The sequence below is a fragment of the Miniopterus schreibersii genome, assembly GCF_964146895.1.
Source record: "Miniopterus schreibersii genome assembly, chromosome: 12".
In the NCBI taxonomy this organism is placed as follows: domain Eukaryota; kingdom Metazoa; phylum Chordata; class Mammalia; order Chiroptera; family Miniopteridae; genus Miniopterus; species Miniopterus schreibersii.
This window is the reverse complement of record NC_138112.1, coordinates 63,168,359-63,229,306: the sequence shown is the minus strand read 5'-3', so window position 1 is coordinate 63,229,306 and position 60,948 is coordinate 63,168,359. Positions and strand designations below refer to the sequence as shown.

At 51.7% G+C, this 60,948-nt stretch overlaps 1 protein-coding gene across 1 annotated transcript; it reads right to left on the bottom strand.

The window, feature by feature from the left end:
* Positions 1–2,521: 2,521 nt before the first annotated feature.
* Positions 2,522–37,320, bottom strand: CREB3L1 (cAMP responsive element binding protein 3 like 1). Its single transcript, XM_081152591.1, has 12 exons — positions 36,784–37,320; positions 17,092–17,320; positions 13,820–14,004; positions 11,310–11,388; positions 10,091–10,248; positions 9,241–9,390; positions 9,041–9,099; positions 8,814–8,882; positions 6,693–6,792; positions 5,697–5,823; positions 3,406–3,673; positions 2,522–3,225 (listed from the first exon to the last, which is right to left on the bottom strand). Exons 1-12 carry the CDS (start codon positions 36,883–36,885, stop codon positions 3,189–3,191), a joined length of 1,563 nt encoding a protein of 520 aa, XP_081008717.1. The 5' UTR covers positions 36,886–37,320; the 3' UTR covers positions 2,522–3,188.
* Positions 37,321–60,948: the final 23,628 nt, after the last annotated feature.

Here is a 60,948-nt window from a genome sequence, read left to right as displayed (position 1 = left end):
GGGCTCAAAAATATTCAGTGGTTCCCCATCACCTTCGGGATAAAGTGTCCTTTCTTTTTTGCATCAGGGCCAGGACTAGGGTGAAGCCAACTGGGAGTGAAGGGTGCAAACCTTAAGGAGGTACTCATTCTCAGGGTTGTACAAGAGCTTCCTTAAACTTCCTTAAACAGTCTCAGGGCCCCCTTGCCTCACCTGAGTCCTGGCCCTGCTTCTCATGGCTCTATACCTTTTCACTTGACACCCCCTCCACCCCAAGCACTCTGATCTTTTTTCTCCCTTACCAGCTCCTACCCATCCCTTAAGACTTAGTTCAAGGGACATCTCCACCAAGTTGCCTTCTCTGACCTACCAAATGACATTCTTCTGTGTCCCTATCACACGAGCCCTGATGGTTGGTTTACCTCCCAGCCTCTACCACCAGCCCGGGGCCTTTCAGGGCAGTTTGTTGAATGACTAATGGGATGGATGAGTCAATCTAAAAGGGTGTGTGCTAAAAGTTATTGTTAATAATAATAACAGCTTGGGCCCAGAGCCCAGCCTTTACTGGCCTTGCTGTAAAGGCCTGCATGCTCTAACAGTTAAAACTGACGTCCAGCTGCAGGCAAGGAGGTCCCCAGCAAGTGGTCAAGATGAGGCTGTGGGAAGAAGGTGATAGAAGATGAGGTCTGTTGGCCAAATCTGAGGTTCCATAATTCTGTCTGGTTTTGTCCAGCTTTTCCTGATGGGCAGCTGGTGTGGGCACCATGCCACCTCCATGGCCCTGCTTCTGAGTATGGAAGTATCATGCTTGTATTTTAAATGTCTTAGCAAGGCATTTGAGGCCCCACACTGGCTGGGCTCTTGTTTTCGTGCTTTCTCCCACCATGGAGGCCTTGGCCCAGGCTGTTCTTTCCTTTGGGAATGCCCCTTTCCTCTCTCCTGTCTACTTCCAACAGTCCTTCATGTTACCTCCTCCAGGAAGCCCCTCCTGCTCAAATCTGGGTGAGGCACCCTCCTCTGTGCTATGATGGCACCCTTGCCTGGCCCTTAACACACTATTGATATTGCCTCTAAATGCACAGCTAATATTTCTCAGAGCCACTAAGTGCTGGGCCCTGGTCTAAGCACCTTGTGTAATTTACCTCACTGAAGCCCCACAACAGCCTCAGGTGTTGGGTGTTAATTATATCCTCATTTTACAAATGGAGAAATGGAGGCTCAGAGAGTTTCAGGTCCACAGTATATTAGTTTCCTATGCGGCATAACCAATGACCACAGACATGACAGCTAAAAACAATTTCAGTTTCTGTGGCTCAGAGTCTGGGTCCGGCTTAGCTGGGTGCTGGGCTCAGGCTCTCACCAGGCTGCAGTCCAGCTGTTGTCTGGGCTGGGGTCTCATCTGGATCTGGGGTCCTCTTCCAAGCTTGTTCAGGTGTTGGCACAATTCAGTGCCTCCTCACAGTAGCTCTGAGGACCGCAGCTCCTGGAGGTGGCCCATTTCCATGTAGTTCACAGCATGGCTGTTTGCTTCTTCAAGGTCAGCAGGAGACTTTTTCTTCAGGAAGAGCCCAGTCCCTCTTTTAATGGCCTTCACCTGATTAAGCCAGGCCCACCCAGAATGATCTCCCTTTTAACTTAAAATCAGCTGATTTGGGCTTTTTTTTTTTTTTTTTTAAATGTATCTTTATTGATCTGAGAGAGAGGAAAGGAGAGGGAGAGAGAGAGAGAAAAAAAAATCAGTGATGAGAGAGTCATTGATTGGCTGCCTCCTGCAGGTCCCCGACTGGGGATTGAGCCCGCAACCCAGGCATGTGCCCTGACCGGGAATCGAACCCTGATCGCCTGGATCCTAGGTTGATGCTCAACTGCTGAGCCACGCCTGGCCGGGCTGATTTGGGCTCTTAATCTGCAAAATCTCTTTACTTTTGCCACCACAGAAGGCCATCTAATTATGGGCATGACATTCCCTCACAGTCACAGGACCCTCTATCTCTAGGGGAGGGGATTAAACGGGGTATGTAAGCCGGAGGCAGAAACCTTGGAGGCCATATTAGAATTGTGCCCAACATGCCCCGTGAGCAGGTGGCAGCTCTACTGGATAATCACAGCTCTTCTTGCTTGGAGGTCTGAGCCTTTAATCCAGCTGAGGCAAAGGATACAAAGAGCCTGGCAGGTCTTAGGATCACCCTCCTGGCGTGCCTAGCACAGTGCCCGGCCCACAGTAGGCACCCAATGCTTGCAGTTCCCATCCCTAAAGGCTAACTGGCCTCTCTGCTTCCAGACTCAGCAGCCAGGAGGTAGCTGGTGCCTGGGGGTCGGGCAATTGCAACAGTAATCTCTGACTTTCCAGTTTGAATTCTGCGTCTGGCTGGAAGAAGGAACCCAATAGAAATGCCTTCCCGACACCCCACACCCCAGTCACCCCTGACAGAATATAAAATAAATTTACCTTCTCGCCCCCCTCAGTCCTCCCTCCCCCTCTCCCCCATGAAAGACACAGAGTCAGGAATTGATGCTGCATCTTTTTTTTTTTTTTAATTTTGCTTTCTTAAAGCATATGCTGAGCGGATGGATGAAGCAATCTGGCAATTAAAAAGGCCCAGCGGCTTGGGCAGCGGCAGGGGGAGGCCAAGGAGGGGGGGAAACCCTCTTTCCCTGGCCAGGGAACAGCAAAGCCCGCACTAATTTCATAAAATATAAAACAAGGGAGGGGTGAAAGTAGGAGGGAGATTTGTAAAATACAATATCTTAGGGGACTGGCAATAATAAAAAATAAGGTTCATTATTTACAAACAATTTCTGTTCTTGGTCTCTGTACAGTGGGGGGTGAAGGGTGTGTATGTGTGTATGGGCATGTTGACGTGTGTGTTTGTGTGGGGGGGGGCAGGGGGCAGGGAGGGCAGTGGTCCTGTTGGTCAATATGAGAAAGGAGGGGGTAGCCCAGTGAGTGGTTTATCTGAGAAGGACCGAAGGTTGTGGAGGGAGGGTGAGAGCGGAGTGGTTGGCCCAAGGGAACAGTCCAAATGTGGGGGGAGAGGAGAGGCCCCAGTCAAGATCTGGGGCAGAAAAGGGCTGGGGAAAAATGGAACCCTTTCTCCTGGGATAGTACCCCAGGGGGCAGGGGTACAAGCCGGATCCGGGTCAGTGAGCAAGACAACCTCTTCAGGGGTGCCAGGGGGTACATCCTGTGTCCTGGGTCTTGGCATGGCCTAGGAGAGCTTGATGGTGGTGTTTGGGCCCAGATCCCTGGAGAGAGAAGGAAAATCAGAGACTTTGTCCAATGAGGACTTTCTCACCACTCTGCAAACTGGATCTGAATATGGGAGGGGTGGGGCATTGGGAAGGTGTGGCTGACATGGGGACAGGGGTTGGGCAGAGGGCAGGCAGAGCCTGGGATCCTAGGAAGGGAAGGAGCCACCCACCCACCTCTCATGGAACCACTCCTTGGGGTGGGAGAAGTCGGGGCTGGTGCCGTTTCCACTGATGTCTTTGGGCCAGGCTTCGCTCAGGTACTTTGTGGTCTCGTGGGTGCTGTCCAGGTGGTCGTGCTGTAGGTGGTCCTGGGGTCGCTGCTCTGCTGGCCCCCCGGGCTTGATTTCCCAGCCATCCGGGGGCTCCACAGGCAGCAGGGCGCTGCGGCCATCCTCCCAAGAGCCTGCCCCCTCATCGTAGAACAGGAGGCTTCGGGAGGGCACTAGAGAGGAAGCTCAGGGTAAGCCCGGGTGCCAGGAGGCTCCCTCCCTGTCCCAGGCACATTCATGGCTTAGTAGTTACAGACATGGGTCCTGGAGTCTTAAAGGCCTGGATCTGAATTCCAGCTCTAGCAATGCTGAGCTGGGTGACCTCAGGCAAGTCATGCCCTTGCTTTAACCTTTCTGAGCCTCAGTTTGTTCATCTGTAAAATAGGGATACTAGGCCCAACTTCATGTAGATGTGAGGTTTAAATGAGATAATATAGGAGAAGTGATTGAAACTGTTTAGTAAGCACCCAGAGAAAGTAGCTCTTTCTAAGCAGGGCATCTGAGAGCTGGGTTCAAGTCCTACTCCTAACAATTTCCATAAGATCTTGAATAAATCTCTTCCCCATTCTAGGCCCCAGAGTGCCCTTCAGGGAACTGAAGGGAAAGAAAATCCATTTGTTGGGGATCTACTATGTGCCAGGCATTGTGCAAAGTCCTCTGGCCTACATCGAAATTGACATCTCACAGAATCTCAGGAACCAGATATTTTTAGCCGTTTCACAGAACAAGTAGTTGAGGTTCCAGGTAATCAGGTGTGCTGTCCCATGCTAGTTCCATCCACCACCACCCTCTGGCTCTCACGGTCCTGACCTATGTGAGAGGACCAAGCTATGCGGAAGGTGCCCCTGGCATGATGCCACTCCCGGCTCTGCACGCCAGCCTGCCCCCAGGCACTTCCCATCCCAGGTGTCCAGATGCGGGGCCTGTAGCTACTGCATTCACTCGAGGGGGGCTCGTTCCTTCTCTGGCCTCCTCTGACTCTGGCTTCCTTTATCATCACTGACACCCCTGCCCCCCACTTCCATTCCTTCCTGCGCTCCGGCTTCCTCTACCACCACCAGTACACAAGGGCCCCTGTGGCCTTGGAAAAACGAGTGGCTCCCCAGACCTTCCATCCCCTTAGTAACTGTCCTGTTCTCTTCTTCTCAGGCCCAGCCCCACCTGTCCAGGGAGTGGTTCTCAGTCGCCGCCCCCACTTCCTCTTCCCCTACCGCTCCCCTGCCGCCGGCCAGCCGCTTCCTCCCCTCAAGGCCCTGCGGGCCTAGCGCACCCTCCCTGCAGCATCCGTCCTTCTGGAAACTCGCTCTCCCCACCTCCTAGCTCTCCGACTGCCCATCTGGTTCCTCCTCCTTCCCTGCAGATGGCTGGCTCCTGGTAAATGAGGAGGCGTGGCTGGGACGGTCCTCTCTATGTCTACCTGCAGTATCTTCTGCCTCTGGAAATCCACACTATTCTTGCTGCGCCCTACACTAGTTCTCCCCTTGCCACCCACGTGTTGTATCTGTGTTGAGAGTGTTTGTAGACCTCGTCATCTAATCTTCACATCAACCATGCTCAGCAAGTGCAGGACTGTAGCTCCTATTTCCGGATGAAGAAATGAAAGCTTGGAGAGCTTAAGGCACAAGCCCAAGGTCACGCAGTTAGCAAGTGGCAGAGGCAGCCATGACGGACTCAGAAGCTCCATGCTCTTAACCACTGTATTTCACGATCCCCCGTGGGATGGTAAATATCTGAGCCCCTCTGCTGCCCATGGCAGACATCACCAGTGGGCCCAGGTGCCCCTTCCTGCTGATCCCGAGTGGTGCCTCAGAGTCCTTAACGCAGTGCTTCAGGCAGCCACCCCATCTTATTGGAAATGACCTTTGAGCTGAAACTCATTCGCTATCCCAGTCGTGAAATTCAGACGGTGCTTAGCAGAGGCCCCATAGCCACTGGCACCATAATACATGGGGCTAAACCGAGCCCCTGGCCACTTCTCGGGGGGGGGGGGCTGGGAATCAGGGGGTCTGCATTGTAGTCCCAATTCCACAACCAACATTGAACAAATCATAGACCCTTTTCGAGCCTCAGTTTCCCCATCTGCAAAATGAGCAGGTAGGATGAGATGATGCCAATCCCAAACTTGGCTCCTCCCAGCATCTGGCTTCTGCCCGGAAGTTGGGGCTGGGGGAGGGCAGCCTGGCCCAGGACACTCACTCTGACTGGCTGTGTAGCCGCTGTCAGTGGCCATGGGGTCTTCCTTCACAGTCTGGGAGCCGGAGGAGAACTCAGGGAGGCAGGGCATGAGGGAGCCCAGCACCAGAACAAAGCACAAGGCTGCCACCTGGTAGTGGAGAGAGTGGTGGTCAGATTGGGGTAGGGAGGGGCTGCAACCCTGGCCTCCCCCCAACCTCCCCCCAAAACCAATGGGTGAAAAAGGCTCAGTATTTTTATAAGAAAGCAAATTCCAGAGCCAACCACCCATTAGATGTGGGGTACCCCACCCTCTCTGGAGAAGGTAGAGGCTGCTCAGGCCACCTCAGCCCCTTGTAGGGGGGCCACCACAGGCAGTGCTGGGAAAAAGAGGGAGGTGGCCAATGGGGTTACCACCTCCAGGGTGGAGGAATCGGGTAAGGAAGAAAGGGGGAGGGGGAGGTAAGGGGGAGCTGGGATAAGGGAGGGGGCACAGTATCACACCAGATTCTCAGCAGGAGCTAAGAGTCACAAAGCCCACACTCAGCCCTGCCACCGGGAAGCATGGATCTCAGAGGAGAGTGTACTGGGGAGTGAACAGGCTGGACATGTCCAGGAGGAGATGGGAGAGGGACTAGCAGAGGCCTGAGCCACACCCTGGGCACTCTTTTGGGTTTTTGGATATTTGCTTGGCTTTCTCTCCAGCACTCATTCCAGAAAGAACCAGGGTGTGGAGGCTGCCTTCTCAAGGGCCTTCCCTGCCATCCCCCAGCCGGGTTCGCGTGTCACCACATAGCCACAAAACGTTAGCACCGGCCCAGGAAGGCCATGTTCTAGAAGGTTCCGTGGGCTTGGTGAAAGAGGCTAGGGTCTGCTGGAACCAGGCCGCGAGGCACTAGGGTGGTGTGCCCTGGTGATGTTGCCCATAACAGTGCCAGTCCTTCCAAGGTCCGCCCACCCCCCTGGAAAGCCGGGCGGGGAAGGCGTGCTCCTGCGGCCCTGTGTGGGAGCGGCACCCACCATCAGGCAGGTCCCGGTCTGGGTGGCAGCCATCTTGTACGGTCTGGAGATCTTGTTGGTGACCAGAGTCTGGAGTTTCTGCAGCTGCTGAAGCAGGGTCCTGAGGAGGGGACAGCGGTCAGCTGGGGGCTCTGACCCAGCGGGCACCTCTGCCTCCTGGAGCTCTCCGGGGCAGCCCCTGGGCTGGCTCCACGCTTGGCTTCCACACCAGGTGCCCATTTCAGTCAAGACAGAAAAGGTCACCTCCTGCCTGGCCCCTCTGTGTACAGCTCAGGAACCTGGGGCCTGCCTCGTGGGGACAGCTTGTCCCCAGGGGAGCTCAGGGGCGCCCAGTGATGCTCCTGGCCAAAGTGGGGGTTGGAGGAAGGCCTGCCCCACTTGGGCTGCGGTCACCTTTTCTTACCCCACATCAGCCACAGCTACACTGACTCCCTCCTTTGCCCCCACAACACTCTGAGCTGAGCAGAAGGACCTGTCTGGCAGCTGTCTGGTACATAGCGAGTGCCTAGAAAATGGTAGCTACCATTTTTGTTAATTTTATCGCTGTTTTTACATTTATCACAGCACCTGCAACACTTCGTTTATTTATGGATTTCCATGTCAGTCTCCTCAGCTAACGGCGGGCTCTCTGAGGGTAAGGACTGGGCCCCAGTGGGACCCTCTGGGTACACACGGGAGGTGATCAGCTCATGTTTGGTGAGCAAACGTTTCATCAGCTCTTTCCTGCACCCAGCCCGGCAGAGGGAGTTGCAGTTCCCATAATGTACAGCAGGTGGCGAAATAGCTCCAAGGGCCAGGCCCCATTTGGGGCCCAGAGGGGAATCTGGGCGAAAGGCAGACGGGTCAGGGGTGGGGTGAGGGGTGAGAGTTCCCTGCTCCCCTTCCCTGAGTGGGGGGCATACCCCAGGTAAGTCAGGGCAATAGCTGGATCCCGCTGGAGGAGCGGAGGGAGAAGGAAGCAAAAAAGGGGAAAGCCTGTTGAGCACCTGCTGCACACCAGCTGCTGTCTATTTTAATCAATCCCAGGAAATATTCATGAAAGATCTACTGTGTGCTCACGGCTGGGCACTATCAAGAATTCAGAATAATAACAATAAAAAAGGAAAAAAAGCCCGGCCGGCCGTCGCTCAGCGGTTGAGCGTCAACCTAGGATCCAGGAGATCGGGGTTTGATTCCCAGTCAGGGCACATGCCCGGGTTGCGGGCTTGATCAATGACTCTCTCATCATTGATGTTTCTATCTCTCTCTCTCCCTCTCCTTTCCTCTCTCTGAAATCAATAAAGATATATTTAGAGAGAGAGAGAAAAAAAGAAAAACTAACAAGAATTGAGCATTCTTAAATGCCAAGCACAGGGCTGGGACCTTCAGTTGCACCATCTCATCAAGTCTTCACACGAATCCTGTGAGTTGGTGCTCCTGTCGGCTCCATTTAGACAAAGAAGCTGGGCCCACTCGCTAAAATGGCAAAGTGTGCTACGAACACAGAGCTGTGACTTTCTGTAAATACCTCAGGCCAGGAGCGGCACCTACACTAACATTTCTCAAACTTAATTGTGCACGTGAATCAGCCAAGGAGCTTGCTGCAATGCAGATTCTGCTTCAGCGAGTCTGGGAGAGCCCTGAGATTCTGCCTTTTTACAAGCTCCCAGGCGGTGCTGATAGTGTTTGCCCTGGCAGCTCGCTTTGAGTGGAAGCATCTACACCGGTGGTTCTAGCTCTAGGGTGCATCCGAATCACCTGGAGCGCTAATTACAACACAGATTGCTGAGGCCTCTCCCTGGAGTTCCGCTTCAGCAGCCCTGGCGTGAGGCCTGAAAATAAGCATTTCTAACATGCTCACAGGGAGGCTGCTGCTGGTGGGCTGAGGCCCATGCTTTGAAGACCACTGCTCTGTACCATCTCATTGAAAGCTTCTCACCAGCCCTGTGAGGTACGTAGAGCTATGTGAGAATTAAGAAGGAGGGGAAGCTGGAGTCCAGGCTGCAGGGTTCCTGTTTCTGGGGTTCATCCTGAACTCAGTCACCTCTCCTCTCTCCTGCCTCTCAGAGCCATGCCAGAGCCAGGCAAGGCGCTGGCTGCAGAAGGCAGGGGGCAGTGCCGGATATAGGGGGCAGCACCCACCTGTTGGCATTCTCCAGGGTCTCCACCTTTTTCCAGAGTTCGTTGTTTTCTGATGTAAATGTCTCCACCCTGCGGGGGCCAAGCAGGCACAGGCTCAGAGCCAGCCCCCAGATTTGCTGCTGGCCCCTCAGTGCTGCCCACCAGCATCTCAGCCCCTGTGCCTCCTGCCCAGGGAGTCCTGTGAACCCAGGCCCCCCACCCCACCGCACCCCACCCAGGACTCTCACTTCTTTTCTAGACACTCCACGTATTCCTTCTTCTTCCGGCGGCTCTCCTGGGCCGAGATCTAGAGGGGGAAGCCCCCAAAACGGGTTACCATCCACTTCCTGGGCCCCCCAATTTCAGGGCTGGCATTGCCAAGGGATCAGAGGCCCCCCTCCCCATCTCGGAGCCCCAGGGCAGGGCCGGCAGCCAGCTCTTGCTTTACCTTGTTCTTGATTTTCCTACGGACCCTCTTCAAGGCCTTCTCCTCAGCTTTGGTGAGGGGCAGTTTCGTGGGGATGGGGTAGCCCTCAGCAATCAGGGTGCGCTTCTCCTCCTCCGTCAGCAGCAGTGGCCCCGAAGTCCCCTGTAATTTCTGTGGGAAACAGGATATGATGGTGAGGAACCTATAGCCCTGGGTTCCAATTCGAGCTCTGCTATTTATTCTGTGGGTGACCTGGGCAAAGCACTCAACTTTCTGATCCTCAGTTTCCTCATCTGAAAAAGGGGTAGACCTGAATGAAATCCAATAACATGTACCAAGTGCTTAGAGTGGTGCTGGGAGCCCAGCATATTAGGTACTCAGTACATTGCTGGGGTGGGGGGCTCCCTAGATCCCATCCTGAAATTCATAACCTCAAAGCCCACTTGTCCAGGGCCCCCTAAATGGTACCCCCCTCATATGCCTACAGTCTTGACTTGGAAGGCTCCACACCCATCCCAGGGCTCAGGGCCTAGCTCCAGTTTCCTGGGGACTCTGGCCCTCCTGAGCATTGTTCCCCAAACAGTGCTCCTTGGAGGCAGCTGGGGCCACCCCCTGGCTGTCAGGAATGTCAAGTTCTAGTCCTGGCTCTAAAATAGTGTGAATTCTGCGGTCCTCTTGGATTTCCCTACCTATTTCCTATCTACCATGAGGCAGGATTAAAAGATTCTCACTCCCATCTGCCAGGCAGGCACCTCTCTGAATTCTGATGGGTTGGGGATCAGACTTGGGGCTCCCCAGACCCTTCCCCACTGGCTGAGTATCAGAGTGGATTTACTCAGTTATTTGCCCCAGACCGTCCCCAGCTGCTTACATGTGGGGCTGTGAGGAGGGGAGAGGTGGAGATGGCAGTGGAGGAGCGGGCCATGGGCCGGACAGGGCTGGAAGGGGGCAGAGAGCGGGGACTCTGAGAGCCGTCACTGTCACTTCCATGGCTGCTGGGGGGCGTCGGAGGCATCTGCACCAGGTCGTCTGAGGAGAGGAGGGGAAGCCAGGTTAGCAGGGTTGCACTCCAGCTCCAGTCCACTGGGACCTCAGAGTTCAGCAGAGCATGGGCCTAAGCGAGCCCTGATGTTGTGGTCAAGACTGCTGGGCCTTGACCAGCTGTACCAAGTCCCTCAGTGATGTCAGAAAGATGGGAGCTAGCATCCCAGAAGCTGATTCCTGGGCACCGCCTCATCTCTGACACCAGATGCCTAGCTCCTTTAAGCCTGATTCTTGGTGCAGGTGGATATCACAGAGGATGGATTCTTGGAGGCCCACCGCCATCCCTGACTCCACAGGGTCCAGGGTCTGAGTCCCCAGCTCAGCAACCCCAGGAGATGACTGGATCCCTGGGGATCAGGCTGGGCAAGCAGCAGCCACCCTCCCTCCCTCCCTCCCTTCCTTCCTTCCTTCCTTCCTTCCTTCCTTCCTTCCTTCCTTCCTTCCTTCCTTCCCTCCTTCCCTCCCTCCCTCCCTCCCTCCCTTCCTTCCTTCCTTCCTTCCCCAAATAGTTAGCCATAACTACCACAGGGTTTCCATTTCCGACTTCAGGGTAACAAGACAGCAGGTACTGGGCTTTCAGCAGACTAGCCAGGGGCACTGCTCTTCCCAGCTTCCCTCTCCATGCTGCCCCTCTGTGGCCAGGGCATCGGGAAGATTAACACTCTGCAGGTGGTCAGGAGGAAGCCTGGGCAGAAAGAGCCCCAGGGCAGCAGAGAATGCCCAGATTGATGGATTGATGGATGGAATGGTCAGATGAATGGACAGATGGACAGGTGGACAGATGAGCGAATGGCAATAGAGTGAGCTTCAGTTAGTGAATGGTAGGAGATTAGCAAAGACGGTGTGAGGGTGTTGATAGTAGTGATGACAGTCAGAGGTTGGGTAAGAAGGGGACTGGAGGGACAAAGAGTGGGCAAGGCAGGGAGGAGAGAATATCCTGGGGAGATGTGGGGTTGTCAAGGGAGGTGGGTCACTGGACCAAGGTAGTAGGGATGCTGTCTGCCCAAGACTGGAGAGGAAGGGAGTCCCTCCCTGGACACACTTACCTGGTGTCACTTTGAGGAACTGGTTCATCTCCTGGGGCTCTGCTTTGATCATGGGCAGCTGAGTCATCTCTCCTGGGGCCTGAGGAAGAGAGAATCCAGCTCCATCAGCTGCGCCTGGGGCTGTCTCAACCATGCCACCCACCCCATCTCCCTCCCTGAGGCTGGTGGCCTGTCCTGCACAACTGGGGAGGTGGCTAGGCTTAGAGTTCTGGGCACAGCCCAGAGGGAGCAGAGGCAAGAGAAGAGAATGGTGGCTGAGTAGTTCAGGCCTTAAGCTCAGAGAAGGAGGGCTTCTTGGGACCTCCCAGGCCAGTGCCATCATTATTATTATTATCTATTATTATTATTTTTAATCCTCACCTGAGGATATGTTTAGAGAGAAGAAGGGGGGAGACACGCACACACACATCAAAGTGGGAGAGAAACATCGATGGGTTGCCTCCTGTATGGGCCTTGACTGGGGATCAAACCCACAACCTAGGTATGTGCCTTGGACTGGGGATCAAACCTGCAACCTTTCGGTGTATGGACATTGCTTCAACCAACTGAGCCACTCGGCCAGGGCAAGTGCCATCTTCTTGGTAGAGACTGACCCTGTGAAGGCCACATAGGCCTTGGTATGTGGGTTGCCATGAGAACCAGAGGGAATGTCTGGCAAATTGTAGCTGTTCAATGAATGGCAACAATAGCACAGATGCAAGAGGTGTTAACTGGCTGGGGCTGAGAAAGCTCCCTGAGCAGTTGAAGTTTGAAGTGAGTCCTGAGGGATATGTGGGAGTATTGCAGATAAAGGACAGGGCAGGCAGTGGGTGAAAAGAAAGGCATTCCAAGCAGAGGGACAGGCATCTGCAAAGGCACAGAGGCCAGACAGCAGGTATATGTTGGGGTAGAGGGGTAGGAAACAAGACCAGAAGATTGGGGTGGGGCTGGGAGTGGAATCCAGTCACAGAAGGTTGAAGCAGTGAAGAGCCCCTACTGGGTTTAAAGCAAGGGACTGACAGAATTTGATTTACACTTTAAACAAACATGCATTCCTATTTCTTTATACTCCAGCTTGCTGTCCCAGAAAGGATTGCAGGGACAGGGGGGCTTCCTACACATAGCTGCCAACAAGCATGTGAGTGGTGATCTCTTTGTGGAAGGTGCTGTGTCAGGTGCTGGATTTCAGGACCATGTCTTTCCTCAGGGTCTGCAGCCAGCAGAGAGAGGGCTTGATATTGTGGGTGGGACACAGAATCTCAAATTTAGGCAGATGAGTAAGAATCACAGAAGGTTCAAGTTGGCAGGGACCTGGGAGGCTCCCTGGTCTATGTCCCAGCTCAGCCCTCAAGTGACAGATGAGGGGACTGTGATGTAGAAGTATGATGGCACTTATGTGGGTCACACAGCTCATGACTGACCAACCACACCAACTCCTGGTTCCTGGGCTTCCGCTAGGGTGTCATAACCTCACTGGGGTGAAGGTGTGGGCTTTGGGGTTCGGTGGCTCCACTGTTCCTGACTGTGTGATTTGGGGCAAGTTGCTTAACTCCTTGAACATCAGTTTCCTTCTCTGAGGCATGTGCCCCACCTCCAAGACCCTGGCTGCTGCTGCGGCCTTACTTTCCCTTCCTGCTTGGGTAAGGCCCGAGGCATCAGGGCACCGCCGAGCCAGTCTTGGATCTGGTCACAAGAGATCCTCCACATTTGCAGCCAACCCTTGATCCTTGGGTACTGTGGTGGGGTAGGGAGGTTTGGGAGGGGCTGATGGGTCTGCCTGTGGCCACACTCTGATCCAGAGAGCTGTGTGGCCAGCAGGGGGCAGGGCCTACCCAATCCAGACTAGGGATTTAAGATGACCCTGGTGTCATAGACTCAAGGACAGAAACTCCTTAGAGGCAGCTGATGCTCCCATTTTATAGGGAAGGAAGCTGAAGAAGAGGGAATGCCATGTGCCCAGAGTACAAGTGAGAGCCAAGCTGGGCCCAGGCAGGGCCTCTCCCAGGGGCCTGGGCTCTGGGCCTCACATTCTCAGAAAGGTCTTCAGACATCCCCTTGGATCTATAGCTGAATGCGGTTATATCTACACATTCATGGGGGACGGAGGGGCATGAAAGTCTTAATTTCATGAATGTAAACAACTGAAAGATAGCACACATTTTATATTTCCATTTTGGTCTTTCTTTTTTAAAATGCAGAGGCTTCGAGAAAATTAAGTGGCCTGGGCTATCTCCATCTCCGGGGCTCTGGCTGTGGCCTGATGCCCAGCGCTGCCTGCATCCCTGTGAGCCTTTTCCACACACATGAGGGCCCCAGCTCACTGTGAGGGCTCTGTGGTTTGTGCGCACTCTCGGTGGGCTGGGGCGGCCCAAGGCGGAGGTGGAGGCCCAGTCTTGAGGTCCGACCCTGGGTCCTGATGGGCACATTCCTCCCAGTTCATAGGCCCTGGGGTGCACAGGGCATGGGACACCTCTTTCCACTCCCCCACCCTTCCCCCTCCCCAGCCCGTACCAAACAGTCCCCAGGCTCACCTGGTGGGGGACAGGCAGCCTGGACAGGGGGCTGAGGCCCAGCAGCGGGGTGGTGGCCATGGCGGCAGCGGCAGCCATGGCTGAGGAGGCGGCCAGAGGGTCCACAGGCAGCTCCAGGCTCTGCTCCTGCTTCACCATGACGGAGCACAATTTGTGTCCCAGCACCCAGGCTCCATGTTCCACATCTGGGGAAGGGGGCAGGACCCAGGCTCAGGGGACTCCCGGAGGACAGGGGTCAACCCCCCTCTGTCCCCAGGGAGCCAGAAGCAGTGGGGGCATCTTCATTCAACAGCTTATAGACTGGGCTTGGACAGCAGACCTGGATCCCTCTGACTGGCTGTGTGACCTTAGGCAAGTTGTTTAACCCCTCTGAGCCTTAGCTTTCTCACCTCTAAAAGTGCCTGTTAAGAAGTAAATAAATGTTCAATAAAAGGTAGCTATTGTTAATACAATTGTTGTTATTCAGTAAACTGTGCAAGGTTCTGGGCATCTGGGGAGAGTCATAAGCAGTTAAGTGCAATTAGAATGAAAAGGAAAGGAAATGGGGTCAGAGAGGCCAGCAGGGGTGGCATGGTCTTGGAGGTTGCGCTTAGAGCTGTGACTTTGTCCTAAAGGTAATGAGGTGGCACCGAGGAGTTTTAAGTCTGCTCAGATTTGTGATGTTAAAAAGATCACTCTGCCTCTGCGTAGAGACTGGACTAGGGCAGGGAGACCGCAGGAGTCTGTTCAAATTGTCCAGGGAGAAAAGACGAGGCCTGAGCAAAGGCAGTGGCAGTGGGGATGGAGACAAATTTAGAAGGAGGAAGTCACAGGACCTGGTGACTGGGGGCAGGTGGAGGTGATGCTCAGGTCTCCCAGGCAGCATCCACCTCCTGCCTATCTACTGGGCCTCCTGGCTCTCCTGGCCTTACCAGGGCTGGCAGACACCACCCCTTTCCCCGCTGGGTGCCCACGGTCCTCCACCCAGGCCCAGGGTGGCCCCAGTACCTGAAGCCAGAGAAACTCTGGTAGGGCAGGGGCTGGGAGCCAACTTGCAAGGGAAGGGCTATAGGGGACTCTGGCCTTGGGGACCCACTGTGGGTGGGGAGAGGGGTCAACCGCTGCTTGATCCTACCTCAGAGGCTAGGCCCTACACTGCTGGGAGCCTGAGTGCCCAGCTCCGGGCCGCAGGCTGCCTCTGGGCTCCAGGAACACCCACAATCTTCCCAAATTACAGGGCCAGCCTGCTGGCCTCCGGGAAGCTGCCCCCTGCAAAGGGCCCACAAACAAATTACTCTAAAAATAGATTGGGGGTGTCCAAGGAGTTGCTGGGCTGGACATGTGGGGTGGATGGAGAACCCACCATGGGAGGGAGCCCGTCCCACACCCTGCCCTTCCCCAGGCTGCGCCTGAGGCCTCACTGAGGTGACCTCAGAGTTCTCTGAAGCCAGGGCATGGAGGGAAGCTGAGACCTCAGCAACCACAAGCCCTGGAGGCACTTAAAACCCTCAAGGCTAAGGTTAGGGAGGGGGTACAAAGGCCTGTCTCTGCCCTTGGGGAACCTCTAAGACCCTCAGTTGCAGCTTACACTTTGTGTACTGAGCACAGCTCTAAGCCCTTGACACACATGAGCTCATTTATTCCTCCCCAGATCCTATGGGACAGGCGCCACTCTTCTCCCCATTTAATAGATGAGAACATGAAGAAAATCACTCAAGACCGTTGTCCTCTGAGGGGAAAGGGGAATAAGAACTGCTACAGTATTAATAGGACTTTTATAAGCACAGTGAAAATGGCCAGTAATTATTCTTATTTTTAAAAAAATATATCTTATTAGGGACATCTTTAATATTTTAAACCAAAATAAAATTAAAAAAATATGTATCTTATTGATTTCAGAGAGAGGAAGGGAGAGGGAGAGGGAGAGAGAGAAACATCAATGATGAGTCATTGATCGGCTGCCTCCTGCACGCCCCCTGCTGGGGATCGAGCCCGAAACCCGGGCCTGTGCCCTGACCGGGAATCGAACCTCGATCTCCTGGATCCTAGGTCGATGCTCAGCCGCTGAGCCTTGCTGGCTGGGCAGTAATTATTAATATGTATTACGTGCTGGGATTTTTAACCTTGTCTAACACTCTCAAGCCAGATATTATCTTCATTTTATAATCAAGGAAACAGAAGCCCAGGGAATTTAAGAAACTTGCCCAAGATCACACAGCAGTTGGTGGAAGCATCAGGATGTACACCAAGGCCCATGTGGTTCCAAACCCAGTACAGCTTGCTGACACCTTGAGGCTGGCAAATGCGGTGGTGGTGAGGGTGTGAGGCTTAGAATCAGGGGGTTCACTTGCTTCCAGGGGGTTTACTGCATTTTATTGACCCAAACAACTCAGCTTTCCTGCAGTTTCATTGTCTTTATCAGTCAAGTGGGGATCTTGATAAAAGTGATTCCCACCTCACCTCTGAGTTGTGAGAAATAAATGAGATCTTTAACATGAAAGCACTTTGTAAACTGGAGAGTGCTACAGAAATGTCGACTACTATTCCCATTTGTAGATGAAGAAACTGAGGCTTAGGAAGACTAAGAGACATGCCCATGATCACCCAGCAAATATGATGGGGCCAGATCACCTGTTTGAAGAAATGCCCAAAGGGGCCATTTCTAGGTGGGGCACAGTCTAGAGTTCTCGAATTCTGATAGCCTGAGAGAAAGACCCAAAGGGCCCGTTGCTTAAAAGCAAGGCAGGTGGGGGGAGAGGGGAGCTTCAGAGAACCCTGCCTTCAGTAATAAAAGTAGGTGCAGGAGTCTCTCCCAGAACATCACAGTATGAGAGGGTGGGAAGATTCCAGATGGTCTTGGTAACTTGTCTACATTTATTTTTTATTTCCCCTCACCACTGCCTCTGAGTCAGTGGTTCTTAGACCCAAGTATGCTCCAGAATCATCTAGAAGGCTGAGCCCTATCCACAGGTTTCTGATCTAGCAGGTCTGCGTGGGACCCAAGAATCTGTATTTCCAACAAGTTCCCAGGTGCTGCTGCTGGTCTAGGAGCCACCCTTTGCCCACCACTGACCTGTCAGCAACAAACTCTTCTGAGAAGTGCCCATGGGGGTTTGATTCGAGGGAGAATCAAAAGACAGGGCCAGCCTTCCTGAGAGGTGTTTGTGGGTGGCTCCTCTGGGGCGCTCTGGGGGTCCCTGCCTCCAGTGCCCCACTGCAGTCCCTCAAAAGCTTCCTTCCCTCCTGGGCCTTCTGGGCCTGTGCCGTCCCTGGGCCCTTCCACCCTTTCTTACCTTGGGTGGTGTCTTCCATCTTGATGGGTACGAGGGGGCTCTGGGGCGCAGAGTCCCCACTCAGGGAGTAGCTGTGCTCGGCCTGGATGCCTGGCGTGGGGGAGTCCAGTTCCATGTCCAGCAGAGGGCTCTTCTCATCCAGCACGGGGTCATCAAAGAAACTGCTGAACAGGTCGTTGGAGAAGTCCTCCATGTTCTCCGTGAAGTGGTCCAGGTGCTCAGGGAAGTGCTGGGGGAGGGGGGGCAGCTTAGCTTGGGAAGGGGGTACAGACAGTGCTGCGGTGGTGCCTCCAGCTCTGCCACCACCACCGCTGTCCCTGCAACCTCCCCATTACTCTCCCCACCATCATTAATGCCACCACCGGCACCACCAGCCTCCCACTACCCACATCACCTGTACCAACTATTACCATTTCTATTACCACCAGCACCACTGTCATCACGTGACCTCCACCACCACCTCCACTGCCATCTCCAGCTTCAATGTCATTGTCCTCAAAGGTAAGCTATGGATGGCATGAAAGGATCGCTGGACCAGGCAACAGGAGGACACTGGGCTCTAGTTCTGGCTCAGTGACCTTGGTCACATCGTTCAGATTGCCCGAGTCTGTCTCTCGGTCCACCCTGCTTCCTTCATGGGAGGACTCATTAGAGGAATAACTATGTCTTTGAGAGCACGGACGGACCCAGAGGGTATTATGCTCAGTGAAATAAGGCAGTCAGAGAAAGACAAATACCATGTGATTTCACTTACATGTGGAATCTGATGAACAAAATAAACAAATAGAAACAGACTCACAGATACAGAGAACAGGCTGGCAGCTGTCAGAGGGGAGGGGGTTGGGGGCTGGTGAAAAGGTGAAGGGATTACGCACTACACTTGGTGTTACAGAACAGCCACAGAGATGCAGGTTACAGCATAGGAATTATATTCAATAATATTGGGAGAAATAGGCATGGGGCCGGGTGGGTACCTGGAACAGTGGGGGGACTAATCTGTAAAGTACATGATTTTCTGACCATTTTGCTATACATCTGAAACTAACATAGAACAATACTGAGTGTAAGCTGTAATTGAAAAATGAATTTTAAAAAGAGGGTAACTATGTCTATGGCAGCAAGTTTGTACCCCGATGCCAGCCTTAGTAATTTCTGTATTTTGCTGGGATGCAAGGTGGTGGGATTATGGAGGCCTCCACTGCCCTCATTAGTACAGTCCCCGCCTGTCTCCATGTTCGAAGCCATTCTTTATCCCACGAAATTAAGCTCTGGAGCCATATTGCTTGGGTTCGAATCCTGGCCTCGGGACTTCTAGCTACACCTCAGTGCTGTTCAACCTGTGGGTGTTGACTCATTAACGGGCTGTGAAATCAGTTTAGTAGGTCATGGCCAGAACATGAGAAGAAATACAACAGAACCAAGTGGAATAGAAAATACCAGAGTGAAAAGTTAAATACCAGAAAAGTTAAATACCCAGTGTAAATTTTGATCGCAGTTATGTATATGTATGTTCTTGGTAATGATGTAAAAGGTATTTCTTAGAAACAAAAAAGTCTGAAAAATGTCGGTCTCCCTGATCCTGGGAAGGCTGACTAACCTCTCTCTGGGTCACGCCCTCCTCTGTGCAGTGGGGACGGTAAAGTTCCTCCCCGCTAGATTATTGCGAGGGGCAAACAAGTTCATACAGTTGACCCTTGATCAACACAGGTTCCACCTGTGCGGGTCCACAATAAGTGGACTCTTCTCATCCTGTAAGTCGAGGACGTTAAGCTTATGTTGTTGATAAGTACATAAGTTGTTGATAAGTTCGTAAGTCTATTTTCTCTTCCTTACGGTTTTCTTAAAAACATTTTCTTTTCTCTAACTGACATCATTGTGAGAATACAGTATACAATACACATAATGTACAAAATATGTGATAATTATTTATATTACTGTAAAGCTTCTGGTCGACAGTAGGCTATTTGTAGTCGAGTTTTTGGAGAGTCAAAAGTTATACATGGATTTTCTATAGCACAAAAGTTATACGTGGATTTTTGATAGTTAGGGGTGGTGCCTCTAACTCTTGTGTTGTTCAAGGGTCATCTATACATGTAAAGAGCTTAGGACAGTCCCTGGCACATAGTAATCACTCAACAAATGCTACCTCTTATTATTAGTAAAGCCCCCAGTGGCTGGTCCAGAGTAGGCTCATTTTCTCTCTCTAAAGAATTATAAATATGTAAGGAGATATTACTGCTGTTTATTCATTATTTACTGACTGAGTGAATTTGCTGGTGGGTTGGTAGAGATGGTGGGGGGCTTTGCTTCCAGCCCTGGGGTCCCATCTGGTAAGTGGTTAAGGACTGGCTCCTGGGGGATTGGTTTGCAGTCTGGAGTTGTCGGCTCTTTCTGGCTTGGACTCCTTAGAGCCTGTCCCAGTCCAGAGGGAAGAGCAGAAAAGCCCAATCTGAGAAAAGGTTCAGAGTCACGGGCTTCTGTCTGCAGGGAGGAGGGGATGAGCACAAGCTTTGTGATTGTGTTTTTTAAAAAATTTATTTTAGCCCAGCCGGGCGTGGCTCAGCGGTTGAGCATTGACCTAGGATCCAGGAGATTGGGGTTCAATTCCTGGTCAGGGCACATGCCTGGGTTGCGGGCTGCAGCTGATCAATGACTCATCATTGATGTTTCTATCTCTCTCTCTCCCCCTCCCTTCTTCTCTCTCTGAAATCAATAAAGATATATTTTTAAAAAATTATTTTAGAGAGAGAGGGAAAGAGAGATAGAAACATCATTGATTGGCTGCCTCTTGCACGCCCCTACTGGGGATCAAGCCCCAAACCCGGGCATGTGCCCCAACCAGGAATCGAACCAGCAACCTCTTGGTGCATGGTACAACTCTCAATCCACTGAGCCACACCAGCTGAGCCTGTAGACTTCCTTTTGACTCCTAACTCCACTACTTGCTAAGTTACTTCACTTCTCTGTGCCTCAGTTTCCTCATCTGTTAGGGGGAATAATAGTTCCTACCTCAAATATTTGTTAGGTGCTTAATACTCACCTCAAAGGATTATAAGGATAAAAGGAGTAAATACATATAACATATGTGTGCATATAACACACATGTACATACATGCAGTAAATATATGTAACACAACAGTGCCTAGTATGTAGCAAGTGCTTGATAATTGTCAGCCATCAGTATTATGAAAAGCCTGGGCCTGAAGTGAGCTGAGCTTGGAGTCCATGGGGGAAGGTGGTTTGGCGTTTCCCCCAAATAAAGTGTAATCAGGGAACCCAGGACAAAATGAGTTGGGAAACCCGACTCATGGAGGTATTCTCTCTTCCCAGGTGGCCAGAACTTATCATCACTATCCTACATTTTGTTGTGCTTTCACAGGCATCGTTCTATTCAATCCTCACAGTTTCCCAATGAGATAGGAAGTTGCATATCTGCATTTGGCAGATCAGGAAACCGAGGCCCAGGGAGCCAAGTAGAACTGGGGATCGTGCACAACTCCTCATTGCCCTGTCCTTCCCCAACTGCAGCAAGCATTCCCCTGCTCAGGAATTGCCTGTATGTCAGACTGTAAACTCCCTGAGGCAGGGTCTGTATCTCTTCACCTGCTGGAGTGACAAGGCCTTGGACCCCAGAGTGCAGGGCCATCAGTATGTCAGTTGTCCATCAATGCCTAGGGGGAGGCCAGAGGGCAGAGGCCTCAGTAGGTCAGAGGCCTCAGCTGAACAAGTCTCTAAGAATAACTGTGATCCCAGATGAAGTCCGTTTACAGGGAACAATCTCCCCTAACCATCCAGCTAGGGCCAGGCAGAACTGTGCTAGCCACACCCTCTGTAGAGTCTGGGCCAGACCAGCTGGGGTCGCTTTACCCCTTCTTTCTTTCTCGCCAACCCCCCCCTCCTCGCCTGGTGTGAGGCCTAATGGGAGGGGGTTGTAAAGAGAGGACAGGGTAGTGAGTCAGCTGCTAAGGTATTTCTCCAGCAGCTGCTTCTCAGGCGATAAGGGTTTGCCAAGCCTGCCCCTGGGGCCTGGGAGAGGAAAGATGCTTTCTCTAGTCCGGGCTGGGGTCCCCGAGGGCCTTGGCTCTAGGCAGATGGGCCCAGTCCTTCTCAGGGACCCCTTTTGGGGTGCCCATTGGAACCTACTAAGGGAGCTCAGTTGTTCCCCTTTTGAGAGTAGCCCCCACCCCACCTGCTGGAAACAGCAGCCAAGGCCCAGCAGGATGGAGCTTCCAGAGAGTGGGAGCCAAGTAGAAGGGGAGGGCGGCCAAGGGGCAGGCAGGGTGAGGGTGGAGGATACTTAGAAAATCCAGTCGTTGCTCAGGGCTTCCTTCTGTGCTGGGCCCACCTCAATGGCAACAGTGGGCATGTCCCATCACCCCCAGGCCCACCTCCTGCTCATGGGAACATGCCAGGGGGACTCCCTTTAGAGAACTTTGTAGTCCTACTTCTATCTGGTGCCTGGAGCTCAGTTATGGTTGGTTTATATCATCAAGTTGGAGGCAGAAGGGACCTGAGAAAGTTCACGGTCCACGCCCTCCTCTCCTATTTGCTAATGAGGAAATTGAGATCCAGAGAGGGAAAGCCACCTACCCAGGGTCACACAGTGAACTGGAAATGTTGAGGGAGGGGCTCTTCCTAGCTCTGGGGCTGACAGGATGTGGGGCACCTCTCCTTGCTGTCATCTTACTACTTCGTCTATCTCCCCCCGCCCCCCCCCCCAACCCTGGGAAGCCCACTCTGGAGATCTCAGCTCCAGCAGCGCCTCTGGTTCCCCCGGGGCCACCCCCAGCTCTCCCTTCAATTTGCACACAGAAAATTCAGGTTTCAGGTTATCTGATGGAAATTATTGGGGGTGGAGGGCAGGAATCCATAAATGGCAGAGGGTCGTGGGTCATCGTTCTATGGGGTTCGGATTCTAACAGGGGTGAGTGTCCTATGGAGGTGCCTTTCCAGGCAACGGGGTAGGGGTGGGGGAGCAAGAGAAGGAAATACTGTATTATGATTTGTTTCTCTCCTCGTTAAAGACTTTTTCCTACAGTCGTGCCAATGTAAGCTCCTTCTCGGCTGCCACGCGCAGCCAGCGCCGGCTCCAGTCTCCAGCCGGAGAGGTCCCGGCTCTCCTGCGCGCATTCCTCCCCCGGCTGCAGCCCCGCCCTAAGCTGCTCCCCGGCGCCGGCTCTTTAAATTTAAAGGACCAGGATCCTGCCCCTCAGCCCCGCCCAGGAGCCGCCCCGCGCAGGAACCCAGCCCGCTCATTGGTGGAACCCGCGGAGCTCCTGGCCAATGGGAGGAGGCTGCGAGGAGCCCGCAGCAGTGGAGCAGGGAGGGGGCGGGGGGCGAGCTGGGCTCGAGCGGAGGGGGCGGGGGGTCGGGGCCTCGCGCGGAGGGCAGGGTGTACCCCGTCTGGCCCCGCGTCCCTTTCTGCGCGTGGAGAGGAGGCAGAAACGACCCCTTTGAGCTTCCCGGGGGCCCGGCGGTCCCACAGTGTCCTAAGACGCACGGTCGCAGCTGCATGGTCTCGACGCCCGCACCTCGAGCAGGGGGAAGTGGGGGGACACGGAGAGGGAGCGTGTCCCCCGACGTCCCAGCTCGAAGGGGAGGCCGGGCCCCAATCCTTAAATCCCCTTGCAGCTTTTCCAGCTCCCTCTGCCCCTCCTTCAGTAATCCTACTAGGGCCGCACTGATCGGGCAGCGGGGGAAGAGGGGACACTCCTGGGCCAGCGGGAGGACTGTCAGTTCCCTCCCCTAATTCCTCTGGGTCAAGGCAGGGAGCGGGAAGCGCCTCGGGGTGCAGCTGTTTGCTGGGGGTGTGTGTGTGAGAAGGGTCTCCCCCTGACCTGAGGCAGCCCCCCTCCCCTCATGCCCCGTGCCCCTCAGTGCCTGCACCCCCACCCCTGGTTTCGGGCCCTTCCCAGACCCAGGCTGATTCAGCCTGTGCTTGGGGAAAGAGGGAGGAGACCAGAGTGGGTCCAGGCTGAGCTGTGGGATAAGGAGAGGGGGGAATCCCGAGCCCAGACATTCCTTCCGAGAGAGTGAGCTCTGGGAGAGATGGGAAGAGTCTTCTTATATTTCCCCTTCCCTTTCCCCGCAGGCTGGGCCCCCACTCTCCACCCCCCCATACACACACTGACCCATACATTCCTGGACGGTTACTTGCCTCGTGGTCACTAAAAAATGCCCCCATTTCAAGCTGAAGGCCCACCAGTCTGAGTCACTGCTGTGCCAAGTGAGTATATGTGTGGGGTAGGGTCAAGAGGGAGTAGGGAGGGACTTAGCTGAAGGGAGGTGGGCCCCTGGGTACCCAGCTGTCAGGCCCTCCCTGTCCTTAAGCACCCCCATCCAGTCGCTGGGGGTTGCCTTCTCAGAGCTGGTTTTCAAGGCAGTCCTGTGAAGGGGAAAAGGCCCTGGACTCAGACTCAGGAGACCGGAGGGCAGGTAGTGTTTCCTTTCCAGGCCTCAGTTTCCCTTAGTTATAATCTGTGCTCCTATTGAGGCGGGGGTATCAGGGACAAGGGGTGGCAGGTAAACTAACCCTCAGAAAGTGGGCTCTTTTTCTCTGCCCTGCCTCTCTGGGGACTGGGAAGGGATGGAGCCAGCTCTCCTGGTCCCAGGAGGTAGTCCCTCCCTGAGTCTTCCTGGCAGTGCGTGGGGTTAAGGGGAGCACATTGTTCCAGCCTCCAACCTCACTCATCCCCCATTCCCCACAGGCTCAGGGAAGGAGGCTGCTGAGGTTTCATATTTTCCCCCTACTGAACTATTCACCACAGAGCCCAAGTCCAAATAAGCAGAAATGCTTCTATGTATGTGCATGCACACACACACACTCCTGTACACACACACACTCCTGTACACATGCTATACAGACATGGGCTGAGTTTCCCATTTACACAGGGAAACACTGTCCAATGTAAGATGTACACACATGGACACATTTAGACTGTTGCATATACAGCCTGGCACAGGGGTACTGGACATATACTCATGGGCTCATGTTGGCTGACACTGGCAGGCACTAACAGACCCAACAAGGACACACTCCTCACATGTGATCAGACAGAAAGACTCCCCTATGTGCACACATGGGCAGTCACCCCAGACAAAGTCACAGATGTGGCCATGCACACCCTCACATGAACAAAAGCAAAATCTCACACAACCACAGAACTAAATGCTGACTGCGCCAAGCCAGCGCTTGAGATGACTGAGTCATGTGACCCCAGCAAAGGAGATTTGGGAGTCCCAGGCTCGCCTGGGGCTGGGACTAGGGAAGGGGGCAATATGGGGACTGAGGTTTTCTGTGCATGTGCACTGGAGAAACGAAGGGACAGGAGAAAGGGCAGGCTGGCCTGGCCAGGTGTGGCTCAGCGGTTGAGCATCGCCCTAGGATCCAGGAGATCGGGGTTCGATTCCCGGTCGGGGCACATGCCCCGGTTGCGGGCTAGGCAGCCAATCAATGACTCTCTCATTGATGTTTCTATCTCTCTCTCTCCCTCCTTTCCTCTCTCTGAAATCAATAAAGATATGTTAAAAAAAAAAAAAAAAGGGCAGGCTGGCACGCATAGGAGGCTGCTTCTGTGCAGGTCAGGGTCCTGGGGAGGGTGTGCCTTCTCTCTAGCCCCCAGCTCTGTTAGTCTGGCCCTTCAGTTCCCCCTCCCGACACTGGGCAGGACATGGGTCCCTCAGGAAAGTGGAGAGCTGGCCTGCAGATCCCTGGCCAGCCCCTGGCATCTTCTGACCAGCAGCCCCAAGTGCTGTGGCCCAACCCTGGAGAGGGTGCCAGGTACTGTCTGGGCAGGAGGAAGCGATGGCAGTGAGTGCTGCCGCCCAGTGCTGGGATTAGCTGTGACTGGCACCACTAATGGCACAGCAGCCCAGTCTGGCTACTGGAGATGTTGGTCCATAGGCAGTAGCCAGAGGATCCCTGTGGGACACCTCAGGACACTAGACTTAAGTGCCAGGGCTGGCACTGGGGGCCACTAGAGGATAAGAGCATCTAATCATATCCATTTGTTCATCACTTATACATTTGTTCAGTATTTTCTGAGTACCTACTGTGTGCGCAGCCCTGTGGATGCAGAGATGAACAAAGACCATTCCTGCTCGTGAAAGGCTTCTCACTAGTGGGGTGACTACCCCATTTATGAAGGTAGGCCCAAGGTTTGAACTCTGATCTGTCTCCAGAGCATTCTCCACCTTACATCAAAAGGGATTTTCAACACAAGTATGACGGTGGGACTTCCATGTTCAATATCCATTGATGACTCCCTACTGCCCTTAGGATAGTTTCCCAATTCCTTAGTGTAGCTTGAAATGATCTAGCCAGGTTGCCTCTAAACTATGTTTTACTATGTCCAATTCTCATCTGTATCTCCAAAGCCTAGCATTGGTCCCAGCACATGGTAGGTGCTTAGACATTTGCTGAGTGACTGACTGACTGAATCAGTGGGTGAATGAAGGAATGTGCCAGTAAGCTAACGGACTGAAGCCTTATTTCTGCAGCTGAGCCTCCAGGAATGACTGCCTTGAATTCCGCTCTGATGCCAGCTTGCTCCTGCTCCAGGCAGAGTTTCCATGCGCCTGGACTCCTTCCCTTGGCTCCTCCCTATTGGGTTGCGCTTCCTCAAGGCCTTTTTGTTCTTAAGCCCCAGCCAGACCAGGTACCTGGGGGACTATAGCCCCCTACTCAGAGCTGGAAGAGCTGCCCCAGGCTTAGGCCAGGCCACAGAGTATAAACAGAGCCCAGTGGCCAACAGGCTGAGCTGCTCTCCCAGCCCCTGGCCAGCTGGAAGGCCCTCCTCAGTTGGAAGCTGCCACCCAGCTCTGGCTGGAATTCCCTTGGCCTCTTCCCTCTCCTCAGCACACTCAGCATTTGGCCTTTGGCTTCCTCAGCGTCCCGGCCTGTCTGAGTTGTCCTCGGGTTTTATTTTTGGAAGAAGCTACATTCTCTCTCCTTATTTACTCTCTTCCTTCAGGGAAGGTGTGGGACCCCCGGGCTTGGCTGGGGATCAGGCTGTGGCTCCAGGTCCTGGGATCTGGACCTCTCTGGGGGCTGCAAGGGAGGGGACCTCCAAAGGCTCCTGACCCATCTGATGCTTCACAGCCAGATGCCTCTTCCCTCCCTCCCCCACCCAGTGTGTGACTAATGCCTCCCCTGCCCTTCTTGAAGAGCCCCATGATAGCCAAAAGAAACAATTACAAATTTAGAGCTGAAAGAAGTTCTGGCATCATTAGATCCATCTCTTATTTGCAGAGGCAATGTAGTTCAATGGTTATGAGTGAGGGAAGCAGACAGACCTGATCCAAATCCTGGCTCTGCTACCTGCCATGTAGCCTTGGGCAAGTTACTTAAGCTCTCTGAGCCTCAGTGTGAGCTGTAAAATAAGGGTAATTATATGTACCCCACCAGGTTGCTGTGAGGAGGAAATAACATTTGTAAAGAGCTTTATACAATGCAGGATATGTAGAAGACTTTCATTAAATGTAGCTGTTATTATTACAGGGAGGGAAACTGAGAACTGAGGAAGGGAGTGGATTTGCCTAGGACCACAGAGCTCAAAGTAAGCAGCCATTTCCAGAGTCTTTCCTCCGGTTCATCTCCCTTCCAAGGAGAATGGATGGGGCTGGCATCAGCCCAAAGGAGGAATCTCCTTGAGTCAGTCCCATGGGCAAACCCCTGGGTCTTCCGAGTCTGCCCCCTACCCCCAGTCCAGGCCCTCCTCTGGAGCAGGCGTTTCTGCCATTGTCCCAGGGGCCTCTTCGTTGCTCACTGAGGATGAGGGGTCTAGGGAGGAGACCTCAAGGTGGACCCCAGGCCAGTGGGACTCTGAGAGGAGGGGGGAATGCTGGGTCCTGACATCACAGAGCAGAGAAGCTGGAGCCACAGCCAGGCAGGCCAGCTGGGGCCCTTCCAGCACATCCAGATGTCTCAGGAATGTGCTGAGCTGGGAACTACCTCGCTCCTTCCCTCACCACCCCCAGCCCCTCATCCCCTCATCTGCTTGCTCAAGCTCTGCCTTCGCCCCACCCCCTTCCTCTTTCTACCCTTCCTCTTTCATCTCTCCCTGGGAGAACCTCCTGTCCACTGTCCCTCTGGCAGTCCAGCTTCCTCTCAAGACCACTGAAGGGGGTCACTGAAGGCAGGAGCCCTCCTTCTGCAGACCCTAGGGGCTTACCACGTGGGGTGGGGGAGATGGGAGCCTGAGCTAGCCGAAAGCTCTGAGCAGATAGTACATGCCAGATCCCAAATGTGGAACTGATTTGTAGCCCTGGGAGAGAGAGGGGTGAAGGCTTTGGGGCTGCAGAGGGCAGGGCTGGGCTTCCTCTCTGGGAGGACGATGAGGAGGTCTCCAGGCATCTTGTCCCAGCTGATGGGCAGGAGGGCCAAAGAGGCGGGGCTGGGCTCAGAAGGGCTCAGATCCTTCTGTTCCCCTGGGGCCAATAGGGACAGGCTTTGCCTGATAGTGAAGGGTCCTGAACTGTAGAAGGGGTGGGGGGGACCCCATTAGTGTCCCAGAGTTAGGTCAAGAGGAACGACATGGCTTTTAGCCTAGGGCTGTCAGCATGAAGAGGGACAGCCTGACCTTCTGCGAGGGTGCAGTTGCCTTGGACCTCCCCAGGTCAGCCTGGCCTAAGTGCTGGGGATGAAAGAGCCAGAAGGGAGCTGGTACTCCTGGCCCAGTGTGAGAGTCACATCAGGGCAGAGGATAGAAGGAAGAAGAGAGAAGAGACCTGGGGTCATCTGCTGCCTTGGGCTGCTCTGGGTTCAGGAAGGACCCACAATTCTGTCTCCTTTGGGAGATGGTCCTTCATCATCCCCCCAATGGACTCTAGATCTCCCAGCACTGAGACAGTTTAGACTTGCTGGGATCACCATGTCTAGCTCAGAACTACCATTGGCTCCCTCCACCTACTGATAAAACTGCCAGCTCCGAAGCACCACATTCCATGGTAGCTAGAGCCACTCACTTTTGTCTTCCTCCAGCCTAGTTGGATGACCACTCCCAGTTCCTCAAAACTGCTGTGAGCTCCATTGTTGCAGGACATTTGCTTGTACCATTCCTTGGGCCTGAAATGCCTTTGCCCTTTATCTCTGCATTCCAACTCCTATCATCCTTTAGGTCCCAATTCAAATGCCTCTTCCTCCAGGAAGCCTTCCTAGATTGCCAAGCTGGAAGAGCCCTCCCCCTTTTGTACCACCATAGCACTTATAGACTGTTAGGTCACTGGCTAGTAACATGCCCTCAACTTTAATTATACACAATGGGATCCATCTCTCTTTCTAAACTTTAAGCTCTTTGAGGGTAGAATCTAGGATGGAGTTCATCCTTAAACCCTCTGCAGAGCCTCACACAGGGTCCATCATATATAGTATGCCTAATAGTAATGATAATAAGGGCTAATATTTATGTCCCAGGAACTGTTTTAGCTCCTTCCATGCAGTATCTATCTCATTAAAGTTTCAGAAGATAAGGTAGATACTATTAGTACCCCTATTTAATGGCTGAGAAAACCAAGGCACAGAGAAGTTTAGCTAACCCAGGTTCATTCAGTTAGCAAAGGCTGAACCAGAATTTGCAGAGCTTGTGCTCTTAAGCACATACAACAGCACTAGTTGTTGGAGGAGTGGTTGATTTCTTGCTGCCTCAAGTACAGTACTAGATACAAAATATGGGCCCTCCATTCCATGCATGGGGTGCTCACTGTGGCCCTGGTTTTCCTCATCCCTGGCCACCCCTCTCCTTATGCCTCTAAAACACTGGCCTGGCACCTTTTGGCTTTGCCCCAAAGAGCCTTCCAGCTCCAGAGAGGTCAGACACATAAGAAAATCCCTCTGATCAGGACTCAACACAGGGATGGAGAAGGTGGGACATTCCTCCAAGGGCTGTCCAGTGCTGGGGACCTTCCATTCAGGCAATAACAGCAATAATCAGAAAGTAGCAACAACTGTAGTTTATAGAGAACTTACTACATGTTAGGCACTGTGCTAGGCTTTCTCCAAGAGTTATCTAATTGAATCCTCATAAGAAACCTGTGTTCTACAGTCATCCCTACTTTATGGTGAGGAAAATAAGCTGGGAGAGGTGTAGGTACCTCTCAAGCTCACACAGATGACAAACCTGAGAGCCATAATTTGCTCCCAGGTCTGAGTACCTAAAGGTGACCATTAATGGCCACCAACCCCACTTCAGGTACAGCTCAGCTCCCCAGTGCTTGTTGCGGTACCTGCCATCTGACCTGTGGACTAGCCATCTGGTCAGGCTGGGTCTGGGAGGAGGCACTGAGTCTCAGGATGTTCCTGACCAGTATCTGCCCAGATTGGAGTGGATTCAGGGTCTACAGCTCACCTCTTCCTCACATTCATGTGGTTTGAGGTACAAGATATTCACAGCTGGGTCTATTCTTCAGCTGGGAAGTTTGGACCCAGGTGTCTACTTTATTGGACTTTACAATTCATATACAGGCATATATATTCTTTTATGTACACAATCTATTTCAGAGTAGAAAAGGCCATGGTAAAGCGAAAGGTAGATGCGGGATTTAGTTTAAGATTTACTCCTTGAATAAGTTAGTGACATCCATTAAAAAAAAGTACCATCAAAGCTGGAAGTGTGGAAATGTCCTTTCTTCCATTATACATCCACCCACCCATTCATCTATCCATCACTCCTCCCTCCCTCCCCCCCTCCCTCCCTCCCTCCCTCCCTCCCTCCCTCCCTCCCTCCCTCCCTCCCTCCCTCCCATCCATCCATCCATCCATCCATCCATCCATCCATCCATCCATATATCCATCTGTCCATCCATCCATCCATCCATCCATCCATCCATCCATCCATCCAATAAATAAACATTTCCTGAGCACACAGTCACTATAGCTATAACAAGGCAATAGATAAAAATAACTGCCTGACACTCTGTGGCCTCAAAGAACTCTCAGTGTAGTTTAGCAACAAGGAAGCCAAGGCCCAAGGTCCCCAAGGTCACACAGCAAATTAGGGCAATGGGATGAGAGGTGAGGACACTCCAGGCAGAGGGGAACACATGGGCAAAGGCTCGGGCCTGTCTGCCTCCAAAGCAAGTCCTCTCAGCTGCTGCTTTAGAACTGCCTCCTGGCTCTCCTCAAGGGCCTGAGGAGCCTGCCTTACCCCACTACTGCTTTCAGTTTTTTAATTTTTTAAATTTTTTTGAAGGAGACGAGGTGGACAGCTGCTGCTGTCCAGCTGTTATGTTGGAGCACAGAGCCCAGCCCAGATGTGTCAGCCCTTCTGTGCTGGGTGAAGTGGCTCCTGGGCCAAGAGCCAAGAGCCAAGGGCCAAGGAAGATGCAGTGAGGGCTCTGTCCCCAGAGGGTTGGGAGAGGAAGTACATTGAACCCAGTAGCAGAGAAGCCCATAATTGCCCTCTTTGTCAAGTTGGCCTTGTTGATATGGTGTGTTCAGGTCATGGGGATCAGGATATTTTCTCTGATGATCAGAATTCTTGCCTCTCCCAGCTTCTCCTGAACCAGATGCTCCCACCCATACCTTTTTTCCCAATCCTGGTGAAGGGTCCTGCCACTTACTCTGGCTTCCCCTAGTCTGTCTGAGGGGGTTACATAGTGTTCCAGCCAGAGCAATGCTCATGGTCTTGACTTAACTCCACCCAAATCTTCCTCCTCCATCCTGCCCCCTGGAGCGCTGAGACTTCCAGAAGAACAGCCTGTTCTCCAGCATCTGGAGCTCGTTTCTTGAGGGAGGTTCAGGGTGAGCCAGGTCCAAGAGAGGGATGCTCTGGGAGAGCCTCGGTACTGAGACCTGCAGGAGGCACAGGGCACAGGGCACAGGGAGGAAAGACACAACAGGGGTGTCCTCCATTCTCCCCTCTCCTGGCACAGTAGCCAGGCCAGGCCAGGCCAGACATAAACAGGGAGTCCTGGGAGCTGCAAAGAGCAAAGGTCTGCGTTCCCAGGCAGGATGGGGAGCAGCATCCCTGAGCGAGTGAAGAAAAAGCTCAGGATGGGATTTGGGGCCTCTCCTCTCACAGGCCAGGCAGCCTGCTGGCTCTGCTCCTAACGCTCTAGGCACCCACGGTGCCCTAAGGATGGGAGCACGTGAGGATGAAGGTGGGCCCCTCTGGTACCTGACATCCCAAACTTTCCTTGCTCTAGAGAGCATCATTCAAACCAGTACAAGAGCAAGAGAGAAGATGGTTCTCTCCCCTCCCTGACTCCATGGGAACCCAGCCCCGAGAACAGAATTAAGCTGCCCCCCTGCTCTCTAATTTTCAGTTTTTCATCACAGGGGACAATGAGGCCTATACCTGCTCAATAAAAGGGACACAGCCCCAATCCGCCCTGCTGAAATGCCTTTGGGTAGGGATGGGGACATCGAGGAGAGAGAGTGTGGAGGTTACTTCCTCTGAGAAACTTTCCATGACCTCCAGCTGGCCGGGATGTTCTTTCTCAGGCTCCCACCATGCTCTGCTCCGTCGGGGCTCCCCACGGTACTGTTACTGTTCTTTCGCTCTCTGTCTCTCTCTAGCTATGAGTGGCTGGAGGTCACTATGCACAGTGACCAGCACAGGCTCTCCTTCGGTGCCCAATTGTTAAAGGACAGGATATGTGTACTGAGGAGCAGCCAAGCAAATCCCCAGCTGGCCCAGGGAAGCCAGAGGGACCTCACAGCAGATCAGGGCACAGATAGCATCTTCCTGGGACCCAGAACCCCCGTCACCCTCAGGGCTGACCAGGCCAGGCCCTTGAGAACCTTAGGGCCCCTTCAGGAATTATTGGCATCCTTCTCGAGCACACAGGCCTGTCTTTTTAAAAACATTTCCCCCCTTCCCTTACTGGGATTGCCCCGATCTGAAGTAGTTTTCTCTACAAATAGAGTAAGTCCTTGAAATGGAACAAAGTCTACTACACTGGGACCAACCTTGGCTTCTGTCTGTCCTATGCCTGGGGCCCATCTCAAATAAAGGTGGGCAAAACTCTTATCTGAAGGGCTGATAAAGAAGTGACTGCCTCGTGCTCCTTTGGAACCTTCTCAGTTTGGCCTGTGGCATGCAGTAAGTCACGTTTCACAATCTTTTTTTTCTTTTTTCTTTTAAATATGTCTTATTGATTTCAGAGAGAGGAAGGGAGAGGGAGAGGGAGAGATAGAAACATTAATGATGAGAGAGAGTCACTGATCAGCTGCCTCCTGCATGTCCCTTACTGGGGATAGAGCCTGTAACCTGGGCCTATGCCCTGACCAGGAATCAAACCTCTATCTTCTGGATCCTAGGTCAATGCTCAACAGCTGAGCCATGCCATCTGGGTACTTGCCACAGTCTTTACTCTTGTGCTTTTTGTGACAGTACAGACCCACTGAAATCTATTGTTTTTCATTGATTTGCATTTTACATGATTGAATATTTTGGACTTGGCTTATTGCCTTATGGTGGAATGTTACTATATTGAGTACCTATTGTGTGCCATGGTACTGTGCTAGGTTTATGGCAATGGACAAATGCAACATGGTCTCTGTTCTCATGGAACTTGGTTTTTCACAGAGGAAATGGACTAATAAGCCAATAAAATAACCGCAATCTGAGATAAGGGCTATGAAGAAATCAAAGGACTGAAACAGAAAGTAACAGGGGGTCTCACTTGAGGTGGTTGGGGAACCTTTTCTAAAGGGGCAACATTTGAACTGAAGAAAATGAGATGGAGAGAACTGAAGGGGAAGCATTCTAGCTGTCAGGATCAGCAGTGCAAAGGGCCTGAGGTGGGACTAGAAAATACTTAACTTTAAGTTAGTGAATGTGGATCCAGGAGTCCTCTAAAAGAAGAAACTGGGGAAGATGGAAGCCCTAGAGCCAATGCTGAAACCACAAGTTGAAATTTGCTGTGGTTCAGTCAGCTCTAGACTCTCCTGTACCAGGAGCTGTGGGTGTCTGTGCCACACACAGGATGGGGATGGCTCAAGGCAGTAACTTTTTGGAAAGCATGGAGAGCCCTTCCTGAATCTCAGGGACAGTGCAGGCTGCAGGACTCTGATGGCTAGGAGTATTTGAGCTTAAGCACCCTTTATCCCTCTCCCTAAAAAATGTGGGGTCTGGCCTAGGCCCCCCTTCATTCAGCAATGGTTGGTTGAGGCCTACTCTGTGCCAAGCACTGTACATGGCACTGGGGATACAACAGTGAACAAGAAGGATAAACCCTTGCCCTCAAGGAGCTCATATCTCAGTAGGGGAAGCACAAGCAAAACAAAGCGCGCACACACACACACACACACACACACACACACACACACCCTGCCCCAAACAAACTCGATGTTTTGGAGAGAAGTGTTTGGGGAGAGCTCCCTTCCTGGATAGGAGCCCTGAGGTTTGGGCCCCTTCATTAGTTTTTCTCCATCAGTCCTTTGCTAGTGGATTCTACTCTGAGACCAGAGTGCTCTGGCCCTTGGGTCCTTTTTCTTAGCGGTGAGAGTTTCAAGAGAAACACACATGCACACGTTCGCACGCAGGCTCACACATACACCCCTCCCCTTTTAAGGGCTGTTAAAGGCCCACACACAGACATAGGAATACCCAAACGCACATACTTCTGTAATCTCCCCAAATCCCCCAAAGCCTGGGGTGTGTGTGTGTGTGTGTGTTTCTGCTTTCCCCTTTAGCTCAGGAGAAGCCAGCTGGGTGCCTGGGCAGTGGTGATCAGGCTTAGCCCCACACCTCCCTTCTCCTGGGCTGGTCCCTGGCTGGGTCTGGTCATTCCCATACCTGGCCTTCCCAGCTGCCGGGAGGTAAATGAGTGTGCTGGGCAAACATCCTCGAAGCTTCCTGCTGCTCCCCCCTGAGACAACAGACCTCTTCCTCCCCCGCCCCCCAATCCTCCCAGCTGGGGCTTCTCTGGGATCCAAAGCCATTTTCCTCTAGAGAAACCAGAGTCATCCCTTCCCCTTAGCCAGAGGAGTGAGGCCAGAAGCACACAGATCTAGTGTCTCTACCTGGAGATATGACCTGTTCTCCCTTGGGTCCTTTATCCAACTTCTCTGAGCACCAGACCTTCTCTCCTACCTGCCCAGGGGCTGATCACAGGGTCCTGGGAAGAGGGCTCTAGGGGTGGCCACATCAGGAACTGTGGAAGGTGTGGGGAAGGGCAGCCCCTTCTGAGTGGTGTTCCAAGAATCACATAGATGAGACTGCAATCGCATGACGGTATCTTCACAAAAGAAAAAGTAAGGCACCTGGCCACCTCCAAGCACACTTGACTTGCCTGCGTACTCAGTCTCCTGTCTGTCCAAGCGAATGTGTGCTGCTTCCGTGGCAGTGTTCACGGTGAGCATACTTTGTGATGTTTGCTTTTTGCACAGGGCAACAGAGCGCACACATTTTCCACCTGACTTTATGGCCTTGATCTGGATTTTAAAGGATAGCGAATATCCTGCTCCCCATCTCCCAGACTGAGAAGCATGCAGACTCCATCCCTTAACCCTGGAAACATTTTCCTATCTTCATTCAGAATGAAGAGGGAGATGGGGTGGGGGTGGTATGGGGTTTCAGGTAGAAGCGATGGGACACTTAAATGGAGGGACCAGAGAAGGAAAGTGACTTGCTGGAGGTCACACAGCTCCTACCTGAGTAGAGCTTCCTGCCACTCTATCTAGTCTCTGGAGCAAGTTAATTATGGAAGCTTATCTGCCAGGCATTGTCCTACATTCATCTTTAATTAATTTTGTCACTAAACTTCTACAATATCACTATGGGGAAGGATCCCTATGTCCATTTTTCAGATGAGGAAACCAGAGGATGAAAAGTCACTTGTCTGAACTGCCCAGCTGGCTGGTGGCAGAAGCACAGCTGGAACCAAATTTCCTGACTCCCAGCACAGGAGTTGTTTTAGGAATCCTTTCCCTTCCCCTGCCTCTCCTGGCCCGGCCTAGGACCGAGGTCAAGAGCTTTTCCAGCAGGGCTTTCCCTCCCCAGTCCGTGCTGGATACCACTGTCCGGTCGTGCCTCCTTTCCTGCGCTGGACCAAGGCCCAGAGGAGCAGCTGGGGAGGCAAGGCTGAATGGAGCAGCAGGAAGAGGCTGTAGGCGGCAGAGTTCATTCAGAAGAAAGCCCAACTCAGAGCTGCTGGGGGCTCTGAGGGAACCTCGCAGGGGGCTCTACCACCCCCCTTGGCTACAAGGGTACAAAGCCTAACAACCCCCCTCCCTCTGACCAGTATGTTACCAACTCTAGGAGAGGTGTGGGGAACCCCAGATCCCTGCCACTTTATTCCTAGGATCTGTGCCAGACCATCCTTAGAAAGACTTGATCCAACTTTTGCCCATTTTATAGACAAAGAAACTGAGACCCAGGGAGGAGAGCTGGTGGTGTGGTCAACTCACAGAGGGAGGCAGAAGCAGAGGTAGGTCTCCCCACTACCAGTTCAAGCCCTCTCCCTCCTCCACCTGGCCACTCTGCCCAAGTGTGCTCCCTCTGGCTGGGACCAGGAGCCTTCCTCAGAGAGCAGGGTGACCCAGCTCTCCTGCCTAATTAAGATCAGGGAGACCTCACACCCCATGCCTCCCAAACTCAGGTTCCCGCGGCTTGGCCGCTTGGCTGGTTTTCCCACCATCGGTCTAGAGGCCAGGGACAGTTTAGGTGGAAGTCCAAGATGCCCAACCCTCTAAATCTCTATGCACTTGGCTCTTGTCTGGCCAAGTTTATCTTAGTCCCAGCAGGTAGAGGCCAGGAAGTGGAGACCCGTGGGATGATCTTTGGATCGGTGTGTGTGCCTGTGTGCGCCCCTGCGTGCATGTGCACCAGAGACTGGAGGTTCACTGCATGGGGAGCATCCTACCAGGCTCTCCCGGCTGCCCACATTTTAGCCGGGAAGACTCTGCGGAACCCAAATATTTTTTTCTGTTACTGAGCCCATGCCCCTCCCCCACGGCAGGGCCTTTGGGCTGAGCCTGAAAGAGGGAGGGAGGGAGGGAAGGAAGAAGAGAGAGAAGCCACGTTTCCTTAGGGTGGGAGGGGAAGGGAGAAAAGGGAGAAAAAGGACAAGCCCAGGGACAGAGTCACAGAAAGGGACAGAGAAAGTCAGCCAGACACCAGAGAGAGAAACGGACCTGGAGACGGAGATGGGGGAAAGACCTCCCTCCTGAGCGATCCCCCTGTGCGGCTCTGACCAGCTGCACGTCAGGTCCCTTCCTGGGGACATCTCCTTCCTGACTTTGGGGCGGCCGCGGCAGCACCCCTAAGTTCCCGAGTCTGGCTCAGGTCCCCCCGGGAGGCGTCGGGTCCCTGGCCCTTGGAACACTCCCCTGTGCGCCTCCCAGCGGAGAACCAGCTGCGGGGTTACTTTGCGCCCAGCCTGGTCCTGGAACCCCGGGCGGGGGCAGGACTGGTGTCTTTCAGGCTCATATCTGAGAATCGGGGGACCCCGACGCCTCGACGTCCACTTCCCCTAGAAGGCCGAGGCCAACGTATCCACGGACGGAGCCCCCGGGGGCGCGCGCCCTGGCGCAAGCTCGAGGCTCGGGTCCAGGCTCGGGGGCTAGGGCGTGCTGAGGGATCGAGTCACCAAATCTCAGCGCTCTAAGCACGTGTCCCTCCGGGGGACCCTCATGGACCCCCTCCTCCGCGTCTGCCCAGTGATGCGCAGCCCCGTCCTTCGGGGGCCCAGGCGAGCGGCGAAGAGGGGTGCGAGCGGTGGAAGGGGCGCGCAGACCCTCCGTCTTACCGCATTGTTGAGGAAATCCGACTCGTTCAGGTCCCCCAAGTCCAGGAAGCTGGATCCGGGGAACAGTCTGTCGGCCGGGAAGGGCTCCAAGACGGCGTCCATCGCGGCCGGCTCCGGGGACCCCCTTGGCTGGGCTTCCCTCACTCCAGGGCGGCGACGCGCCGGGCGCCGAGCTCCCGCCTGAGGCGGGCGGGCGGGGGCAGGTCCGGGGCGAAGCCCCGCGGGCGGGGCGGGCGGAGGGGCACTGCCCGGGCAGGGGGCGCGGGGGCGCGGGGGCCTTAGGGCAGCGGCGCGGAGGAGGCTGGGCTCAGGGGCGCCGGGCGCGCCGCGGGCATTTAGCCGACCCCTCTTCCTCCCGCTCCTCCGGGGGCACAGCTGGTTTCCATGGGGAGCCCGGGAGCGGGGCTGAGGGCTTGAGGAGCCCCCGGGACAGGGTGGGAGCCGGGGGCGGGGGAGCTGAGCGCTCCCCCGAGACTGGGTGGCTGTCGGGCGCTGCGCTCTCCCCGCGTCTCCCTCTGCTTGGCTTCTGTCACTTTCCTCTGTGAAACCGGGAACCCCTGGCTGCTTAGCCCAGCTGGCCGACGCGCCACGCCCCCGCCTCGAGATTCACGGGCATTCCATATTAATGAGGAGGGAGCGGCCTGCCCAGTCGCGCCTCCTTTTAAAGAGGCAAGCTCGTTTTCTTTGCCAATCTCCGCTCTCCGATGGCTTTCAAAACAGGCCTAAAGCAAAATCGTCCTGGAGCCAATAGCTGTGCTCCTGGAACCTCAGCATCTTGTAAGGCTTTGCTAACCACTCTCCCATAAGTTCCTGAGGAAGCAGAGTTATTTCCATTCTTCCAGCCTTGTGCTAGAACCCGAAGCCACTCCCAGTCAGGGAATTCCACCGCACAGGCCCTCAGCAGGTCCCTTCCTTTCTTTCTTCCTTTCTTCCTTTCTTCCTTTCTTCCTTTCTTTCTTTCTTTCTTTCTTTCTTTCTTTCTTTCTTTCTTTCTTTCTTTCTTTCTTTCTTTCTTTCTTTCTTTCTTTCTTTCTTTCTTTCTTTCTTTCTTTCTTTCTTTCTTTCTTTCTTTCTCCTTCCTTCCTTCCTTCCTTCCTTCCTTCCTTCCTTCCTTCCTTCCTTCCTTCCTTCCTTCCTTCCTTCCTTCCTTCCTTCCTTCCTTCCTTTCTTTCCTTCCTTTCTTCCTTTCTTCTCTTTGTTTTAAAAAAATTTTTTTGATTGATTTCAGAGAGAGGAAGGGAGAGGGAGAGAGAGAAACATCAATGATGAGAGGGAGTCATTGACTGGCTGCCTCCTGCACGTCCCCAACTGGGGATGGAGCCCGGATCCTGAGCATGCACCCTGACCAGGAATCGAACCATGACTTCCTGATTCATGGGTCGATGCTCAACCACTGAGCCGCGCCAGCTGTACCAGATCTCTGTCTTAATGGGGAGATTTTTCATGTTTCCCCCTTCAGGGAGCCTTCTTTGACCCCTAGGCTGAAGCATTTACCAGCACTATACACTCACAGGACACTGTATGCTCATCTCCATTGGGGTGAGTTTAATGTGCTATTGCCATTGTTCTGTGTCTATGATCCTAACTGGCCTCTGACATCCCTCAGGGCAAGGACTGTATCTGTCCTTCCTGTGTGTGAAAGGACCAGGTGAACAGCAGAGATGAGGCAAGGACCCCTCTTGTCATCAATCACCAAGTTCCCTTAATGGTTCTGAAGAGCAAGAGTCTGAACAGTGGCCATGGAGTCTACATGGACCAAGACGCCGGCTGGCTGCAAGCTCCTTGGTCATGGGACACTCCCGGCCCCCTGGATCCATTACCTTAGTGGCCTGATCCAGAGTACAGCTTAATCTCTTGAAAGGGCTGATAAACAATCAGCAGGCACCTGAACAAATGGAGGTGGTTCAGAAAGGCACTCCCTCAGAGGGCTGGGCCACGGGTTCCTGGTCAGAAGTCATTAATAGGATTAAGTGTGTCCTTGCTATCTGGGGCTTTTAATTAGTTCAGGAACCAAAAGGTCTTTAAGAAGCAGAGATGTCATTGCAGCTAAGCCAGGGATGTCACTGAAATGGCTCTCTCAGTGCCTGGGCGGGAGAAAAGCACACACTGAGGCTGAGGTAGCAGCTGTTTGCTTGCCTGGGGCAGCAGGCAGGCGTTTGGCTCTCCCCCCATCTCATGACCCAGTTGACACAGTTCTGGAGAATGAAGCTCTGACCCTCCAGGCTGTCATATGACTGTTAGCTCTCAGGCCTCCTGGAGGGTTTGTTCCTGAGAAGCTGGGAAAAGAGCCCATGCTATGCGGGTCAGTTCACCAGCAATACAACTCTCCCTGAGAAGCTAGGCTGAGCCCCAGAGAAATCAGTTAACACTCAAAGCAGTGGCAGGTAGAATTGGGGTGCTGAGACCACGGGTGTTTTTTTCAAATGTGTCACATCTGGTCAATAGGGTGGGGGGCATTCGAACCCTCTTCAGGGACAGGAGGACTGGTCTGTGAACAAGCCAGTCTGGTGGGTGAGCTTGTGCCAGCAGGTGTCTGGATTCCTGGCTCCTGGGCTGGAGTCCCTGCCGGCCCCTAGGAGGAACAAAAGTGCCCCTCTGCCTGAGGTTGGCTAGAAATTGTGCCTGTGTTCCTCCCAGCCTGCTCTGTAATTAGAGACACAGGCACCATTTAAGTGATTGGGTAAGATTATACAGTTTTAGATAAATAGGATTAGCATGTCTTCTCTTTCCTGATTCTTACCCAGGTGAACACCCCAGGAACCATTGAAAATAATCCTAGGGAGACATTCTGGTTCCAGCAGCTCCCGTGGAGTCTGAGAGGCGGGAGCTTCAAGAAAAATCCTGGGGGTAAAGGGGTGGGGAGGAAGAGGGAAGAGGGAATAAGCAGCGGGGAGCCTGGCACGGAATGGGAGCATGATCATTGTTTTTCTGGGATGAGGGCTTGGCAAAGTCCAGCAAAGATGAGCATGGCAGAGGATTTGTTCACATATCCTACAAGTACTGATGAGCACCTGTGATCAGTCCCTAGACCAGACACTAGAGACAGACACAGCAGTGATTAAGGTACATTCCAGAGTGAATGAAGAAAGCTGGCGGGGGGCACTTTAAGATGATGATTTGAAATAGCGATAAAGATTATGAAGGAAATGGAAGAGTGTGATATGACTGTGTGCGTAAGGGAGGCCTCTCTGAAAACGTGACGTGAGCAGAAAACTGAATCATGAACTAGAATAATTTATGGGATAAAATGGAGGGAAAGGCATTGAAAGCAGAGGAAACAGCAAATAGAGAAGAAAAAGAGAAAGAAAGACTGAAAGGAGCACTGGTTTAGCTCAGTGATTAGAGCCTCGGCCCATGGACTGAAGGGTTCTGGGTTCGATTCCGGCCAAGGGCAGGTACCTTAGTTGCAGGCTCGGATCTGGCCCTGGTTGGGGCGCGTGCAGGAGGCAACCAATTGATGTGGCTCTCACATCCATGTTTCTCTCTCCCTCTTTCCCTCGCATTCTCTCTGAAAAGCAATGGAAAAAATATCCTCAGGTGAGGATTAAAATAAATTAAGCTTTTTAAAAAAGGAGAAAGAAAGAAAGGCCGGAAGGGGCACAAGAGTGAAATGATCAATGTAAAACCCCATGCCCTGCACAGACCCAGTACTTATGGTCACACCTAAGCTCAAGGCTCTATTCTACTTAACTACAGAAAAAAATTGCTCCAGTTCAGGTTAGAGGGCCCACCTGAAGCCTCCTATAGCAGTGTATCCCTTCTCTATTGTCTCTTAAAGGTTTTCCAGGAGAGGAAATTAGCTGAAATTAGGTGGCAAGTCTGGGTTCTGACTCAACAAAGGGGGGTCTGCTCCCTCTCTGCCAGTCCTGGTCCTGGTCCCACAACCCAGTCCCCCTCAGGCCGCTTCTCTACATCTGATGTGTAGGGGAAAGAGGTCAAGATTGGTTCTGCAAAGACCCCCAAAGACTCCAGGTCAAGAAAAGTATAGACTATGGCCCCTTCTGCTATGGGCTCAGGAACATCTGGTTATTGCTCTCAAGCAGCTGCTCCAGCTGCGAAGCGAAATGCATAGACATCCCAGCCCAGGCAGTGACGCACAGGAGAGAAAGGACAGAGATAAGCTTCCTGCCAGTCCCAGACACAAGATCAGGGTGGAGAGAAGGCTCTTGCCAGGCTAACCTGTGAACAGGGAGGTGTTTGTCAGGGGGGTATGTGTGTGTATGTGTATGTGAGAGAGAGAGAGAGTGAGAGCAAATGAACTTGCTTGGGGACTGCCACACTTTGGTACCCCTGGATAGTCACTGCCCTTCTCTGGGTCTCAATTTTCACATCTATAAAATGGGAGAGATGTTAATGACCATCAGGGTCCTGTCTTCTCCAAGTGCCTTCCAAATGTGCCCTTACCAGGACAGTCCCTGGCAGGGAGCTGGGAGCGGGGTCAGGGACCTGCCTCCTTAGGAGGACTGGCACTCCCATTTTCCAGGCTCCTGTCCGGAGCCTCCACAAGGGTGCAAGGGTGGGTGTTTACACTCGGCAGGCAGGCCCCGGGTGGCAGTGAGAAGGTCACCCAAAGTAAACCTGCCTTGTTTGCTTGGCTTGTAAAGGGAAAAAGGCTTTGGCACACTCTAACAGGAACTTCTGAGAAATGAAAACATATCCATCCTGGAGATTAGGCTGACTTCCGGGGCACAGATGGAGCCCTTTGTTCTCTGTGGCTCCCTAAAATGGGCTACACGGTTGCTGTCCCTGTGCCCCCCTCCCACACTGGGGCTAAACACGGAGTCCCTGAGGTGGCACCTTGCCAGGAGGGTGGAGGTGGGCTTCAGACCCTGGCTCACACTTCTTCATCCCCTTGGCCTGTGGTTTCTCCCCCTCTGCTCCACCCTGAACCATAAAAATATCTGACATTTATTGAGTACTCGCTCTGTGCCAGGCAGTAAATACTTATATTATCTCGTTTAATTCTTGGAACAAGCTTGTGAGATAAGTGTCATATTCACTGATTCTGAGATGCACATTTTAATGTCTCCAAAAGCAGAATGGGTCTTACGATCAATCATATGTTATTGTTGAATGGACAGTGCTCTTTCCCTCTTAATGTACATAAGGGCGTATCATACAGTTGATGACATCTTAGATTCCCCAAAATTGGGTATTATCCTCCCCAATCTGCAGATGAGAAAAGCGAGGCTTAGAGAGTGTATAACTCACCACTTCTTTATTTCACAGGAAACCAAGCCTAGGACCAGAGGAGGCTTGACTTAGGTTCCCCAGCTTTGATGGGGCACAGGTAGCTGAAATCGGGCCTCTAGGCTCCTCACCCAGGGCCCTTGCCACTCACCCCAGATGAACTGCATTTTCTCACTAGGGAGAGGCAGGAATGGAGAGGAGGCGGTCCAGGGCCTTCCTCGGCAGCTGGTGAGTCACCAGCCACCTTGCCTTGGAGAAGGGCCTTAAAGATAGATTTCTTTCCCTCTGCAAATTCTCTGAAGACTGAAGTTCCTTAAGGACTAAGAAAACACTTGCCTTCCCTCCAGCTCCTTTTCCTGGTTATTATTTTAGCTTCTTTCCCTGAATTTCTCTCCTACTGTCCCATCTTTGGACTGGAGGCTGGCCCGCCCCTTGGCTCCGTCTGCCTGCCGCCTGGGGAACAGCCCCACCCGCTTCCTGCTTTGCTCTCAGTCCTGCTCTGAACTCACCCCTTTCTTCTACCTCAAACCACCTGCACCAACACTGCTTCTAGATGCCTCTATATCCCAGGCCGCTGGCTCCAACCCTGAAGTCAAACGCTCAGGCATATGGCCCTATACCCCTGTTGCTCTCTACGTGTAAAGCCAAAGGAGAAAAATCGACAAACCAGGAGTCCTCATGTTGTCGGGGACACCTCCCCTGCAAAGCCTGCCCTACCTCAGGCTGGCAGAGCTAGAGGCAAGGGACTAGGAGGAAGGGCATGGAAAGTCAGAGGCTTGACTCTGCCTATGATCTACTGACTTTCCTATGCCCAGTTTCCCCAGCTTCCAAGGCTGATGAAGCTGAAGTGGCTCCCGAGTCCTCCTTTCCTATGCCTCAGTTTCTCCAACTTTCAAGGCTGATGAAGCTGAAGTGGCTCTTCTCCGGGAAGCAGATAGGCAGCCCCAGACATTTAAATCAAAGGCTTTTGTTAAAATGCAACCAGGCACAGTTCAGTTCAGCGGGGACCCATAGCAGTCCAGGTTAAGCCAAGGTCTCAGATTCTTCACAGTAAAATGAGGGTTTTAGACAGGATAGTCTCTCAGATTCCATCCTACCAGCTCTGAGCTGCTGTGATTGTCTTCCTCTGCCCAGAAAGCAAACGCGGGCCTTGTGTGTGGGGAGCCCATGTGTACTCAGCATCGATTGACCAGGAGCTGAGTGTGCTGCCCATGGTGGTGTGTCTGTGTGTGCACACAGTGCCCAGGTGGACGGCCCTGCGTCTGGAGGTGTGGGCCTACCTGCAGGGCTTCTGCCATTCGTGCGCGTGTGCGAGCTGCTGGCAGAGAATGCGCCAGCTCTCTTCTAGAAGCAGGCCCACCCCTCCATGCCTGTCCATGCCACCGCGTGCGGCTGCAAATCTGGTTTCCATTTTCTTCCAATAGGCAGCAGGGCTGGGGGAGGCTGAGTGGAATATTAATTATGCTTTTGCACGTGGCTGAACTCCATGAATGTGGTGGTCTGAGCAAGCAGCCTGAAGCTATGTGGGGAATGAGGGGGAAGCCACAGAAGTGGGGTTCCCTGGGGTTTATAGGCTCGCTGAGGAGGGGCAGAGCCCTGAGACCCAAGGGGTGAGTGGCAGGGGGAAGGAGAGAGTTTCTGAGGCCGAGGATCATGGGACAGCAGGGAAGATACTAGCTAGGTTTAGGGTAATTCCCATGTTTGCCTTACCCAGGGCCTGGCACATAGTAGGTGTTTAATACGTGTTGAATGATTGATAGCTCACGCGCATGACCCATCTCACAGATACTCCTTACCTGGGAGGAGATGGAGGGCCGAGGAGGAGGGAAGGGAGTGTGTGCATGTTAAACACCTACCTGTGCTGGCTACTCCAAGAGTTACTGTCATTTTATTTTATTTCAAATACGCAAAGGCCCCAGAAGATAGTGTCACTCTCCCTGCACACACATTTCTCCTCAACCACGTGCTCCTGTTGGAAGGCCCAGGGGGGACATTTTTCTTTGACTTCAGGGCCCAGAAAAGCTGGCTGCTTCTGAGCGGTGGGTCTATTTTTAATATAATGGGCACTCTGGATCTTGTAGCTCACTGAATTCCCTCTTTTACTTGAGCCACCAGGAAGCTCAGAGATGAATTTGCTGGGCCTACCTCTTGCAATAGTAGCTCATGGGGATGCATTTACAAACTAACTGCATCCCTGGCTTCATCTAATGTTTTTAACCCCCTTTCTCCATACTCTTTTTCCTCTCTCAAAAGCCATCTAATTCCACTGTCTGTAGGGTTTCCCAAATACCTTTAATATACCCTGAATGAGACAAGGTATAAATACAAAAATATTTTTACTTTTGTATGGCTCAGAGAGGTTATGTTATTTGTCCAAGGTCACACAGCTATTAAACAAGAGAGTTGGGAGTTTGATCTTGGGTATGTTTGACCTAATCTTTCCATTGCCCCAGACTCTAGGACTGGACAAGTTGCACAGTAACCAGGGGGCTTTTTTTTCAGTAAGGAGGAACCTGGGGCCTTTGCAGACTCAGCCTTTAACTCTTACCCGCCCTCATCCAGGCTCCCCTCTTTGAAGAGCAGATCTAGGTGGGGTCTCCCATCCCATGTCATGCACAAAGAAGACTCTGGGAGACCCAGGCATCCCTCATCCTCAAGGACCAGCCCCAGGCCCCAGGGCTAAGCTGAACAAACAGAAAAGCAGCAGAGCTGGCCTTGGCAATCACTAGTTAAAGCAAATATATATTCCAGATGCTCTGAGGAACGTTTCTGGAGCTTCCAGGACTGAAGGGCGGACCAATTCCCTGGAGAAAATAAATGGATGCGGGCCCAGGGGAGTACATTTTTTTCTCAGCTCTATGGTAAGCAAGGATCCAAAGATGAGGGTGAGGAGCCCCAATGATGTGTATTCTGTACCCCAATCTTTTGCTGTACCCCTTTGGACCTCCCCACCTGGAATCTTTCCCCTGGGAAGACCCTGGATGAAGGGGTTCCCAAGGTAGGTGTATACCTACCCACCAGTAAATTCATTCCTTACAGGGGCTGGCACCACACATGAGCTCTATGAACCTGGGGACCCCTGGGGAAGGCGCAAAGGATGAGTCTAATCTGGAGTGGAAGGGGGTGTTCTGAGAGCTGCAGTGGAGAATGACAGTCTGATAACCCAGGGGACACTGGCAGAGAGGCACAGTGACATAGAGTGAATGGATAAAGACTCAGTTCCTTGGGGCTGTCAGATGAGCCCTGTGTTCTCCAATGTGGGACGCCTTCAGACACCAGCACGCATGGCCTGGAGGAGAAATAATCGCAGATATAATGACTTTTACAAACTGCCATTTACTGTGGCCCTGTTGCCCTTCAGAGCCCTACCCGTTTGCAGTGCAGATCTCAATCTTTTACATTTATAAAGAGCTCCTAAAACCCACAAGACAAAGACCAACAATTGTACATTTATACAATAACATTTATCACGTCCCAGGATCTATGCTAAGCACCTCCTCTGTGTATTCTCATGTAAGCCTCACCAGATCCTTTGGAGGCAGATTCTATGATTACCTTGTTTTCCTAAGGCTCAGAGAGGTGAAATCACTTGCCCAAGGTCACACAGTGACTTGACCTGACTTCATGGTCCATGTTCATAAGGTAGGAGCTGGGATGACAGCCACCATTTACTGAGACCCAAGACCTTAGATGAACCTGGCAGGGACTGGGGAGGGAAAGCGAGAGAGGGGCAGCCAGCCAGGTGGAATCTTTTCTACCCAGCAATTTGGGAAGAAGCCTAGAATGAAGCCCCAATATCTAGGTAGAGGGGTGTTTGGCTTTGTCTTTTTGTAATTTATTGAATGGATAATGCATCACATGACTCAAAAAATAAAAATGGAACACAACAAAAAGTAACCCTCCCATCTCTATATATCCTAACCACTAAGTTCCCACCCTTTGACCAACATATAATCAATTTTATTACTTTCTTGAGCATCTTTCTACTGTGTGTGTGTGTGTATTTTCTCTCTCTGTTTTAACTGAGCAGGAGCATATTTCACACACTGTTCTGTACTTCCCTCTGCCCTACTCTGTCGTGGCGATCTTCTCATATTAGTACAGAGAACTTCCTCACTTTTCTATTTAATTGGTGCATAGCTACCCATTTTAACATACTTATTTACCTGCATCCAACCGATGGACATTGGATTGTTTCCATTTTTTATTATAACAAACAATATAGCAAGACTGTAATGATAGCCTTGTTCAAGCACTGTGTATCTATAGGCTAAATCCTCAGAAGTGGGAAAGCTGGGTCAAAGAGAATGTGCATTTGTAATATTGATAGATATTGTCAAATATTTCGTATTAACTTACACCCCACCAGCAATATATAACATTGCCGGTTTCTCTACAGTCTCTCCAACAGAGAGTATTGTCAAACTTTTGAATGGTTTCTGGCTTGCATTTATCTTATTATTAGTAAGGCTGAGGGTCTTTTTAGATGTCTTAGAACAATTTATGTTTCCCTTTCTGTAGACTCTATTCATATTCTTTGACTTTTGATAAATCAGTGCTTGGTCTTACCTTGTTGATTTCTAGAAGCTCTTTATATAGTAGGGAGATGTGATGTGATTTGCAGGGACAGTGGGGCCACAACTGGCATCCCCTTTGGGAAAGGCTGTAGAGGTAGATTCTTCCCCACACCTCTACCTTCTCCTGCCTAATCATTTCTTCAACGAGGATTCTGAGTACTTCTTGGATGCCAGGTTCAGTGTCTGGCACTTGAGACCACAGGTGAATGGACAGAGCCCCTCAGGTTGCTTAAAACCTGGTGGGGTACCAGATCTGTCATCAGACAGGTTGCAGGCTAGTGTGAAATAAGCTGTAGTTCAGGGATTCAGAATGAGTGCTTTATTAGCATGGGGAGGAAGCTATAGCCACTGCTTGTCCCAATAGACTCGGCAGCTGTCTCTGCCTGGGGCAGGCTCAGAGCTGCCAAGGCTTTGCCTGCCTCCCCTCTCTCTGTGGGTTCAGCCCTTAGACTCTGGCTGCAGAAATGCTCTGAACCGGGAAGATGGCTCCCTCAATACATATTTACAGAGAGCTCACCACACGCCAGTCCAGGTACCCACCTTGTTTACTCCTCCTTCACGTGGCCCTCCCCTGCCCTGGGCTGCTCTGCACATTCTGACTCTACTCTGCCCTGCATTGCTTGTCACCTGTTTCTAGCATGCATTCCTCCGCTGCTCAGAGGACTGAGATCTCTTTGATGGCAAGATGAGAGATTTTCCTCTGGGTCCCTTCCCCTTGGGGCTTAGCATCTGGTGACATTCAGTGGAGGCTTGTTGGATGATTGATGTTGGATGGCTTGTTGCATGTCAGGGGAATTGGAAACCATGGCTCATCTGAATTGGGGTGTGCGTGTGGGGAGGCAAGAAAGGCACCCATGAGGCACGGGAATGGATGGTAAGCTATGCTGACACCCCAGCATTGGGGCCCAGCCGGGAAAGGGTTAAGCTTGCTGGAGTTTTGTATATGAAATGGCACCAGAAAAAAAATGTGCAGACTAGCAATTGAGCCCTGTCTCATCCTGGTTCAAATGACATTGTCTGAGCTTCCCCAGCCTCGCCTCCTGCACTAATTACAGACCTTCCCTGGGGAGGAAGGCTGGGGCCAGGAGGTCCTCATTACAGGCTCCCTCATTGAAGGGACCAAACCCCAATGACCAAACCCGATGACCAAACAAACTCTCTCTAAGAGAGACCCAGGGCTTCCTCTGATGGGCCTCCCTGCTGCTGCCCGGCAGGGAGAGGGTTAAGCATGGAACGGAGGGACAGGCCAAAGTGTAATAATGGGGGGCTAAGGTACCCCCCACCCGTTCCACTTGCCCAGACCTAAGCCCCCTTCTCGTCTCTTGCCCCCCAAGATGGCTGCTAGAAGGGCTGTGTCAGGGCCTCCGTCTGTGGTCGCCTGCCGGCTGCCTCTCCCTGTGGCCTGTGGAGACCTTGCCTTCTTTAATCTTCCATTTATCTCAAGGCCTCGCCCCTCTGAGAGCGGCTTTGATGTGGAGCCTGCTCTCAGGGGGGAAATCAAGGGTTTCTGAGGTCTGGGTTGGACTCTGCCCACTGCCCCCAGCCCGGGCGGGCCCAGAGGTCTCCCAGCCATCAGGGCTGGACCCCAAGGGTGACCTCAGCAGACAGGGCAAGAGCTTTGGGTCCTGATCTTCAGGCAAATGGAGGGGCTGCTGCCTGGACCCGAAAGTGGAGGAGACTCCGAAGTAAGGACTTTATCACATTGTGTGATTTATTTTTGTACCTGTCTCCCCCTCATGAGACTGTCAGCACGAAGATGACAGGAGCAGCATTACTGTGTGCCAGCCAACCGCCGGCACCACGCTAAGCACCTTCCATTTATAACAGCAGTTAAGCCTTATAACTATGTGCTGCAGGGATCATTTTAACGGGGAGCAAAGTGAAGGTTAGGAATTCATTCATGTTCGTAAAAATTTATTGAGTTTCTACTATGTGCCAGATGCTGTTCTAGGCACTTAGCATTTAGTCATGAACAAAATGGGCACATTCCTGCCCTCTGTACAAGTTGGGAGGACTGGTCATAAATAAATGGTCCAACACACATAGTATCGGGTCATACATTATAAAAATGGTCTTGAATAAAAGTATCGTCCAGAGCGACAGGGCCATTGTTTTGGACTCAGTGGCGTCTTCCTCTGGAGGGAGTTAGTCATGTGACTGTCTGGCGAGTGTCCAGGAGAGGGAAGAGAAAGAGCAAAGGTCAGGGGTTGGAGGTACTTGTTTTTGCTCCAGGCACAGCCAGGAGGTCAGTGGGACAGTGATAGGAAGCAGAGGGCCTGACACAGATGAAATGCCCAGGGAACGGTTGGGGAGTGACGGACCAGTTCTGGGGCTTCCACTGACCAGGCAGTGGAGTTGGGCGAGTCCTTTACATCTGTCTGAGTCTTGGTTTGTCCATCTGGAAATGGGGGCGAGAACAACAGATGCCTTGTCTGTAGGACCCCACCTGGGGGAATCCCAGGAGACCTGGCTTGCGAAGGGACTTTGCGCAATAAGGTGTCACTTTGAGCAGCTCTGCTGTCTGATTTCATCTACCCTGGCTCCCATGATGGCTCTTGACATGACTGCCTAAGGGCACAAATGTGTCCTTGTGACTGTTTGTCCTGCCCCATCAGGCAAGGCTTGTCCATGTCATCTGTCTTGGGTATGTGTGGACCTGGATGTATCTGTTCACCTGTGCTGGCAGCACCTAGAGAGCAGCTGCCTTGGTCTCACCTCCAGAGTTTCAGGAGATGACCTGGAAGACGTAGAGAGAGTGGCTTCCCTCCACCCCCATCCATACTGGGGCCCCTGGAATTCCCATAGCTCCTTCTAGATCTCCTGTCCCAGCTCCTAGTGAAAGGCATGCGGATTGTCTGTATACCTGTTGTTCTATTCCTGCAGGCTCCTGAGGCCTGGGACTATTCCTTGTTCTTTGTATCCCAGGGAGCAACACAGTGTCTGGTGTATGATTGGTATTTGGTAAGTGGTGGTTGGATAAATGAATGGCCCATAGTCTCTGGAATCTGAGGGGCCTGGAGTTAGAGGGCTTCTGGACTTTAGCCAAGCCACTGTTCCTATCTGGGCCTCAGTTTCTTCTTCTGTAAACAGGGCTTTTGTCTATATTCATTTATTCATTCATTCTCAGTGATGTCTTGTGAATGTTACTGTACTATGGTATGTTCTAGGGATACTGACATTAATTAGAATCAGTGCCCTTCTCAAGAAGCTGAGAGGTGTCAGAGGCATGAATCACAATAATTGCAATGAAAGCGATAAATGTCTTTATGGATGGCACCAAAGTGGCTCAGAGGAGAGCTTGGTCTGCTCTGAGAATGAACAGGTGTTTTCTAGGCAGACAAGAAGAGAAAAAGGCATTTTGGGCAAAGGAAACAGCATGACAAATATCCTGGAGGTATGGCACAGCCTGGCACCTTGGGAACATTGCTAAGGTTGGATATGGCTGAGAGTTATCGAGATGGGGAGGGTGCTGTGAGGTATGGAGCTGGAAAGCATCGCCAAGGGCTAGATGGTGCAGGGCCTTGGAGGCCCCTCTAAGAAATTCTAAGAGCCATCCTGAGAGCAAATGGGAGCCACTGGCAGATTTCGTGGTGGAAAATAGCATGATCAGGATTGCATTTTTGATAAACCACTTTGCTGTGGTGTGGACAATAGATTGGAGGCAAGCAACACTGGAATCAGCAGGTGGAGTTATGGGGCTGCCACTGTTATCCAGGCGGGATGTGATAAGGTCCTGAACAAAGTTAACAATGGCTTACAGTTACCCAGCACGTACTATGTGCCAGCCACGCTCAACATTAAACATTCGCAAATATAGCATTTCATCCTCATAGCTCCCCTGTGAGTAGATGCTATTATGATTATCACCCCGGTATTACAGATGGGGGAATGGAGGCTTAGCCACAGGCTAGCAAGAGGCAGAAGGAGTACTTAAATTCACCCACTCTGACTTCAGCACCCAGTACTCTGCTAACTGATGAGGAGTGGGTGGGGCCAGGGCTTGGAGCCCAGAGCTGGTTAGGAGGTGGGCCCACCAGCACATCGCTCAATGGCATCAACAGCGAACCCAAACAAATGAGCCGATTTGAGGGCTCCTCCAGCAACAGGTCTCGGATTCGGGGGCAGCTTCTACGCGCAGGAAGAGGATTCCAGTAGGTCATGGTTACTGTTTCTGGGGGGCCTCCCCATGGTGCTGACATGCCACCGGGCTCCTTCAGAGGTCTCTGCTGGAGTCATCATGGCCTTTCTCTCTTTTCCTGCAGGAGTTCTGGCCCTGGGAGAACATTTTTGTAGTTTCTCCTGTCTTTCCAGGACCCTGCCCCTCATAGAGGGCATGGCTGTGGTGTGCACACTGGTGGGTGGGTCAGCTAGCTCTGGTCACCTCAGGGCCTTCACTTAGCTGAGGGTGGGCCAGGGGTGCCCATCTCCTTGGGCCCTGTGCATGCCCACACCAGAGTGGGGCAGTCTTGTGAAGGAGTCTGCCCCTTGGGCCAGAGCTGGGAAAATGAGCCTGTTTCCTGTGAAGGGGTTTTCAACCAGCACTGTGGCTCCAGCTTGTGCTTCCTCTCCTGGGCCACGGACTGAGACGCTGGCCCCTCACTTTTCCAGCGGGAGCCGGTCGGGCCTGCTCACGTCACGAGCCGGATGCACCGTGAGCAGTGCTGCTGATTCACCCCCAGCAGCGGACACCGGGGCCTCCACCTGGGGTTTCACTTTGTCCTTTTGCAGGTCAGGGCGTTGCTTTTCTTTTTTAATAAATAAAGCCTGACTCACAACTCAAGAGAGGCTGCCGCTTGCTCAGAGCCATCAGCATCACCATGGCAACGTGGCCAGCCTGGAGCATTTGAAAATGTGATTATCAGCAGCGACCCTGCCTCTTCTCACCTCATAGCAGCTTCTGGCCTCTGCAGTGTCCTGACCCTCAGGGCTGGGTGAATGGCCCAGGGACCTGCCCGCGCTCCCAGGAAAACAGGGATTTGAAAGTGGGAACCTGAGGGTCCCACTCATGTTCATCTCACCTGCCTGCTGCTTGTACATCCTTCCGAAGGAGCTGAGAAAATCTCTTTCACTCCAGGGCAGGCACTAGGGGTAGACATTAAGGCCACATTTTGGAGTCCTGCGATCCATGATTTCTCTTGGGAGGATATCACTGTGTCGTGCATACAGCTGCAGAGATGATGAAGTCTAGAATGAAAATGGATGTGAGGGTGTTAACAATAATAACCATTAATGAGTGCAACCACCGTGAGCCAGGCAGAGTATGAGAGCCCTTACATACCTTGTCTCCAGCCCTGTGCTGTATAATTACTTACCTAGAGGTGATTTTAATTAACAAATTAATTTTAATTAATTTCATAATAATATCTAGCATTGATTGAGTGCCAGACACTCTGCTTAGCACTAATTGTTTATTTTCACATGGGAAGCACTACAATTATTCCCATTTTGTGGGAAAACTGAGGCTTAGAGAGGTGAACTCAGTTGCCTGAGGTTACTCAGCTACCAAAGCCTGGAACTGAGATTTGGGCGCAGCGTGTCTGACAGGCGTCCTCACTGTTTTGCTGTGGCCTAAGGCTGAGTAGAGGTTCAAGCAATCTACTGAGCAGATAGAGGCTCCAGGTTTGCCTGTTGGAGACTTCCTCCAAGAGCCTGACTGTTTTTCCCCCCCAAAATGGTTCCTGATCACCCTCCCCAGGGTCACCCGCGGAGGCAGAAAGAAATGCAGATTCTAGGCCCATCATCTATTGCGTGGGCCCCGGGATTGTGCATTTTAGGCAACTCTCCAGGTTGAACTCTAACATTTGAGAATTTAGAGTTGACTGAGCTCCTGGAGAGCAGGGACCATGCCTTTTCTGAGACATGCCAGGGCCTGGCACAGGCATGGCCCTGAGTGGGGATCAGAAAGCATTTGTTGAACCAGAATGAAGAATGAATCGGGCCCCAGCGAGTCCGTCAAACCTTTCCAGGGCCTGGCTCTCTCCTGACTCCTGAGAGTCCATCGTCTCTATTCACTCCCTATCCCCCCCCATCTTCCCACCTACCCCACCCCTCGACCAGGGGCAGAGCTGCCCACCAGGCTCTGCCCACTCCCGTGACTTCCCTCGCAATGGGAACTGTGGGCTACACCTGTTGCTAAAAAGCTCCATTTGTTAGTAGAAACCAACTCAGTCCAGTAAGCCAGCTCCCAAGGCAGATACTACCCTGACTCCCCAGCAAAATGTATTAGGTGGGCACCCCCAGGGTATGGAGCAAAGCTTGGGATCTCGTCCTCTGACAAGTTTTACTCATAGAAGAGGTGTATTTATCAGAATGAAACACCAAAATATCAGGTAATAAGGCACTGGATGGGTGAGCAGTGCAACATGTGTATTATGGAATATTAAGCAGCCATTAAAAATTAAGAATTTTGAAGAATATTTAATGATGTTGTAAAATGTTCGTTAAAAAGAGAGAAAACAGAGGACACAAACCTATACACATGGAGAGATGTTTGTGATATGTGGTAGAGAGCCACTTGTCCCCAATATCTGTTCTCTCCTTTTGCCACAGTAATAAGACCTCTATTTAGGTAATATGCTGTTTCCTGGGGGCCCTGGGACTTAGTTGTGGCTGGTGGTGTATAAGCAGGTGATGCACCTGAAATGCTCTCTCCTTCCTTTCTTCCCTTTGCAGCAGCCGCCCTGGGTCACGAGTGAATGGTACGAGCTAAGGATGAAGAGCCCCAGTTAGAAGGAGCCTGGGCCTTTGATGGTCAGGAGGCTGCCATACCAGCCACTGTTGCTTTGGGTTTTCTGCCATTTGTAGTTGAAACAGTCCTAATTCATGTAAGATATATTGTCAGGTAAACAAACAAACAAACAAACAAAAAGCAAGTTAAAAATAGTATGACTAACCAAATATTGTGTCCGATGGGTACCATACTTTACTGGGGTGATCACTTCGTAAGGTATATAAATGTCTAATTACTATGTTGTACACCTGAAACTAGTATAATACTATATGTCAACTGTAATTAAAAAATAAATTTAAAAAAATTAGTACCTTCCACAAGCCTAGCATCTAAAGTAAATACAAATGAGGAAAAATGAACAGCTTTGATCAAACTTAAAAAAAGGTATGAACCATATGATTCCAATTTTATTTTAAAATGTGTATTTATATATTTATGTATGTACATAGAAAAGTGGATAGGAATATTTAAAACTGAAATATTAGCAGAGGCTATTTCAGGGTGGGGAGGCTACAAGGATTTTACATGGCCTTTTGTTTGCTTATCTGTATTTCCTAACTTTTCTACAACAAAACTATATATAGTACCTTTTGAATAAGAACAAATAATGAAAGGTATAAATTATGACCCTAATGAAATCCATATGGATACCAATCATAAAAAACATACCTATTCATCATTACATGGAAAAATGACTGAAAAAAATTTACTAAAGTAAATATTAACATTCAAGAGCATGGGAAACTATTCAAAATATATTGTTAAAAAGAAAAAAGGTTATTAAACAATATGATTCCTTTTTTGGTAAAAATAATAAAACAAACCTAAAACTAATACAATGTTATGTATCAGTTACATCTCAAGTCAAAAATAAGAGAATACAATGACATAACTATTTGCTAGGAAAGGACCAGAAGGAGGTAAACCAATATATGAATGATCCAAAGAGAGATTCTGCTGGTTTTCATTTTTCTCTTTATACTTTTTGATATTTTCAATTTTCCCCCAATAAACCTGTATTCATCTTATTTATTTAAAAATGTTTTTATTTAGAGACAGAAAAGGATGTTACAAGAGAACAGTAAAACACACATTCCCATGGCCTAGAATTAAAATGATTAATATTTTTTATATTTAATTTCTGTCTCTATTTTTAAGAATCAAAGAACAACAGTCAAGTCCTCTTTATGTACATCTATCACAATCATTAAAAAATTAAATTAGAGAGAACTTGCCCTGTCTGGGACACGCCAGGGTGGTGCTGTGGGAGGGCAGGAGAGGAGCACTCAGGGGCTTTTAACTTCCTTCCACCTTCAGCCACAGTTTGGCTGTCAGTGACTATTTCCAGGACGGAGGCGGCCTGGGTACAAGGGTGCCAGACTTGCCTGGCGCTTCCTCTGGAACATCCAGCAGTAGGCAGGGCTGGAAGAGGAGGGTCCCAGTAGAGCACTTTCCTCCTGAGGTCAGTTGGTGCCCAACTGGTGTTTACAAAGAGGGTGGGGCCCCAATTGCTTGGTTCTGAGGCCTTTGCTCTCAGGGGAGCTGGCCCACGGCAGGCCACAAGCAAAGGGTAGCGAAACCACTGTCTCCTCCAAGGCTGGGAGGATTCTGGGAAATGAGAGCCCCGCATTAGGTGGTAAAGTGGTCAGTGGAGGTTCAGGAGACCCAGAGGAGGAAGGGAAAAAGGGAGGAGGCGGAAGCACTCACAGTGATTAGAGTGTCCATGGGTAGTGATGACCTCCATTGGACAGAAGAGGAAACCGAGGCTCAGAGGGGTTGGGGCACTTGCCCAGGGCCTCAGAGCTCCTATCAGTCCAGGCTGAGATTCAGGCGACTCCAAGGCTCATGTTCCTCCTGTGGCTGCCCCAGGCTGTGTCCTACGGGGTGATTATGAGGGAGATACTGGGCATTGCTCAGAGCCTGGAGCAAGGCTTGGCTCCTGGGAGGTGGAGTTCCATGAGGTGGGATCTGGGGATGAGGTGTCCTGAGGCAGCCTGGGCTCACTTGGTGTGAGTCCACCAGGACATCAGCCACCGTCTGGCTTACAGACTCAGAGAGGCTGGTAAAGTCTGAACTGATTTTGGAAAAGAGTTTCCCAGTGTCCTTTCTTCTTGATATTGTGGAGGGCAAGGGCCTCTAGGCCCACAACCAGCTCTCCAGGAAAATATCGGAGCATCTCCCAGGAATTGAGAGGGCGATAAGAGTGGAGCCACTCAGCCCTTCCCACCTCACCTGCCAAATGCACAGCCCTTCGCTATCCTCTCCAGGACCAGGGTGGGGAGAGGGCAAGCCAGTATGTCCCCATGGGCCTGTGTGCAGGATGGGCAGGTGGCAACCTCCCGGTGGATATACTTTTCAGGCCTGCCCCTTGTCTCCAACATCTGGCACGCATACCAAAGGTGGAAGAGGCCTGGGATCCATGGGGTTCTGCTGGGGGCTGCTCAGATCTGTTCACGGCCACCTAAGCTGCCACCCTGGTGGGGCTTCTGCCCACCTTCATGCTCAGGAGTTTCCTGCCTGCTATGGTCTGAATGTTTGTGTGCCCTCCAAATTCATATGTTGAAACCTTAGTGCCCAAGGTGATGGTATTAGGAGGTGGAGCCTTTGGGAGGTGCCTAGGTGATGAGGGTAGAGCCCTCTGAATGGGATTAGTGCTCTTATAAAAGAAACCCCACAGAGCTCCCTGGCCTCTTGTTGTTTATAAGCCACCCAGTCTTTGGTATTTTATCATAGCAGCCAGAACAAAGTAAGACACTGCCACTCTGCCCAAGGAGACCCTGCCCTCATCCACAGCTGGGGTAGGAGGCAGGAACCCTGACAGTCTCCTTCCAGCAGGATGGGGCAAGGTCCAATCAGAACAGAAGCCATGTTCAGTAGAGGGGATGGTTGGAAGTGTGGAAAGAGCTCACTGGGAAGTGGGGTGTCAAAACAATTAGCAGCAACAGGAAATCCCCACTACTCTGAGGCTGGAAGAACAAAGGGAGAAGGGAGTGGTAGTTCAGGGGCTGGAGCTGCCCCCTGGGAGCTGGAGCCATGGAGGGGAGAGAACCATGGCCAGAAATGCCGCCCAAAGCCAGGTGTTGGGGTGTGTGTGTGTGTGTCTGTGTGTTGGGGCAGGGAAGGGGGTGTTGGGAGAAATATCCAGGCTTCTCTCCTCCTATTTCCATCTTCCTCCAGTACCTTTCATTAGGTAAATCTAGTCAGAAGCCAGCTGTCAAGGGAGCCTGGGGTATGCCATTTGCCCCCCAAGATATTGAGAAGAACAGAGAAAGGCAAGGAACAGATGTGACGACAAACAAGACAAAACAAATGACCTGGACAAGGGCCTCTCCAAGTGGCCTCCTGCTCCCTTGGCCATCCCCCACCTGTGGTAGGCATCGCTCCTGCTGGGTAGGGCGTGGGCAGACCCCTGATGTTGATGACCACACTTATGAAGAGGACCTCTGCTCACTCTTGGTTGGGTTCAGTAGACCCTTACTGACAGACCTGGCCACACCCGTTGTACTTGACCAGGACTGCCTGGTGGTCTTTGACTGTTTTGTCCTTCACTCCAGCGACCATGTTTCTCTCTGGTCCTAACTTCCTCCCCAACAGCACTGACCTCATAAACCTGGGGCCTCACCATGGCTTTTCCCCATGCCTGCCCAAGCTATAAGACCAGAGAAGGTGCTGCCAAATTCCAAAGGTCTCTCACCAAGCACTCTGGTTAAGAACATGAGACCAAATCCAGCTCTGTTGCTTATAAACTCCAAGCAAGTAATTTCACCTCTTTAAGCCTCAGTTTGCTTATCTATAAAATGGGACTAATGATGATATACCTGCAGTGTTGTGAAGACAAAATAAGTTAATATAGGTAGTGTTAAGCACAGTGCTCAGCACATAGTAAGTGTACTATGAATGATCACTTCTAAAAGCATGGGGAGGGAAGCCTGGAGGCAATGCAGACTCAGGAGGAAGCACCTCTGGACCCTCAAGGTCCTGGCTGAACAGGGTTCATTCCCTGGTAATTCTTCTACATTGCAGTTGGCCCTTCCCCCAGTCTGCATGAGTCAAGTTCACAAGGCTGGAAGAAGGAAATGTTTTGCCTGGAACTGTATGCCCCCCACGTTGGGCACCACTAATGGCAGTTTGGATGGTTGAGCAATGGGCACAAGGAACCTGAGTATCCTTGCTGCGCGACCTGCTGCAGGAATGTCTGAGCATTGCTAGGCTCCTGCCTGCCTGTTTCTCAGCCGGGCCAACCTCTGGTCTCATCTAGAAGGACATATTGTGACAGTCCAGGCCCTCCCCAGAGCTTTCTCTTCTGTGCTTGGGGCAGGAAGTCTATTTAGCATGTATCACAGAATCTTGGGACTTCAGAGCTTGAAAAGACTTTAAACAGCACCCCTGACAGTTAGTGCTGGAAGAGGCCTCCTGTGCGACCATAGGGAGTTGGGGCAGGAGCCCAGAGGGACCCCTCAGTAGATTGTACATTGTTAGTGCTGGATGGGCCTTCTGCCTGAACACTGGATGATTCCTTCAGAGAGAGCCTCAGGCAGCGCCACGGGACCTTAGAGCTGGAAGACACTAGGGGAATGCTTCTGCTGGAAGGTGTGCCCAATCCAACCTTCTGATTTTATAGCCTAATCTCAGCTCTCCATATAAGTAGCCAATGTATGTGTATGTGTGTGTGTGTGTGGGGGGGGGTTCTAAGAAGAATTATCTAGAAATGAAGCCCATGTGACTACTTTAGGAGTTTTGGCTGGGGCAGAGAGAAAGAGAAATGCTTATAGTGTATCTGTGAGGTAGTCGTTATAGGTAAGGGGAGAGAAATTGCAATTGGGCATTCATTCTATAAGTGTTTATTGACCCTTTCTGTGCTAGGCCCAGCAGGGATACAAAGAGGAATGAAACACTGTAGAGTAAGATATGATAGAAAAGCAACTTGAGCTAGCTTAAACAAAAGGGTATTTATTGGATCACATAAATGCAAGCCCAGAGGTAGGGTGAGTGTTGTGGGCTGAATTGTGCACTCCCCACCTCAATTCATATATTGAAGCCTTAACTCTCAATATGGCTGTATCTGGAGACAGGGTCCTTAAGGAGGTAGTTATGGTTAAATGAGGTCATAAAGGTGGAGCCTTAATTCAATAGGACTGGTGTCTTTATTTATTTGTTTATTTAAAATATATCTTTATTGATTTCAGAGAGAGGAAGGGAGAGAAAGAGAGAGAGATCATTGATCGGCTGCCTCCTGCACGCCCCATCCTGGAGATCGAGCCCACAACCCAGGCATGTGCCCTGACCAGGAATCACACTGTGATCTTCTGGATCCTAGGTCCATGCTCAACTGCTGAACTATACTTGGCTGGCACAACTGGTATCTTTAAAAGAAGAAGAAGAGACACCAGAGCTTGTACACACAGAGAAGAGGCCACATGATGTCACAGTGAGAAGAAGGTGGCTGTCTATAAGCCAGGAAGAGAGGCCTCACCAGGAAACTTGATCTTGGACTTCTAGCCCTTCAGGACTGTGAGGAAATAAATTTCTATTAAGTAACCTACTCTGTGGCAGCCCAAGTCGACTAAGACAGTGGGCTTCAGAATTTAGTCCAGAAACTCTGACTCCATTTCCCTGTGATTCTCTCAGCTCCGCCCTCCTTATGTGTAGCCCCATTCTTAGGCTGGTAGCAAGGGGACTGCCACAGGTCCAGGCCCGATGATGTCCCGAGGAATAGAAAGAGGTTGTTCCATGATGCTCTTTCCTGAAAACAATAGAGCTCTTTACCAGCAACTTCCATCAAACTTTGCCTTGTACCTCACTGGCCCTAACTAGGTCACAGGCACAGGCCTGAACCAGCCTGAGTCCTGGGGAACCCAGGCACTGCATATTTTATAGAGTATGGGAAAGTTGCTGTAACAAAGAGCCTCCAAATACAGCAATATAAGCAAAATAGAAATTTATATCTTTTTCATATGATATAAGAGTTCAGAAAAAAGCCTTCAAAGACTGCTAGGAGGGCTCCATCATGTTCCAGAAGTGGCATCCTTCACTGTGTCCAGGAAGACTGCTTCAGTTTTTATCATTGCCAAGTGGTGGTGGTGGGAGGGCAGGGGAAGGGTCAGGGGAGCACGTGTACATCCCTTTAAGGGCACAGCCTGGAAGTGAGACAATCCTTTCTGCTCACAGTATGTTGGTGAGAATTTAAACTAACATCACATCAAGCTGCAAGGGAGCCTGGGAAATGTAGTCTTATGAAGTAGCCATCTGCTTGGCAAAAATCAGTTCTCTTGTTAATGAAGGGGAGAGTGGGAACCAGAGAAGTCTCTGCTGCACACTGATTAATTTAGGCCCAGGTTCCTGAACCAATTCTTGAGAAGGGTGGGGGCCCAACCTTGGAGCTGGGTGAGGGCTCAGCTTCTACTGAGGCACACGAGCTTGCTTAAGCTTCTGGACTCTGGGTGTTTGTTATAACAGCTTAGCTTGTACACTAAATAGTACACCATGCCTTGCATTTCTTTGGCTTCTCTTCGGAAGCTGGAAGGGCGTGGGGGAATGGGTGTTGGGTAATCAGCCCACTACATTAACTGCCTTTGAGGCCCTCCCACTCTGTGGAGGAGGAACTGGTTTAAACAGATAACTAAGGGTCAATGTGACAAATGGTAAACCAGAAGCAACATATAAATCCTAATAAAAACAGAGGGAAGAATTACAAGAAGTCTTCTAAGGAGATATAGAAGAGAACCATGAGTGCATTTTGTCTGGGTCTTAAAGGATATGTGGGAATTCTCCCAGTGATTTTGGTTGGGGAAGGACAGTTCAGACAAAGAGAATAGCAAAACCAGAGGTGTGAAGGCCCACGAGGTGTGGCTAGAGAGTGGGAGAGTGGGAGGTAGTTGGAAGCGGTTAGTGAATAAAAGCCATGGTTTGACAGGCGACGGAACCATGCAGGGTTTTTAAGCCAGGGGAGACATGGTCAGATCTCTGTCCTCCGAGGAAGAGCCTGGAGGATGACTCCTTAGGAAGCTATTTCACAAATTCGGCTGAGTAATGAAGAGAGCCTGCATGGGCTGTGGTGGCAGTGGAGACAAGGAGATAGTTTGCAGAGAGATTTTGGTGGTGAAATTGACAAAACTTGGTAACTGGGTGACTAAGGGGGGTTGAGCAAGGACAAGCGGGGTTTTACATATGGCTTAATATGATTCTAAGTTTATATGCTTGTGCTAGAAACCCAGAGAAGGAGTAGAGGAAAAGCAAGCTTTGGAGGGAGAGGAGAAAACAGCTTCCTGCTGTCCTCAGCCTGGTCCATGCCAGATTTCTTTGGGTTCCTTGAATATAGGACATTCTTTCTTAACTCACAGGGCTTCTGAGCACTCTGTTCCTACTCCAGGAACACCGCCTCACCCTCAGATCTCCAACTGGATAACTTCTCATTTCCTCCAAGAGCCTTTCTCGACCCTGGAACCTAGGTGAGAAACTCTCTTTGATTTTCTTATAGTCCCCCATTTCTCATCTTTACACACCTCTCACTCGGGGTTGTTTAATGCCCGTCTCCCCCCACTCAGTCTGGTATTTCCATGAGGGCAGGGACATATCTTGTTTGTTGCTTTATTCTCAAGACCTTGTCTAGTGCCTGGCACATAGTAGGCACTCATGCTGGGTCTGAGGTATTCAACAGTTGTCACTGAA

Coding starts and splice junctions, on each gene's coding strand:
- CREB3L1 (XM_081152591.1), bottom strand. CDS start 36,885: ATGGACGCCGTCTTGGAGCCCTTCCCGGCCGACAGACTGTTCCCCGGA. Junction 17,321..36,783: donor CGGATTTCCTCAACAATGCG/GTAAGACGGAGG, acceptor CCCCTCCCCCAG/CACTTCCCTGAGCACCTGGA. Junction 6,793..8,813: donor ACCCTGGAGAATGCCAACAG/GTGGGTGCTGCC, acceptor TCCCCTCCTCAG/GACCCTGCTTCAGCAGCTGC.